Source organism: Oreochromis aureus, linkage group 3 (genome assembly GCF_013358895.1).
Source record: "Oreochromis aureus strain Israel breed Guangdong linkage group 3, ZZ_aureus, whole genome shotgun sequence".
NCBI classification, from domain to species: domain Eukaryota; kingdom Metazoa; phylum Chordata; class Actinopteri; order Cichliformes; family Cichlidae; genus Oreochromis; species Oreochromis aureus.
This window is the reverse complement of record NC_052944.1, coordinates 90,911,259-90,972,206: the sequence shown is the minus strand read 5'-3', so window position 1 is coordinate 90,972,206 and position 60,948 is coordinate 90,911,259. Positions and strand designations below refer to the sequence as shown.

At 42.5% G+C, this 60,948-nt stretch overlaps 4 protein-coding genes across 4 annotated transcripts; 3 read left to right on the top strand and 1 right to left on the bottom strand.

Annotated features, from left to right (window-relative positions):
* Positions 1-10,994: 10,994 nt before the first annotated feature.
* On the top strand, positions 10,995-12,304 carry LOC120434572. The gene is made up of 4 exons (XM_039602866.1): positions 10,995-11,234; positions 11,452-11,545; positions 11,726-11,813; positions 11,933-12,304. Exons 1-4 carry the CDS (start codon positions 11,186-11,188, stop codon positions 12,302-12,304), a joined length of 603 nt encoding a protein of 200 aa, XP_039458800.1. The 5' UTR covers positions 10,995-11,185.
* Positions 12,305-13,092: 788 nt separating this feature from the next.
* LOC120434569 (putative nuclease HARBI1) lies at positions 13,093-20,149 on the bottom strand. Its single transcript, XM_039602858.1, has 3 exons — positions 20,033-20,149; positions 13,657-14,490; positions 13,093-13,251 (listed from the first exon to the last, which is right to left on the bottom strand). Exons 1-3 carry the CDS (start codon positions 20,147-20,149, stop codon positions 13,093-13,095), a joined length of 1,110 nt encoding a protein of 369 aa, XP_039458792.1.
* A 4,568-nt stretch (positions 20,150-24,717) lies between these two features.
* LOC120434567 (C-type lectin BML-2-like) lies at positions 24,718-26,755 on the top strand. Its single transcript, XM_039602853.1, has 4 exons — positions 24,718-24,767; positions 25,929-26,312; positions 26,407-26,635; positions 26,752-26,755. Exons 2-4 carry the CDS (start codon positions 25,985-25,987, stop codon positions 26,753-26,755), a joined length of 561 nt encoding a protein of 186 aa, XP_039458787.1. The 5' UTR covers positions 24,718-24,767; positions 25,929-25,984.
* A 22,410-nt stretch (positions 26,756-49,165) lies between these two features.
* Positions 49,166-51,471, top strand: LOC120438412 (tripartite motif-containing protein 35-like). The gene is made up of 3 exons (XM_039608826.1): positions 49,166-49,224; positions 49,326-50,483; positions 51,358-51,471. Exons 2-3 carry the CDS (start codon positions 49,343-49,345, stop codon positions 51,384-51,386), a joined length of 1,170 nt encoding a protein of 389 aa, XP_039464760.1. The 5' UTR covers positions 49,166-49,224; positions 49,326-49,342; the 3' UTR covers positions 51,387-51,471.
* Positions 51,472-60,948: the final 9,477 nt, after the last annotated feature.

Here is a 60,948-nt window from a genome sequence, read left to right as displayed (position 1 = left end):
AGAGGACTCTCCATTTACTTGAACAAATTGGAGTCTATTAGATAGATATGATACAAACCACTGCAGTGCAGTACCTGTAATACCTACAGCATGTTCTAATCGCTCTAATAGGATATTATGATCAACAGTATCAAACGCAGCACTGAGGTCTAGCAGGACAAGCACAGAGATGAGTCCACTGTCAGAGGACTCATCATTTTATTTCCAATCCAGTTAAACTATTAAGGATTAAGCAACAGTGCTCATTTTTGCTCTTCTGAAATCTGTGTTAAACAACAACAAACATAAATTGGTAACAAAAATACAGCTGAGTAGAGGCTTTACACACCACCATCAGCCATAATGCTAAATTTTAATCTTCAAATGTTTCTGAGCTGTCTTCAACCTGCTTTTAACACAGAAAAGTCCCACAGTCAATGCAGCCTGACTCAATCCTAGATGTTCAGCACACACAGAGACACAGAGGTACTGTTTAAAGTTTAGTGTTAACCCGAGTCACTGATCATTTACAGTATTACAGAGTCTGCCAGTCTTTGCATGATGTCCACGTCACTGTAAGTTTCTAGCTGACTCTCAGGTGTGACAGGTGTGCCAGCAGGAAAGAGTAATAATAACCTGCATCCTGAGGTTTGTCATGCAGGATTAAAGGAGCCAGGCTTTGTTCACACAGCTAGGATTGTATTTTACACTGACCCTGGGTCAGTATAAGTATCATACAGTTTAAACGAAGCACTGAAACTTGCACATATTTATTACAGATGCACTGAAGCTAATCGTGATATTTACCGTCAGTCTGTGGCTGCGATTAATCACTTTACTTGAAACTTTATTAACTAGTAACTTCATCAGTCATGACAGAAGCTAATATTTCTGTCCCAACATCGTTTAAACAGTAACAGCTTTACTACAATATAAGCTAACGTTTACACCGTAACTTTAAGCTAGCACCATAAAGACGGTAAAACACAGGGAGAAATGACGTATACCTTGCCTTTGTTCTCATCCTGGTTGCAAATGGAATACAAGTGTCAACCAAGAAAGGCCAGTCCTGTTTCATTCTCCAACCATCCATGACCTGCCTGTAAGTACACCTCTCCACTTACAACAATATTACATGGGGCAAATACATCTGATGATCCTGTACAGGCAGCACAACCGATCATAACAACTAAGGCAACATGTGCATACTGCTGCTCACCTGAACACCACATTAGTAAGTGTCCTGAGTTCATTCAGAAGACAAAGGATGAGAAAATAAACTGGATAAAAGCAAACAAACGGTGTTGGCGTTGTGCTAGGACTCATCAGGCTGCAAAGTGTGACCTGAGGAAAGCATGTGCCACCTGCATGGGACGTCATCTACAGATCCTATGTGATGTAAATAAGAGATCTAAAACTGAAACTAATCCTGTAGTGAGGACACTGTACTTTGATAGACCTAGTGATTGTCCTAGTGTCCTTTTAAAGGTTGTGAAAGTGCTCCTGCGAAATGGCAAAAGAACTCTTGAAACATACGCAGTACTTGACGATGGCTCCCAGCGTACCATTCTTCTAACATCAGCTGCGCAGCATCTCAACCTAACTGGGGAAGCAGAGAGATTATCACTTAGAACTGTCCGTCAAGAAGTTGAAACTATTCAAGGTTCTTCCGTAAGTTTCAAAATCTCACCCATCGCACACCCAGAGAAAACCTACACAATTAATAATGCCTTCACTGCAAGTCACCTAGCACTTTCAGACCACACCTACCCTGTATCATCTCTCCAACGGAGATACAAGCATCTTCAAGGTATCCCATTACCCATTATTAATAAAGCAGCACCACTCCTGCTCATAGGCTCAGATCATACTCACCTCATCACGCCTATAGCATTGAGACAGGGACCATATGGGTCTCCTGCAGCAGTTAAAACCCAATTAGGATGGACACTTCAAGGTCCGATCACAGATTTTCAGCCCCAGAGCAGTATAGAGCATGTGCAGTGTTTGTTCACATCTCTCAGTTCATCTGCAGATGTACTGCGTTATCATGTTGAGAAGCTATGGCAACTAGACACTTTACCTGAATACAGTGAGAAATCTGTGATCCGTTCAAAGCAAGATCAACTGGCACTGGAACTCCTTGAACAGGCCACAAAAAGGGTTGAGATCAATGGTGTTAATCGCTACACCACTCCTCTTCTTCGGATGGCAAACTTTCCTCCTTTGAATGTCCCTCCAACTGTAGTCATGTCTAGACTCCGCAACACTGAGGCTCGGTTAGCTAAAGATCCTGACAAAGCCATGTCTTACAAGGATCAGATTTTGAAATTGGAGCAAGCAGGCTATGTAGTTAAACTTAGACCAGAGGAGATGCGCAATAGCAAAGAAGCCTGGTATATTCCTCATCATATGACAAGTCAAAACAATAAAGACTGCATAGTCTTCGACTGCTCTTTCACATTTCAAGGTCAGTGTCTCAATAAGTACCTATTGCCAGGACCAATCCTTGGGCCAACACTTCTCTGTGTTTTGTTGCGTTTTAGGCAACATTCAGTGGCAATAAGTGGCAACATCAAAGGCATGTTTCACCAAGTCCGTCTTCAGCCTACTGATAAATCACTCGTCCGATTCCTGTGGTGTGACATGAACAAAGCAGCTCCCCCTTCAGTGTATGAGTGGCAGGTACTCCCCTTTGGTACGACCTGCAGACCTTGTTGTGCAATCTATGCACTGCAGAAGCATGTGAAGGAATATCAATCTGACAAAGATGTGCAGTCTTCAGTAATGCAGTGTTTCTATGTTGATAACTGCTTGCAGTTTCCCATCAGCAGAGTCAGCTTGAACACTCCTAGACAAATTAAGAAATCATCTATCAGAAGGAGGCTTCGACCTTCGCCACTGGGCCAGCAATAATCCTGTTGTGATTAGCCATCTACCATCTGAGGTAAGAACGGCAAGTAATGAACTTTGCCTGACTGAAGACACGCCATCTGGCCCACATGAACGCACATTAGGATTATTGTGGAATTGTGAGACTGACTTGTTTGCCTATAAATACAACTCCAGCCTCACACCCCACCACAGTGCGTCTTATCTATGCAGCACTTGCTCGTCTGTATGACCCATTAGGCTACTTACTCCCATTCACAACACGTGCCAAAACCTTGGTTTCAAGAGCTATGGAGAGAGAGATTGCGACGACCCTTCCCTTCCACACAACCTCTTAGAGACATGGAAGTCCTGGGAAGAAGAACTTTGTTATCTTCCTCAAATTGCCATCCCACGTTGCTATACTTCTAAGGAAATGGATGTTTCTACCACAGTTCGAGACATTCATATCTTCTGTGACGCTTCGGAGCGAGCATGTGGTGCTGTCGCATATTTGAGATCAGATGATCTTGAAGGTCATGTGGAACTGAGTTTCTTGTTAGCTCGCTCACGTGTTGCTCCTAAACGGAATTTAACAATACCCAGACTGGAGCTATGCGCAGCCCTACTAGGCGCACGCCTCTGTGAGCTCATACAATCAGAACTCACCTTACCAGTCAGGACTACCACCCTTTGGACTGACTCGACAACTGTACTTCACTGGCTTCAGTCAGATTCCTGCCGTTTCAAGGTATTCGTAGGAGCCAGAGTCTCAGAAATTCAAAATCACACAAACAGTCAAGACTGGAGATACATCAATTCAGCCACAAATCCTGCTGATGATGTTACAAGAGGTAAATCCTTGAAAGTGTTCCTTAGCCCAAACAGGTGGGCCGAGGGTCCCTCAATTCTGCATGAACCTCCGAATAACTGGCCCACAGTTACAGATCTCCATCCTGATGATGATCAGACTGAGTTAAAGAAATCCTACTTTTTTGGTATTGTCAGTATCCCCTCCCATACATACACACCCAGCTTCAGAACCTATCAAGAGCTATTGGATTTCACGGCTCGTTCACTCTCCAACCAAAAGGGTAACATTCCTTCTGCAGCTGATTATCTAACAGCAGAACAAGAAATCCTTTGTCAGGCACAACTGGACAGTTTCGATGAAGAGTTAGCCCGTTTACAGTCAGACAAACCCCTCTCATCCGACAGCCATCTATTGTGTTTGTCACCTGTGTTGTGCAGGAATTCTGGACTTATCCATGTAGGAGGCCGACTACGGCAAAGCCCAGACTTGGAATTGAATGTCATTCACCCAATAGTACTTGATCCTGCTCATCCAGTGACCAAACTGAGAGGAAGGAAAGCAGTACGCAGGCATCAGTATAGCTGCGCTGCATGTCAGAAATGAAGAGCACAGCCCATCATTCCAAACAATGTCAGACTTGCCTGCTGCTCGTCTTAGGTTATTCAAACCACCTTTCTACTCCACAGGAATTGACTGCTTCTGACCATACATGGTCAAGACCGGCCGCAGATCGGAGAAAAGGTGGAGAATAATATTCAAATGTCTCACGACTCAGTGTATACATCTTGACCTCCTAAACAGCATGGATACCGACTCCTTCCCTCATGGCCCACCAACGATTCATTTCTCGACGAGGAACACCCCTGGAAATCATATATGATCAAGGAACTAACTTCAAAGGACGAGATAAGGAACTACGGGCTGCTTTTGACAACCTTGCTCCGACTCTACAGCCGGTCCTGATGACTAAAAGAATCCGTTTCAAATTCAATCCCCCGCATGCACCCCATTTCGGTGGAGCCTGGGAGAGGGAAATACGTTCTGTGAAGAATGCTCTGTAGAGAACCATTGGTGCACAAATGGTCACTGAACAGTCCTAATTGAGATTGAAGGCATTCTTAACTCAAAACCCCTAGGCTATGTATCCTCAGACATATATTTGATATTGATCTCATAACCCCAAACCTTCTCATTATGGGCCGACATGATTCTTCACTTCCCTTAGTATCCTATTCTGGTTCTGACCTCCTAGGTCGACGACGATGGCGACATGCACAAATATTGGCAGATCACTTCTGGCGGCACTTCATAACAGACTATCTACCATCCCTCCAAAGAAGATACAATTTGGCAGAAGGAGAACCCAGATCTCACGCTGGACTCTGTTGTAATGATCATGGATTCACGCCTTCCACGTGCCCTCTGGCCCATAGGAAGAGTGACACGCCTCCTGAAAAGCCCAGATGACCGCATCAGAACTGTGGAAGTCTTAGCACAGGATAAAACCTATATCCGCACTGTCTCCTGCCTGATTCCCCTGCCCCCGCTTCCTGAAGAAGACCGATTCTGATCATATCAACATATTTCTCACTAGAAATATGGGGGCGGCTGTTGTAAAGACCCACCTTTTAGCACATCCCAGCACACCCGCTCACTTCACCAGATGCACCTTGTTTCTCTCACCTTTAATTGGCTTGTCCTTAATTGCACTCACCTGTCACACATTATATAAGGACTGCATTCACTTTTGGCTCACTCTTTCTTCACTCCCACACAGGGTGGCAGCAGAGGTGAGGTTTTGTTTAGGTTTTTTTTATTTTATGTATTGTTTAAGGTAAGGAGTAACTTAAATCTCTGTTTTCTTTCAGCATTGGCAGTCCATGTGTGTCTTTCCTTCTTTCCTTCTTTGCTTTATTGATTTGTGAGAATAAAAGGGAGAACCCTGTGAATGAGTAGATGACTGCTTATTCTCATTCTGATCGGATGAGCCCATGATGCTGATTACTTAAACCCTGAGCCTTCCTTTCCTTCATAACAACTAACATAACCACATTAACATTATTGACACTCGCTGACTTTTAATAGTCATTCTATAAATGCTGTCCATTTAAATGGTCTTACCTGTACTGCTGTATCCACCGGATTCCAGCCAGAGTGGATTCTGGAGTCTTCCACGCTCCTGTTAGTGATCCTCCATCTGGATGGATGAGAACAAGCTTCTGAACAATCTAGCAGGTGGAGATGGCCCACATCTATGGGACTGATGTCTGCTAATAACCCCCATTGTATGGACTGATAACAGCCAAAGCGGGTGAATAAAGTCACCCAGTCGCTAGATGTGCCATTACCCAGCATACACCTCTCCCTCCATAAATGCAATAAACGATACAAAAGTAATGGCCTATAATTAATGTATCTGCTGCATCTGCTGTTTATCAGGTAGTTGCTTACATTATATAACAGGCGGCAATCTCTTGTCATCAATAAACAACATTTAGGGAGCAGCATGGTTTTCAATAGGAGGACCCTGCACGTCAGTTCTCGACGCAAGGGGGGTACCCTGCGCGTCGATAAGTGAAGCAGAGGGAGCCTGATCATGCGTCACACATTTGACGAGTTGGGAGTGAGAATGTGTTGCTTCCTCACTTGCTGCTAAAACCTATATTGTCTGTTCCTAGAACCATGCCTGAGCTTATTTGCTTCTTTTTTTGTTTCTGTTTTAACAGCTTGATTTTCCTAATGATTTGCATGTTGGTGAAATAGATTCACCTTTGTGTAACCTTGCTTCTGCTTCTTTAAGCATTGATGCACATCATTAACATAATTTTTGGTTTTAAAGAAGCATGGGTCACATGACCAAAAATACCACTATAGTGGTATTATTTAGTTTTTGGAGTGGCACCACTTCCAGAACTACATGTTGTTGTTTTTATCAATAAAAGTCTTTCAAACATGATCATCATAAAATGCTTTGTTGGTCAGTATATCACAGAAATATGTTAAATAAAAGTTTAACACTTTGGTGCCACTGCCAAACCTTTTGATGAGTGTATAGACTCACAGAACCTGTTGCCCTAAAGGTTTTAGAGGACAAATCTACACGTCCACTTTTTTAAAATTACAGATAGGCCCACTTGAAGATATCAAATATTTACATATACAATATTCAGCTTTAAATTGAAACATTTTCATGTTCAGCAAATCTTTGTAAGATCTCCAATTAGGGAAGGGAAGGTGTTAATCATTAAACTGGTCAGAGCTTACAACATAGAAGAATAGTTTAGATAATAGTGCAGTTTCTAGAGCGAGGTCACTCCCTTCTGGTTTCCTCATTTCACAGTAAAATATATGAAAAGAACAAACAAAGACAAAGACAAACAAAGTCAGCTTCAGTCAACAGGTGCAAAGATAAGCTGTGAGGTAAGTTATCCATCATTCATTCTAAACTTATATTCTTGTATATGTTTATATTCTAAACATTATTCTAAAACCTATAAATGATGATTCAAACCATTTTTTAAAGACACAATAGATTTTAAATATTCAAAAAGTATTGGATAAAATTATTTTCGATATGCATATAAACTATGTACTAAGCAACTTATTAGACTGCAGATAAGAAACCTTAAATGAGAAAAATCTTTGATAATAAATATGTCACAGTAATCATGGTGACTATATCTGTTATACAGAAGCAAAGAATGGAAGAAACCTGTTTACTGATCTTCCTGCTCATCCTCCTCTCAGGTCAGTAATATTAATATCTTAAACATTTCAAATATATCCTATAAACACACTGAGACAGATTGATGTCACTTGGGTAATCAGATTACATGTACAGGTTGTTTTTTTTTAAAATTTAGTTATCAACACACCAACTGCAAGAAAAGTTAGAAAGTCTTTATGTCCTCGTACCACAAGACCTGCGTCTTCCTATTTTAATGCTTCGATTGTGATTCATTGAATGACGTTTTGTTGTTATTTCTATGGTATCTATTGATTCAAATATGTCTGTGAAGGTTCTCAGTCATCCAGGACATCGTAGACTAAGGAGCTTGGAAAGAAAAGCGTCTGGACTTCTTGAGTTGCTTGAAGACGTTTCACCTCTCATCCGAGAAGCTTCTTCAGTTCAAAATGAACTGAAGAAGCAACTCAAGAAGTCCAGACGCTTTTCTTTCCAAGCTCCTTAGTCTATTGATTCAAATAGTTTTTCATGTTTTGGCTACTGATACATGGCAATTCCCCAGCTGTGGCAATAAATAAGATATTTTTTTCCTTCTACTTACTTTCCTTCTCATTCTTATTATTACTGTAATTAACAACAAGCCAGTGTATTCCTAGTGCCGGTCCTAAGCCCAGACAAAATGGGAAGACTTTCTTCGCAGGTTCTTGCACTACATTATCCACTACAATGTTTAACAAATAATTTTTGTTGTTCTTGTTTTTGTTTCTGTTTTGAAACATTACATAAACATTTTAAAAACTATTTATAATAAAAAAAAGCATGTATCAACTGCAAGTTTTAAAATAGTCAACTGAATTTTTTTTATTTAGCTTTAAATACATTTAATGCTTTAAATGTATTCCTTCTAATAAAAACCCAACTAGTTAGGTAGTTTTCAGTCACATTACTAATTTAAAAAAACACCAGGAGTAATTGTTAGATAAGTGACATGAGATGGTTAAAGCAAAGAAAAGAGGAATATGTTGCTGGTCTGCTAAGTTAAAACCAAAGATAATATAAATCCAGTATTATTATTATTAATTCTTATCATTATATAACAAAGGGGCAGTCTGCTTCTCCCTAGGAGTTGGCCGTCCGACTGGGGTCTGGAATGTGGGGCCTCCCTGCTGCTGCGGAGTCGGGGCGGTCTGCTTCTCCCCACCGCAGGGAAAAGGGTAACACCACCTGGGTCTGGGCGCAGTTTCCCCCCTCCAGGGGCAAGGGTACCTAGACCCGGGGCTTAGAGTACGCTTGGGGAGTGTGATTGTGTGTACAGCGTCTCTTCATGTCTGTCTCCACGTTGGGTGAGTGTTGAGTAATTGTATATGAGAGCATGAGGGTGGGAATAGATGTTTGTATCTGTGTGTGCCTGTTTGTCTGTGTCTATATGTCAGGTTGGGTATCAGATGCCACCTCTCTGGGGACATCTCAGGCCCTCCAAGGTTTGGAGGCCCATCTCCCCACCACTTCCCCTGCCGGTGGCAGACGCCTCAGACATCGGTGCGTTGGTGGTTCTTTGTGTCCGGGGTGGGCGCCCAGGTACCCACCGGCTCACTCCTTGGCGGCTGCTTATCGGGGCATGGAGCCTGGGGCTCGCTCGGGCCACTGGGATGGGGTGCCCTTGGCCTCTCGGCCCGGGCTCGGTCACTCAGGCACAGCTGGCTGCCGGCGGAGCTCACGGGCACGTCACTGCAGCCCCCCCCCGGCTTCTGCTCCGCGGCTGCTGAGTGACCCCTCATCTGGGACTCTCCTCAGCTCTTCTGGGATAGTGGCACGGCTGCCCCTCTGTTGGTCTTCCTTGGTCTCTTGTGTTCTGGGGGCCTCTGGATGTCTGGAGTTTCGATCTCCTCCATACCTGCTTCATGCCCTGGAGGTCGGGGCAGTGGCCCCCCACACCCTCTAGCAGATCATTACATGAAGGAACCTTTTAAAAACAAGCGCGTTCATGCTCACAGGTGCACACACAGGTGATCACACACAAACTACACCCTTTTTGGCTCCTACCTCAAAGCACACACTGCGCTGTCGATCTCACGTGCTGCACAATAATGTTTAATATTTAGTATTTACTGTCATATTCCCATATATCATTGTGATCTTGTTTATTACTCTCGTTTTCTTCTGCTTGCTTTCTTTTTCTTTCTCAACAGGTGATCCAGGTGATCGATATATGTATTTTTTGTCTGCTTATTCTGTTGGTTTTGTTTTTGCCCTTTTCCCCGTCCCTCTTCTCAGGTTTTTTTTTTTTTTTTCCCCCTTTCTTTCTCCCCTTCTTTCCACCAGTCAAGTCTGTCCCGTATTCAGCAAGTGAAAATAAAATAAACAATAAAGGTGAATCAAATGGACCATTACGGCAAGGGTGGGATGGTCCATTTGGTAAAGTAAATCCGTTGGGCATCTTTCTTCGCCTTTAGACAATAATTCTGATGGCAAAAGAACCAAACGGGACAGGTTAAAAAAAAAAAAAAAAAAAAAAAAAAAAAACACACAAACTACACCCTTTTTGGCTCCTACCTCAAAGCACACTGTGCGCTGTCGATCTTACGTGCTGCACAATAGTGTTTAATATTTAGTATTCACTGTTATATTCCCATAGATCAGTGGTTCCCAAACTTTTTTTGCTTGTCCCCCCTTTGTTTTACATGAAAAATGTTCGCGCCCCCCGCGCGCATGCGCACAAACACATCCTCCAACCACACACAACCCCTATTTTGCTCCATTGCGGTTTATTTCACACCTCAAACATTTAGTAAACAATTAAGCAAATACAAGTAATCTGCAATAAATTACAGGTAGTAATAAAATAAACTACTAACTCCCTACGTCCACACCTATACGGGTATTTTTGAAAACACAGGTGTTTCGTTCACACGTAAACAGCGTTTCGAATCACCAAAAACGGAGATTGTTTTAAAACTCCTTTTTTGCGTTTCTGTGTGGACGAGGAATACAGAGTTCGTCACGCAACGTCAAAGGTATGTGCCTTTTTTCACGTCATGCCGCGTTATTGTTTACATGAGATGAATTGCAGAATTGCAGATAGAGACAAAATACTGTTACTGTCATGGCCCTGGGTCGGTGACCCAGTGTTTTTGGTTCTGTACTTTTACTTTTGATGGTTTTGTATTATGACTGTTGTTTTGGGTTTCCTAGGGTTTAGTGGTGTTCCCTCTGTTTGGTGTCTTCCCTGCTTGTGCATCCCCTTAGTGTAGTTGGTCTCTGTGTTTGGTCCCCATCTCTGAGTCTGTGTCATCACGTGTATGTGTTTCCTGTTTTACTTTGAAGGTCTCTGTCTTATGTCAGCGTCTTCTGTTTACATTTCCCCTGCCCCGTCAGCTGTTATGTCTCCCAGGTGTGTTTCCCTCCTGTTTCCCATCCCCTGATTACTGGTGTGTATTTATAGTGGGTGTGTCCTAATTCAGGGGAAGGATGCTTAAAATGCCATATTTGGAGGCAATGAGGTCACAGAGACGCGACAAGGACTGTCCGAATTCAAAGAGCACTCAAATGTGGCGACAAACGTGTCCTACTCCTCCGCGAATTTGCGGGTTAGTCGTGTCCGAATTCAGGGGAAGGATGCGCCAATGCCACATCTGGAGGCAATGACGTCACGGCGACGCGACGAAGGGTGTCCGAATTAAAAGAGCACTCAAAATGTGGCAACAAATGTGTCCTACTTTGCCCTGAATTCTAAGGATGGTCCGATGTATCCTCTGTGTCCTACTATATCCCAGGATTCATTGCGGGCCACCTGCCGCATAAATTCCGAACCAGTAGAATGATTTTTGAGCGGAACAATGGCGGGCGAACCAGGCGTGACAGTGGGAGAGGAATCCACATTCAAATGTAAGTACTTGAAAACTGGTGTTACAAAAGTTAAACCCCTGTAGCGGTTTTGTTGGTAGTCCCTGGGCATATGCCTGTTCTTAGCTTATAATCCATAGAATCCCCATGATAGATTGCACGTGAACTAGTATGGTGGCCCCAGCAGTCTGTCATGCATTGCCACTCACATACAGCTACGTTATATCTTGCTAATTAATCGTTTTGTGATACGTTGCAGGGAACAAAGAGCAAACAACACTCCTCATCCGATTACGAGGGGAAAACGACCACCTCTTCACTGGGGTGAAGAATTCTGCCACTGTGGCATGGAGGTACAGGAACAAATCAATCCACACCCATATATGAGTTTAGTTTCATTAACCCTCATGCTGCACAGAACCTATGATGTCCAGACAGTATTCCTCTGGCGTTCTGCTGTGCAAACGTTCAGATGTGGGGATCAACATAGTTGCCAAAGTTTCTGTCTGCTCTCATTTTTCGGGTGTGATCAGGACTATACTGGAGAAGATGGGCTTGCAGGGGACAGTCACCCCCTCGCAGGCAAGGAAAAAGTGGGATATCCTCAAGACAAAATACAAAGTATGTTGTCCTCAAGCAGATAAGTCATGAGGACACAAGTCAGTAAATGGACACCTACTAAGAATTGTTGTGGTGTTATCATGTGTTAACTGTCGTGTTTTTATTCCCCCTGCCTTTAGGAGTGCAAGTATCCAGGGTCAGGAGAGGGTGTAAGTGGTAAGCCCACTGCTGCCACCTGGCCCTGGTTTGCCCTCATGGACGAGGTAATAGGACAGAGGCCGTCCATCAGGCCCCCTGTCCTACTGTCCACGCTCCGTGAGGACACTCCAGGGCCAAGTTCAGCAGTGGGTGACCGAAACGGAGCAGAGTCTGACACTGATGAGGGGAAAGTCAGCCGACCACATCAGCAAGGAAGAGGAAACGGGATCGGGATGACGAGCTGCTCCACCTCATCAGGGAGGGCATGCAGCAACAAAGGGAGGCGGAGGAGAGAAGGGCGCAGGAGAGCAGGGAGCGAATGGACAGACTCTTCTCAATCCTGGAACGTCTGATCCCAAAATGAGTGCTGTGCCCCTCTAATTTCCTTTGACAGTTTTGTGACATTTGTGTTGAGATGATTCCCCAGGCACCAGACGCCTTCTATTTCCTGCATTGCAGACACTTTCCTTTAAATTATTTTTTTACATTGTGCCCTTTGTGTTGGAAGTTACGAGTCTTATTTTTGCAATAAATGGAATCAAACAGTAATGGTAACTGAATCCATTTTATCAACAGTTATTGTGCAACAGGTACATGATGCCAAGTCATAATAAGTAATGGACATTCACAGAGTACAAATCAGGAACAACAACAAAAAAACAAAACAAATGTGCAATGCATAAGCAGCATTTGAAGACTACAAACTTTGCAGCTATGTACATGTGTTCACACAAGATTAAACTGAGTCACCTGTTCCCAGACCATTACATTCACAACCCCAATACATGCCAGGAAGTCCCTGGCAGTGTTGCTGGATCTGCTGAAGACAGAACTGACATGGATGGGGTGCTGCACCTGTGACCCTCGGTCTGTCTCGTCTAGTCAGCGAGTGGAGGATCACACAGGGTGGTCTGCAAAGGGGGCTTAGGGATGCGTCCTCCCAGTGTCCACTGCAACGTCCATCCACAAGTTTGCAGTGCTGGCTCTATCGACGGCTGCAGCATCACTAAGATGTCAGAGATATGCAGACAGGAGTGCCATGAAGTGCCATATGCCACCAGAGAAAAGGTTCCTAGACAAATTTGCACTTGCCTGTTAACAGTAGTCGTGGTCTGGTGGTACCTCCTCCAGGGCTGACACCTCAGATGACAGTTGGTCCCGCCAAAGAGCACCACTGACTGCCTCCAACCCAGCCTCCCCTCCCATCCTCTGCACCATCGTCCTCAGGCTCATCCACTGGGGCCACGATGTCACCGGCACTGAGGCAGATGTTGTGGAGGATGGCACAGGCTGTCACAACCTGTAGTGGTTACAACACACACGTGTGTGTGTGTAAATACATATACACACACACACACACATACATACATACATACATACATACATACATACATATATATATATATATATATATATATATGTGTGTGTGTGTGTGTGTATATATATATATATATATATACACATATGTATACATATATATATATATATATATATATATATACACATATACACATGTATATATATGTACACACACGTGTGTGTGTAAATATGTATGTATGTGTATATATATATATATATATATATATATATCTATACACACATGTTTACACACACACACACTTATATATGTGTGTAATACACACACACCATTTGCGCACAAACATTAGATGTTGCAATATTCACATGTCATTGGATGGTCACTTACGTGGGGTACAAAGGTGTGGTGCACCTCCAGCGCTTGCAGGAAGATGGCCCTGAACCTCGTTTTCATCATTCCTAACGCACGCTCTATGATGGAGCGTGCCCTGGAATGGTGGCTGTTGAAGCGCTGGGCTCCTACACCTCGGACTGGCCTCTTGTAGGGTGTGATGAGGGGGAGTGGACATTGGAGGCATGGGTAACCCCCATCTGCGAGGATGAAATGTCCTGGAGGAGGGTAGACTGACTGTCTGTACAGTGGGCTGTGGCTGAGCACCCTGGCATCGTGCACCGAACCAGGCCAGCCCACGTAGGTGTCGATGAAGCAGCCCCGATGGTCACAGACTGCCTGCAGGATGATAGAAGGAAACAGTTTCCTGTTTCTGTAGCACTGACCATCAGGGCCGCTTGGACACTTGATGCGGATGTGGCAGCCGTCGATTGCACCCACCGCTTTCAGGAAGGCTCTGTGACGTGCCAGCCCTGCAAACCCACGGGACACTGCCTCCAGGTCCTCTGGTGTCTTTGGGAGGTGGATGACCTGGTGGCGAATGGCCACCACTTCTTCAGTGACACGGTGGACAATGGTGTGGACAGTGGAACGAGGCATCCCAAACACTCTTGACACCACCCTGTAGGATGCTCCACTTGCCAACCAGAATGTGAATACCAGGATCTCAATTGTGGCACCCCAACCATGGCGCCGATCCTGGTCCAGGAGATTTAGCAACACTGCCAAGGACTCCCTGCTTAGCCGAAAATCGGGCCTCGTGTCCTCCTGGTTGTAGAAACGGTCCAGGACGGGAACACTCAGGTTGATCCTGCAGTATATGGTTCTACTCTGCTTGGATGAAAGGTGGAGAACGACATGAACAGTTATGGTGGCAGCGTATGGTTTCATTTATTTTGAGGGATCCAAGCATTATTCTGATTATTATGGTTATGTGACATGTACTACTGCACTGTGACAATACTTATGCTTTCATGCATATACAGTTCATCTGTGTAACTCAGCATGTTTCTGTATTCTAGGGTACCCTGTTTTCAGCTTTGTGGCATTTTTACTGCCCTTCCAGGTACACACATGAGTTACGGGATCCAATTCATGATTGTGAATGCATACTGCATGTTGTCATATCAGCTTCAAGGACATTTATTTTATCTATTTCTTCATGGTGACTGTGTACGCATGACTGGCTAGTATTCAGTTATTGACATTAGCAAATGGACTTAACAGTTGATTCTGTTCATTTGGACGTCGCGTTTTCAGTGGGGGACACGTTTTGGTCACTCATCCAAATGACTTCTTCAGTCTCAGCTGACTGCTGGTTTCCCTGGCTGGGATGGCTGAGTGCTTCCTAAAGGTGTGTAGTTTAGGGTAGCTTATTTTACCTGGATGTGACTGGCTCTGATGAGCCTGAGGTACCACACATGCCGGCGACGTTGGTGCTGGTTTTGTAGCTCCTCTTGGATTAGAACAGTGCACATGGCACGGAGCAACATTATCCGATCCATTTTTCCCGTTCTCGCACGTGCCGTTTGCGTTTGGCATAAACGTTGAGTTGTGGGCAGACTCGAACGACGGCAGGTTGTCCGCAGCCGTTTGGATGTTGTGACTCATTGTTTGTTCAATAAAGTTTCTATGGAGAAAAAAAGGGGGCTGTCCACAGCCGCTCATTTCCTGACTACCCGTCCGTCTAAGGACACTACCTTGTGACGTAGGTAGGTAGGTAGTGTCCTTATGAGCATCCTTCCCCTGAATTCGGACACAGCCAGTGTGTGTTCACCCGTCCTCGTTGCTGGTTTGTCTGTGTTGTTCCCCTCGGTCTCCCTGCGTCTCTCCGTCCGTCTCTCTGTGTATTTCCCCGGACCTCCCTGCATCTTCATTCTGGTTCGTTTTGTTAGTTTGCCCAGTTTAGGTTTTCCAGTTTCATGCTCACCCGTCACTTCTGTTTGTATCTACTTCTGTTCAATAAATATTCACCTGCACCAGAGCTGCCGCATTTTGGGTCCTATCTTCAATACCACACGTCTGCCACACCGGACGAGACAGTTACTGTTAATCTGACTATCTTCAGGTTTTACACGCTTACATATTCACACACAGTTACTGTCCTTCTATTTAGAAAGGCAGAGGTGTCACGGTGTAATTATTTTACGTGTTGTTGTTTTTTTCCTGTGTAATAATATTCAACATTGCTGTCAATACATTTTTCCAAAAATGCCTCTATGTGCAAAATGGGTTTAAAAACATAAACAGCTGTGGGATACTGTTTGTCCGTGATTTGAACTGGGGGACAAATCGTGGCAGGATCAGCCTGATATTATTTGTATCCCACTGTAACTCTACTGTATAAAGAGCTAACATCTCCAAAATGTCAGGAGTAGTTAGTTATTACAACAAGTGTTTGTGAACTAAAAATCAAGAATGTGGGATACTGTTTGCCCTTGATTTGAAGAGCCCAGTGCGTGCTCCCGATGCAGGGAAAACTAATTATGCAGGGGAGACCTACCTTGGCACTTGTGCAGGTGAAATCAAAGGGAAGATATGCTTCACCATATTTTCTAGTCTTTGGCTTAGAATGAAGTTGGTTTGGAAACATATTCAGCTATGCTTCATCTCCTGCTTTGCATATGTGTGGGCGCCCCATGCTAGCAGTGTCCAAGCGTTTTGGGTTTTCCCCCTTTCATACCACGCCCCCCCTGCAATGGCTCTGTGCCCCCCCCCCCCCCCTAGGGGGCAGGCCCCACACTTTGGGAAGGTCTGGCTTACGCTATAATTCAGCACAGCAAGGGAGGGGGCTAGTGAGTCCTGAGAGGTTCGCTTACGCTACGATTCAGCACAGCAAGGCAGGGGTGAGTAAGTCAAATGAGTTTTTGAGAACAGCTTCTTTTACCTGTCACTACGATGGTCTGTTTATGTTTTGATTGAGAGACTCTTTTTGGGCAGCTGAAGAGGAGAAGTCTATCTTATGGCCAACCTCTGGCTGTAGCTTGGTTATATTTCCCAGCAAAACCCAGTATGCAGGTTCATCTGTAACAGTCCTTGTGCCACAGATCCTCACTGTTGCTTCTACTTTAAACAGAAGAGCAGCGACATGGGTGCAGGTATGCACGACTCCGGCCATACAGGTGCAGTGGGCGGCTTCAACCTTACCTGTGGTGCTCACAATGGCTGCAATGCTGGTTCATTCAGTCTTTGAGAGTGCAGTACCTGAAATGCACACAGACAAAGTTAATTTAAAGACAGGAACTTTAATGAGCCAAGACTGACACAAATGTGTTTTATCTACTTTCAAATCCATTTATAATAAATGTAAGAAATAAAGTGTTTAGAATGTTAGCACATACATGTAATTTTTTATCTTTTTATGTATCCATCTATAGATCGTTGCATGTTATATTCTAAATCTGCCTGTTTTTTTGTTTTTTTTATAAACCTATCAGCAAAAAATGAACCTAAAGTATGTAATGCCAGGATGTAATCACTTTCAAGATGGAGAAAGCATAAAGTTCGACTTTAAGTGACAATTATGGACACCTAATATGATAAGGGGGTTCTGCAGGTCATTAATCAATGTATAAAACTAAAACAGAATGTATTTTTAGTGACACAGGACACAAACAAGGAAGCAAGATGTGTAATTAGGATTATTTATAATAAATATGAATTAATTAGTGCAATTTCTTTAACCATAAAGAATAACTAAATCCTTCAGGACAATGTCACATCAGTGCTCTGAACTCACTATGTTATCCCTCTAACAGAGCCTCCACATGTTCTCACTGTAATTCCCCCCCCCCATGAATTAATTTATGCTTGCACTAATCTGAATGTTCGGTATAAATCAAATGCATTTTATTCACAGTACTCAAGCTGACTTACCTTTGTTTGGATGATGGCGTACTCATAACGTGGAGGCTTAAAAATAGCCAAATCTTGTACCCAGTCCTTGGTGAATTGGATGTGCGCCTCCAGATTTTTATAATTGCGAAATTGGTGCGCCGTGTATGTGCTGACTCCACAGACAAGGTACGAGAATATATCATGGTAAGTAAATAGAGGCTGGTCTTCAGGGTTTCTACTCCACTGCCGTTATTTCATATGGGTCCACATTTCCAATGCACACTATTTTTTGCAAGTACCGTCTATTTGCATCTGGATACAATCTGTCTCTATACCATCCCTTTTCTTTTGAGCTGCTTTTCAGAATGGTCCATAGCAATCTTCCTTCCACCACAGTGTTTGTTTTGATTCATGGCCTGCCAATATGGTGCTGCGCTCCCACAATGCATTGCGGCATTACGTCAACTCCAGGACAGTATGTGCATGCGCATTGCCATGGTGATTTTAAAAATAAAGATAAAATGAAAAGTAATTAATAAAAAGTAAATATTTAAAAATTCCCACGAATGTGGAATAAACGTGCAAAAATTCTGTTTATTAGTTGTTGCTGAGTCTTTCCTTTTTTTTTCTTTTTTTTTTTTTGAAAAATGACCGACGTCTCTGAGGCGCGAATTCCAACCAATGACTGTAGAAAACAAGGACGACGCGTAGAAAAAATATCCCACTTGTGGAGGCTGCCATCTTGCATTTTTGGCGCCAGAGTCTGCGCAGTAGTGACTTGAGGTGGAGCGACTGCGTCAAGCTCCCGCCCACACACTGAACATGACTGCAAAAACGACCCCTACACTTTTTATGTAGCCCAGCTGCTCCATTTTTTTACTGATGGGTTTACGGCGACTGACGACTCGTTAAATTAAGTACAACCACGTCACTCTAATGAAAAAGACACACAGCTTATCATCTTATAGATCTACAACATCTAAAATCACTCTGTTGTTAATTCGTTTGCTAGATTAGCCACTAGCATATGCAATGTGTTGGGGGCTTGTTGCTAGCTAGTTAGCGATGTTACACACCTGTTACTCTAATAGTCTGTGTTATTGAATGATTCAGGACTCCTTAGGTTTTGTTATACATTTTTAGACAGCGATAAGATCAGCTGCAACCTCCACAGAGGCCCAGAGTTACTGTTAATATCAAAAATGTAATGCTGTCCTTTGAGATTTTAACATTTAAGGCTGTGAGTGTCATGGATCTAAAACGGTTTAAATCTTCAGAACCGTCTACAGTCAGGTAACATGGAGACTTTAGTGTAATTTGTTCTTTTCATTTAATAATAGTCCATATCATATCAACAGCTACATTCACCCTGGGGAGAAACTAGTGAGGCAGACCATGGGGACTAAGCTGGGTTTCTGGGTCCAGAGGTTTGGAGAAACTTCTTTCCTTTTTTCAATCACAGCTGTCCACTGCCAGAAGTTCCGTTGACCCACTGAGAGAGGCATCATTTAAGAAACACCAGGAAGACTGAAGCTCATGGCATTGATCAAGCAGGACTCATCATCTTCACCAGCGGCTATATGATAACCCGACGGGCGGGGCTGAGATAGATTTTGGTCACCCGACCGAAGATATCGCTAGCTCCGGGACGTCGGGCTAGCGATTTTGCGAACCCTGAGTTCAGGAGGTTAACTCAACCAAGTAGTCTACTTTCATGTACTGTTTAGAATACCAGAATAGGGAGGATGGTGTAGGTTTAAGTTTATTAGATTGATACATATATACCAACAAGACAGTGTACATCACTGTGACAACAGCGTTTGTTTTCATTCAAAGGCTTTATGGTTTTTCCTATAATACCTGGTGGGCTGGTCTCTAGTCAAAATGCCCGGGCTAGTGGTGTGCGATACTGCATATTTTGGTATCGATCCGATACCAATTAAATACGGGCCAGTATCGCCGATACCAATACCGATACTTTTCAATAAATAAGGTGGATGCGTAATTGAATTGCTAAATCGCAATTAATTTTCATGACCTTAAGTGTTTTTTGTGATGTTTCCCTTTTTATTATAAAATAGTTAAAACCCAGGACATAATTAAGAGAAATAATTTATTTATAATTAAATTAAAAATGCTTTATTATTGTGGCGGGTGGTGGTCTGCCATGCTGCTGCAGGTGAGATGGACTCACCTTCACGGCATCTACAATCATACCTGGCCGGCTCAAAACCTGTGCGCTGCTTGTTCTTTTGTTGTTTTTGGTGTTGATGTGTACAGCTGGCAGCGGGAGAGCTGCAGCCGTTGAAAGTACTGTCACAGCACCCGTGTGATTACTGTAAGGGTGGACAGCGCGCGGCTCGGGGTGAGCCGGAGGCTGGCACGCCAGTGGGACCTGCCAAGCTGGAGACGGAGGTCAAGGTGCGCGGGGGTCATGCCAAGCCTGAGGGCGCTGTGCTGTCCGCTTTGGCCACCTCCAACTGAGGCTGGCACGCTGCACGGCTGTCTGCCCAGCTGCCTGTGAACCACGGCTCACCTCCATGCCTGATGTTTCCACGCCGCTGCTTGTCACAGCAGCGGCTGCTCCGGGGCTTCCGCTGGAGGCGCGGGCGACCGCCAGAGTGGACACTTCCCCGTTGCTGGGCCGGGGCATGGGGCGCCGATGGTCTGGGCCGATTCCCTCCCCTGCTCGTGGAGTGAGGAGGATGAGTCCCCGGCCTGAAGCGGGCGATGGGGGTATGTGGCGGGGCGTGATCTGCGATGCCGCTGCAGGTTTGGTGGTGGTGATGTGTACGGCTGGCAGCAGGAGAGCTGCAGCCGTTGAATGTACTGTTACAGCAACCGTGTGATTATTATAAGAATAAATGATGCTGTGAAGCATGAAAATGCCATCAGGTCTGGCGATCTTTTTTTTTTTTTTTTTTTTTGAAAAATCCTAAATGCACGCAAACCAGTAAACAAATTAAAACAAATACTGTTGATAAACTAATTCAAAAATTACAATTAAACTTCTCAACAACAAAAACAACTGGTAAAAATATGATTAATATGTAAACAACTTAAAAAACCTCAAAGTGTCTAAGTCACTTCACGTGACAGCACAACACCGAAACAAGAGTGGGGGAGAGGGAGCAAAGTGTGCCTGCTTTTCGCTGACACAGGAGCGGTGAGTCCAGCAACCTGGCTGTTTCGTCTTTGCCGAAAGCACAGTGTTGTAAATGAGCAGAACTCAAAGTAAAGAATCAATCTCACCAGGCTAGAATCGATCCGATACCGACTTGGTATCGATACTATCGATATATGGATCGATCCGCCCACCACTAGCCCGGTCCAGCCCGGGCTGGATCGGTATTGGAACAGGTCACCCAGATTAAATTACTTGGTGTTACCATAAACCACCACCTTTCATGGTCTCAGCACATCAATTCTGTTATTAAGAAAACGGGACAGGGCATGGCTATAGCTAGGAAATGCTCCTTTTATATTACTTCTTCAGTTATGAAAGATGTCATTAATGCACTAGTATCATCTCATCTAGAGTACTGTTCTGTCATTTGGTCAGCAGCTAATAAGACAGATTTGAACAGACTTCAGTTAGTCCAGAATAAGGTGGCCAGATTAGTGTTAAGGTGTTCATACTATACAAATATGCATGATAAACTTTCTTGGTTTTCTGTACAAGCTAAATTATACTATGGCTTACTTATATTTTTAAAGAAAGCAATACTGTTAAACACACCATACTTTTTTCCCGCTCAGTTGCAGTATCCAGATGAAATACATAATCATACTACACGATTTTTAACAAATCGCAATTTAGTAACTCCACGAGTTAAAAGCAACTTTTTGAAAAAGTCTATTATATTAAAGCATCTTTTCAGTGGAATAAATTGCCTTATGCAATTAGAGAACTGTCTTCTCTTCATAATTTTAAAAATCACCTAAAAGCCTATTTAGGCAGCTTTTAATTATTGTAAATATTGTAAGAGGGCAATGTCATTTGTAATGGAAATTTGTGTATTTTGTCTTAGTGTTATTGATATTTATACGCTCATATTTTCACAATTGTAAAACCTTACTGTGCATGTAAGAGCCAAATTATGTGGATATTTTGCTTCAACTTTATTGTGTAATATTTTATTTGATTGTATTTGATGGTTTGAGCCCCAGGAAGACTAGCAACCTGTCACGGCTCGGGGCAGCGGCCGTGTGAGGTGAGGAAGGAGGACTCAAATGCAGCACTTAAGATGCGAGGGTGATTTATTCAGAATACTGAACATAAGGTGGGGATGGCAAAACAGAACCAAGGATGAACTAAACTGGGAGAAACTAAACCAAAGAGTAGCAAACCTGAAACACGGGAGGAGAACTGCAGGGAGAGCACAGAGGAGACAGTAATGCAGAGTACGCAGGGTAACACGGAGGATGAACACAGACGACGCGACGAGGAGCACAGGCAGACATGCAGTATAAATACACACACCAGGTAATTAGGAAATGGCAGACAGGAGGGGACACAGCTGGAACTGATGGACATAACGAGACAAACCTACAAAGTAAAACAGGAAACTCAGACTGTTTTACACAACCAACTGGGGACACGAACAGAACACAAAGGAGAGACACAGGTAGGAATGAAAGAAACACACAACTCACACCCTAAGAACAAATACAAAATCAGAATAAACTAGAAAAAAGATAATAATAAACTTAAAAGCGCTGGGTCACCGACCCAGGACCATGACAGTACCCCTCCCCCCCCTCAAGGGCTGGCACCCGCCAGCCCCAAAACACAAATGAACCACCAAGCCCGGGTGGGCGGTGGGAGGCCCAGGACGGAGGGTCCGGACCAGGACTGCTCCCCTGTGTGTTCACAAACACACAGGGGAGCAGAGTCCGAAACATAGTTCAGGTGGCCGGCCTGGGGTCTGATAGCACAGAAGGCCAGGACGGGACAGTTCAGAAGGTCGGCCATGAAGAAGGCCGTGTCGGCACGCAAACAGTTCAGGAGGCCGTCCCCAAAGAAGGCGGAGGCGGCCACAGAAGTCCGGAGGCCGGCCACGCGGAAGGCAGTGGCGGCGCGCAAATAGTTCAGGAGGGCGTCCACGACGGCGATGACGACCAGCCAGCGGCCTAGAAAACGGCCAGTGAAGATGAGCCGCCAGATGTGGACCGGATGGCGGCGTGCCAGCAGCGGAACCAGGCAAGGGTGAGGAGAAGGATGAGGCAGAAACTACTGCTGAAGCCAAACCAGACAGGGCTGGAGCTGAAGCAGAGGCCGGGCCAGGCGACGCTGAAGCTGATGCAGGGGCTGGGCGGCAGCGTGGCAACTGCGGAAGCCAATGATGCTGATGCTGCAGGCGTGGATGAGGCTGATGCAGACACGGAGGCTGGACCAAGCGAGAATGTTGCTGCAGGCGGCGGCGGCTTGAGAGCCGGAGACGGAGGCGCTGCAGGCGGTGGCGGCTTGAGAGCCGGAGACGGAGGCGCTGCAGGCAATGGTGATAGCTGGATGGGCTCCTCGGCCCCCCCAGCGAAAGCAGCAGGCTGAAGCGGTTCCCGAGACCCCTCAGCGGAAGCTGCTGATGGCGAAGGCTGGATGGGCTCCTCGGTCCCCCCAGCGAAAACAGGCTCAAAACCAGTAGGCATGGAAGCCCCTGGCAAAACCAGCAGGTTCGTGGGCCTCTGGCACACGTGAAACAAAACCAGTAGGCACGTGGGCCTCTGGCACACACGAGGAGGGCTGTAGCTGCACAGAGCCCTGACCCTGCTCAGGCAGTGACAGCCGGGTGCAGTCCACAGCTGGCAACTTGGCCTCCAGGGGTTCAGAGTTAACTGAGGGTTGTAACCCAGCCTCTGGGGAAGCCCTGGAGCAAGTAACAGTCTCTAATGTTGTCAGCTTTAGAGGAACAGGTCCATTTTGAAACAGTTTGTCTCCCTGCTCAGAAACAGCGGTGGAAAAACAGTCCTTTAAGGGGTGCATGGGCATAGCTTCCTGTAGAGGGGCGAGTGAAGATCGTGACTGAGCCATGGACTGACATGTGGGTTGTAGTGAAGAAGTCCGAGCCTGGACTTTATTGCCACTCTCCAGCTCAGTTTTGTGTTCAGCCGTTAGCTCCCCAGTCAGTGGCACAGAATGGGAAGCAAATGGCTGTGCTACTGACTGGGGAGCTAATGGCTGAACACAAAACTGAGCTGGAGAGTGGCAATAAAGTCCAGGCTCGGATGGAGCAGCAGAGACAGTCTTTAGGTTTAACAGAAGGTTTATAGACACCCACTTGGGAAGGGTCCGTTACCACAAAGGTAGGTAATCTACACAGACTGTCTCTCATCCCACTCTGAATAGCCCCAGAAAACAAAGTCCCAGAATCTGGGGAAGCCAAAGTATCCCGCTCACTCACCGCATCTGGCTGCTCGAAAGTGAATGCAGACGGGGGATGAAGTCCTAAATCCAAAAGAAGAAATTCCTGCTCCCACGGATATAGCGAGCCCAGAAGCCATGGGAGACCGGTCACCAGACGCTGCAGCTGTCTCTCTATAGCGCGTTGGGACTTGTCATCCGGGTTTTCCAGCCACAGGTCGAGGAGTTCTTGTGTGGCATCGATGAGATTCTCCCGTAGCTCCTTAGACGGGTTAAGTGCTGCTGGGTCCATCTTGTGGTCGCGTCGTACTGTCACGGCTCGGGGCAGCAGCCGTGTGAGGTGAGGAAGGAGGACTCAAATGCAGCACTTAAGATGTGAGGGTGATTTAATAAGAATACTGAACATAAAGTGGGGATGGCAAAACAGAACCAAAGATGAACTAAACTGGGAGAAACTAAACCAAAGAGTAGCAAACACGAGAGGAGAACTGCAGGGAGAGCACATAGAGGAGACACAGAGTACGCAGGGTAACACGGAGGATGAACACAGACGACGCGACGAGGAGCACAGGCAGACATGCAGTATAAATACACACACCAGGTAATTAGGAAATGGCACACAGGAGGGGACACAGCTGGAACTGATGGACATAACGAGACACAAACCTACAAAGTAAAACAGGAAACTCAGACTGTTTTACAACCTGTTTGGCAGGATTTGAGGGGTTTTTTTTTTGTTTTGTTTTTTTTTTGAGTGTTGTTCCAGACCATACTCCATACCAGTTGGTGGCGGTAATGCACCTTTCAGTTGTTTGCCAACCGCCAATACAAATGTAAGAAGAAGAAGAAGAAGAAGACTGTTTTACACAACCAACTGGGGACACGAACAGAACACAAAGGAGAGACACAGGTAGGAAAGAAAGAAACACACAACTCACACCCTAAGAACAAATACAAAATCAGAATAAACTAGAAAAAGGATAATAATAAACTTAAAGCGCTGGGTCACCGACCCAGGACCATGACACAACCACTGTTGTGGAAGCTAATGGGGTTCCTTATAAATAAACAAATAATCAGAGACCAGTAAATTCAGCTGTAAATTCATCCTGTATCACAGCAGGTGATTCAGCATCCAGCTGTGATACAGGGAAGTTTACAGACTACTTAGAAGTGACAGCTGCATTAATTCTGGAATCAGAATTGCATAAGAAAAATGCAATTTGCAGTTTATTGTCTAATAGGTCAAATCTCCTACTCAGATATTCAGCAGTACATATCATGTCTTTGGCATTTGAAATTCTTTTTTTAAACAATTGATTTTAATATTTTTTTAATATTAACAGTGCAGTGTTTTTGGTGTAGGCCGAGAAAATACGTTTTAACTTATGAAATGTACTTAGCATTACTTTTTGCAATCTTGGTAATCAGTTGTGTTAATATTTTTACATTTTATCTGACATGTTTGTTGAGTTTTAAATGTCCAGATCTTTGATTTTTTTTTTATAATTAAAAAAGATTACAAAAGTGAACATTAAATATTGAGTTTTGCTAAAGAGAAAAGTGACTCGGTTGTACTCATTCCTTTTAAGTTTTGTTCCCCAAACATTTGTAATACATGTATTATTAGTTTTACTATATTAGTTGTGAATGGTTGCACTACACATAGATTTTGCAGTTTGACTACAGAGAAAAAGAAATAAAATTAAAAAATATAGCTCATTCACCAGGAGTACTTTCTTTTTTGTGTTATCATTCCCTCCATTTAAACTCCAAGAACTTTGATGTCTGAAGTTGCACAGTGATGTGAAACACAAACATCCACCAAATGTGATAAACAAAATGTTATAAAAAATAAAAGGACAAATCTATGTAAAAATGTAAGGAGTAAAAGTAAAATATTTGAAAAATCTACTTGAGTACTAAATAAAGCATTTAAAATGTGTTACTTCCTGCCTCTGGCAAACCTCCATTTAGTATAACTATTTAAATGGTTTTAATTTTTCAGTAATTTTCAGTGATTCGTCTAACAGCCCAGTTTCCACACTCAAAAACTTTTTATTTTTCTCAGGAGGACTTTCCACTCTTCCTCCCCACTCCAGAGAATACCACTTTGTGAACCAGAAAATGACCTGGACTGAAGCTCAGAGTTACTGCAGAGAACACTTCACTGACTTGGTCACCATCTACAACAGCAACATCAACCAAGTGCTTGTGACAATGGCGCAAAATATTAATGATTGGGCTTGGATAGGGCTCTATGATGATCGTTACAGCTGGAAGTGGTCCATGCAGGAAAATAATTTTTATGTTGGCAGTACACATGAATTTTTGATCTGGGCTAACGGGCAACCAGACTGTCTAAATGCAAAGGAATACTGTGTGGCTCTTCAGGGACAAACACAGATGAATGATAGACCCTGTGGAGATTCTTACCCTTTCCTGTGTTACAATGGTAGGAAAAAGATTTGTTGCCCTAGTTATCCTACAATTTTTGAGATTCATAGTCTGTGTGTTTCAAAATTAATCCTTTTCTGAATCTTTCACAGCCAGCAGTACAAGTTACATCTTAGTGATGGAGAGTCGCTCCTGGTCAGCGGCTCAGTCGTACTGCAGGACATACCACACAGACCTGACCAGTATAAGAAGCAAAGAGGAGAAATCCAACATCACGCTCACTTTGAATGGATCAGTGGTTCAGTATGTGTGGATTGGCCTCTACAGGGATCCCTGGGCCTTCTGGTCTGACAACACAACCTCCACATTCACTAACTGGATGTCTGGTCAGCCTGCGAATTCATATTCATCTGAGTACTGTGGAGATTTGAATTTAATGTCGGGGAAATGGAATGACTGCAACTGTGCCGTCAGAATCTATTTTTTCTGTTTCACAGGTGAGGTCCAGAATGCAAACACTGTAAGATCCTGTCATCATGTAAAACACTAATGTTTGTGTTTTTATATGTGGTTCATTTTTAGCAGTGACAAAGCAAACAGTGGTGAAAATGAAGCTTCAGTCAGAGGCAGACATGCACAGCACAGAGATCCAGCAGCAGGTTTCACAGCAGGTCAGCAGTTCAGTCACCAACACAAACTTGACACAAGTTCAAACTATGCTTCATGTTTTTCATCATCTGCACATTTTGTCCAGCTGTCAGGCCTCATGCTGTCAGAAGGACTGACAGACTTCACGATTCGTTGGAGGAAAGTCCAGAGTTACCGTGACGACCAGTCAAAGAAGCAGGATGTGGATGGTGACTGCAAAACTGAAGTCTGACTGGACTGAACCACTTCATGTGTGAAGTTAATAACATGCTGTGCTGAGCTGTCTCATCCTTTAAATCTTTCAATATTTCAGAGTGTAAAGTTCCACCAACAGCTCATTTGTTCAGCTGCAGTTGTAGTTTGGTAGAAATTCTTTAATCAGAGGTCCACTCACTACTTTTCCTGGTAGTCTCTAGTCTCTTGTTTTTTTTTCCAGCATCACTTTCAACACTTTAGACTCTGTCCTTCTGTGGACGTCACTGCACAGGCTTTGTCTGTTTGCAGTTTGTTAGGATTCATAGTTCTATTTCATTGTGACAGCAACATCTGCTGACTTACACAAATGGTAAAGAAGAAAGTGAGGAGACTCAGAGCTCTGCTTGAGAAGGTCAGGGTGGACAACAAAACATTGTACTGTTTATGTCCTGTTTCTACTTTTACTGTTTGTTAACTGTAACAGCCATAAATGAGACCATAACAGTCCCAAACCTTACCTGATATACATTTGGATCATCGCTTTCAAGGAAACCCAGTTGCAATGCATGCTGGATGTCCTCGTATCTGTCACTTTAACGTCACTGTTACTTTGGAGAAGTGGATAAAGTCACAAGGAGCTTACTGTAGGAAGTAGAGCAAGTGATGGGTAAAGTTTGCGCTGGTGTTGCCATAGTATTTTCTCCTGTGTTGACATATTTGTCTACTTTTGTTATTGTTGCTTTCAGCTTTCTTGATGTTATATTTTAAAGGGTTTTTATGTGGTGTGTGGTTCATTCAGGTTATTGTGTGTTAGAAATAATAAACAGCTATTTGTTTGAAAACGATGCATCCATATAGGAAGTACAAAAAGTAATGCAGAACGAGAGAGATATATTAAAGTAGTAAAATTGAGTAGTATAGATTAATTTCTTATTTAATAATATAATTGACTTTAACAAATTTACATTTTGCCAATAGTGACATCTTTGTTTGTTTCATTAGCTTAGCTGGAATGAACTCATGAAAATAATTTCATATTATTCTTTTGAACTTAATGTGTGGTGTAGGTGATTTGAGCTTATTTTTCAATAACAAATGAATGAGTCCTTTGTGGGGTTTTTCACTGAGTGATAAATCAGGTCACATTGATACTGATCCATGAAGCGCTGAAGCGTATCCTTCCTGCCATGGTGCAAGATGGTTGCCAGTCTATTACAGGTTTAATACATAGAGACAAACAACCATTCACACCTATGGGCAATTTAGAATGACCAATTAACCTAACGCCAGGGTTCAGGTTTAGAAAGGAACCAGTTCTGTTCTCTATGAAGGAACATAACAACATCCCTGCCAAACACACTGGAGCCAGTGGCATTTTTTTAATGTAAAAATGCCAAACTTTTTAAACCAGCTGTTAAAAAGTAAAGAGGAAGTTTAACCTCTGGTTGATGACAGATTCATGTTTATATGTCCGAGGGTTTTTTATTTTTTTATCCAAAGCCGATCTGTGTGTCACGATCTGCAGGGCACATGAAGAAAAACAAATGATGTACTTTTGTGAGATCCTGACAATGACTGCTTCCCTGCTATTAGCACACATCCATCAGTGCAGCTTGCCAGAATACAGCAGCTGATTGTTGTTGCCTTAAACTGACACAGAAGTGCTTGGAAATTAATTTTAAAACGCTTGCAGAATCTCACAAAAGCACGCCTTCATTTGTTTTGCTCTAATGTCCCTTGTGGGGCTCCGTAAGATATGAATCAAGGGTTGTAGTGCATTATGTTACCACGGAAAGCAAACCACAGCAGAGCAGGGAGGATGGGAGAAGAGTGGCGCGTGCGCAGACATGGTTGCCGTCTGATGAAGCAGGCTGAGCTCAGAGACATGAAGTAAAGTATCAATCCTGGTCCTGTCGATCAAACACCAATAACACAGCGTCGCTGTCGCTTCTATCAATTCACCGCAGCTGAAGCAGCCATGTGTTCACTTGAGTCTCTGAGAGAGTTCATAGAGGAGAGGCTGACTGCTGTTTCTCAACAAATCTTCTGCGAGGTTCAGAAAACCGTCGTCTACCATGAGGAGGAGATCCAGCATCAGTGCGGACTGCTGGATATTAGTGATGGCCAAATTAAGCTTTCTGAAGCATTGAAGCTTGTATTAAAAAATGATTCATTACTCGAAGCTTTGCAGCACAGTCCTCTCTGGGGACATCTGGTGGCCAAAAATATGAAGAGCAGCTTGAATCTACAAAATAAAACGAACTGCATCCTTAAGATTGCCCATTCTACAGAGTGGAATTTTGTTTGATATTGGGCCACCGTTGTGAACATGTTTTTTTTGTGGTGAAAAAATTGTTGTTTATTTGTTTAATAAATAATTTTGATCAATAAACTTCCCTTGTTTAAACATGCACCATGGTGTGGTTGTTACGCCCCAGTCTAGGGGTACAGGAACGCAACATAAGTTTGAAAAGATTGCCCCGCCCTGGTCCCCAAAACCAGACACAGAGGGAAAACCAATTTCTTAGTGAACGGTGGTTTATTTTTCTACACTGCAAAATGAAGCTCCGGCGTGAACAAAGGCCAAAATAACAAACAAAACAAGCTAAGTCAGGAGGAGGTGCTATCTAAAACCCTATGTGAAATCAAAAACCAAACAAAAGACAAGCGCTACACCTAACTCCCTAACTGAGATAGACAGGAGAAAACAGTGCAAGGGAAAACAATAAGGCAGCTCGCCCCTTCTGTTCCAGTGCTATTTACAATGAAAACTAATGTACACACTATATACAGAATTCGAAAGTCGCAAAAGTCACAGGCACAAATGCCACAGGTTTTGGAGGCCAGGGTCAGGTCTGCTGCTGCTGTCAGTGGCTGCCCCGGGACAACTGCTGGTGAGGGATTTTGAAAGCGACCACGTGATCAGGGGACCAATCAGCAGCCGTCAGCTCATCCCATCAGGGACCTGCAAAGACTTAAAGACACAGACAAAGAAAACAGCCACCAAAACAGATCATGGCCAGGGCCACAACACCCCCCTTCCCAAGACCAAACATCTCCCCTATAGATGTTTGGCACTTAGGAGTTCAGAAAACCACGCGACAGCTCATCTGCCATTACATTCTCGGTCCCTTTTTTGTGATGGATCTCCAGATTGAAATCCTGCACTAAGAGGGACCATCTAATGAGCCTTTGGTTAGAATTTTGCATCCTAGTCAAAAACATGAGGGGGTTGTGATCGGTGTAAACAATGACGGGTGATGAACTAGACCTCGAAATGCTGTAGAGCAAGCAACAGAGAAAGAGCTTTTTCAATGGTACTGCATTTCTGTTGGTGGGAGTTGAATATTTTTTGAAAAGTAACCAATTGGGTGATCAACACCCTGCCTTTCCTCCTCCTCCAAAATTCTTACAGAAGCCACGATAATAGCCGGCCATTCCAAGCCATTCTTATATATATTTTTGAACTGGGGGTAGAATTGACTGTGAACTGAAAAGGGATAATGCATATGTACTTGCAAATTAAAAACATGATGCATTTAAGGTAACCCTTTTGTTAAAGAAGAAAATGTGTTCCTCTGTGTAAAGGCCGAGTCTTTTTCTCTTCATGGAGATAATTTCTCCTGCCTTAAAGAAAACCCTCTCACATGGAACAGAAGAGACTGGACTGCACAGGAACTGTAGAGATGCAGGTATATGGTCTTGCTGCGGCCAACAAACTATCAGCTAAAAACAATAGTTGAAAAAGAATTTTCACGGATAAAATAAACACGCACAATACAAAAAAAACAACAAGAACATAAAGCTGGCAAACCCAACCAAAGGTGACCAAAATCAACTCAAAATACTCCCACATGACAGAACCTCCCCTCTTCCTCACTGGTTCCATATCTCTCAATAGAATGATCAGTGGTTCGCTTTCTCTCACCATCAAAACACTCCACAAATCCCGCGAATGATTCACTTCCTTATAAACCACTGAATCAGTTACGTTCTAAATGAAGCTTCTGAAGCAGTGTGTTGATTTTTTTGACACACCGGAGCGTCAGCTTCAAGCGGGCCATCACTACAGGATATCAGCCGGAGACCCGACACGCTCACACAGCACAGGTACGGACATGTGTGCAACTCTGTTGTTGGAGCTCAAGTTCCTCACTGTTGATGAAAACATGAAAGCTTGTCAGCGTCTCCGGGATTTCTCTGATGTTAATTGGGAGCAGAAAGCTGTTACCTTGGTGATAAATTTTATTTCAGAGTCTAATTTGTATAAAATGTCGGACACTGGGCATCTATGGAACGACTGACAAAATGAACTAATTAAATACACCATTAAATAGTTAATTAATAATTAATTAAAATGGGAAATAATGAATTTAAATATATATTTATGATACATTTAATTAATTAATTATTGACATATTAAATTAATTAATAACACATTTAAAAAATTGTTTCCCTACAGAGCATTTTTAGGTGAGCACACTTTATCAGCGGCTGATGTCCAATCACCGGCTGAGGTGAAACAACTGCAACCACATAAGCTAGCTCAATAGTATTTTGCCCATTGATCATAAGTCAATTAGCAGATGATACTACACTATTTTTAAAGAACATGTCACAGGTTCTCTCGCCCTAAATGAAATTTCACTATTTTCAAAGGCCTCTGGTTTGTACCTGAATACTAGAAAATGTGAATTATTATCTATTCATAGCTATTAAAACTGAAATTAAATATTTGGGTATTATAATCTCAAAGAATACTAATAATAGAGAAAATCTAAATTTGGAGCAAATTACCCAGAAATCTAAAAAGATTTTAATCAGCTGGTTACAAAGAGACCTCTCCATCTTTGGACGCGTCTTGCTTACTAAAACAGAAGGTATGTCTCGACTGATTTATCCATCACAATGTTTATATGTTTCCAATAGACTAATCAATAATATAAATCAAATTAACTTTAATTACATTTGGAGAAACAAGCAACACCATATTAGGAAGAATGATGTAGTGAAGTCATTTGAAAAAGGAGGTTTGAATGCGATTGATATTGAAGCAATGGATGGTTACATCAATCTCAAATGGTTGCAGTAATTTTCGAGAAGCTTGATGGCATTGAATTTCTCTTAAAGTGTGACTTTGAAATTTCCAAATTACCAATTAAATTATCCAATTTTCATAAACAGGTTCTCCAGTACTGGAAAATGATTTACAAGCATAATTTTTCTCCACATACAAATTTGATTTGGAACAACAGATGTATATTGATAAAAAGAAAATCCTTCTTTTATAAGGATTGGATGGATCATGGAATTTGGACCGTTTTACACCTTTTAGACAATGACGGCAATGTATTATCATATGATAAATTCATAGATAATTGTGGCTTATCATGTACTCAAAGTAAATTCACTAAAGTTGTGAAAGCCATTCCCCCTGCAATGATTCAGATGGCTAAAGCCAGTTTAACCTATTCTTCCTCTATAATTCATGAACCGTCCTTAATTATTGATGACCGTCAATTTAAAGGAAAGACATGCAATAATAAATTTTTAAGGACAATTCTAACCAAACAACTTTTTCCTTCTCAATTAAATAGAAAATATTTGTTTAAAGATTATAATTTGAGGTTTTTGACTAAGTATCTTTCTTTTCCAATTCCACCAAAAGCAAAAGAAAATCACTTTAAAATCTTAAATGCCATATACCCGTCCAAGGACTATCTTCACAAGAAATTCAATATATATACAAACGCACTTTTTGCAACACTGATATTGAGACTACAGAGCACCTTTTTTATTCATGTGAATGTTCCAGAACTTTTTGGGATGATTTTCAGTACTGGTTAACCTTTAAAAATATTGACTGCCCTTCTCTAACCTTTCAAGTAATTAGATTTCGCCTACAAACAGAAAATAAGAAAATGGAATTTGGGATTAACAACTTATTTATAGTTGCAAAATGTTTCATTCATAAATGTCGCTTCTTGAAAATTACTCCCATTTTTGCTGGCTTTAAAAATTAAGTCCTTCTATTGAAGGCTTCATTAGACAACTGTAACTTAAATAAAGCTCAAACCTTACTTGAATTGTTGATGCTGCTTTTCAACTGATGTAGCTAGACTGTGTGTGAGTACTTTTGTTTTTGTTTTGTTTTCTTTGTTTTTTAATTTTTTTTTCTCTTACTTTATATGGAAGGTCATGAAATGTACTTGTATGCTGCTTTATGTTATTTCTGACCTATACTGTTATTTTCTTTTGTTCTTTGTTCGATGGCTGCTTTGTTCTTAACCACCTATACTTGTACATATCTTTTTGATTTGAAAGATATGCGCTGTATTTGTTAATTTGTACAATTAAAAAAAATGAATAAATAAATTTTAAAAAAGTATTTTGCATATGAAATTGGAGGAGTTGCACTTGCATCTTATGCCATCAGCTTGTCCTAAGTCACGGTTTCCACATATAGCTTTGCAAAATTGTATAAAAAGCACTTGCAGCAACAACAACGTAATATTTCAGAAACACGCTTTGCCGATCCGATCAGCTGTTCATAACACTTCCTACGTTGGAATAGACGTCAGCGCCAACTATCGCATGTCCGCCATTACCTGCCCGAAACCGGAAGTGACGGAACCGGATTTTCTGATGGACTTGGTTCTATGGCAGGTCTTAAAGGGTTAAGAACTATTGCTCAGGACCACTTTATAAAGTTACAAAAGAAAATTAAAATTATTCAGGAAATATGCTCTTTAAAATGTAAACACAGTAATGTTTACATGTAATGATTTTCAAGTTTTAGAAGTCAGAGAAGTCCTTTTATTCAGAATGGAACCTAGAAAACATTTTTTAATATTTACATTAAATAAATTTCAAGCTTTTAAGGAAACAAAAGTCTATTTTAATTTTGATGGCAGCAACATGTCAAAAAAAAGTGAGACCAGGACAACAAACAGCTGCAAAACAAGTGCTTAAAAGAAACGGCTAGAGGAAACATTTGGAAAAGGTGCTTGGAAAGAAAAGCGTCTGGACTTCTTTAGGTTGCTTGAAGACGTTTCACCTCTCATCCGAGAAGCTTCTTCAGTTCTAAGGTCAAATGGTGGAGAGTCCCAGAATAAAAGAGCCAAGAGCCTTATGCTCTTTTAAAGGGAGAGTACCCAGCCACTGTTACAAATATGTAGAAGACACTTGGGTCAAAATCAAAACACACGAAGTGGAATCCTTCTCTGCGCACATTAACGCCGTGGATAAGAACATCCAGTTCACCAGGGAAGACACAAAGGATAACTGTTTGCCTTTCCTGGACTGCGCTGTGCACATTGAAGAGAATGGCAACCTCAACATCGAAGTTTACCGGAAGCCCACACACACAGACCAGTACCTCCTCTTTGACTCCCATCACCCTCTGGAACACAAACTTGGAGTAATTAGGACCCTACACCACCGGGCAGAACATGTTCCCTCTAAGCCTGAAGGGAAAAAGAAGGAACACACACATGTAAAGGAAGCACTTAAAACATGCGGTTATCCTAACTGGGCGTTCATAAAGTCAGCAAAGATGCACAGAAAAGAAGATCAGACACCAGTGAGGGAGGATAAGAAAGACAGACGCAACAACGTTGTCATCCCCTATGTAGCCGGTGTATCAGAGAAACTCAGGAGAGTTTTCTCCAAGCACGACATCCCAGTGTACTTCAGACCCAGCAACACACTCAGACACAAACTGGTTCACCCGAAAGACAAAACTCCAAAACACAAACTTAACAATGTGGTGTATGCTGTACAGTGCAGCGAGGAATGCCCAGACCTCTACATTGGAGACCAAACAGCCACTTCACAAGCACATGGCACAACATAGAGGAGCTACCTCAACACGACAAGACTCAGCAGTCCATCTGCACCTAAAGGTCAAAGGTCACTCTTTCAAGGATGCCAATGTTCACATTTTGGACAGAGAGGACAGATGGTTTGAAAGAGGAGTGAAAGAAGCCATTCATGTCCACTATAAGTGACCATCTTTGAACAGAGGCGGGGGTTTACGACACCAACTGTCTGCCATCTATAATCCAGTTTTGTGATCCCTTCCCAGACGCCTTAACGCCCACTCACGTCCTGGGCCATCTGACCTCAGGAAATCACATGATAGGGTGGGGCCAGGTTTCACAATGAGCTCACCGGAAACCCGTTTTCACACCTTGACTCATGTGATTAGGTAGAGGATCACCAGGGGGTCCTTTTTAGGGGGATACTCACACTGGGTTTAAATCTGGGACTCTCGGCCATTTGACCTTAGAACTGAAGAAGCTTCTCGGATGAGAAGTGAAACGTCTTCAAGCAACCTAAAGAAGTCCAGACGCTTTTCTTTGCAAGGTCCTTTGACTAGATGACCTGGATGACTGAGAACCTTCACAGACATATTTAATTATTGTGGAAAAAAATTTGGATTTCTGTGCACTTGTTTTACACTTGCATTAAATTAAAGTCAATTACGTCGTTTAAGCATCATGAGGTGGAGGGTGGTTCCCCCCTTTTTTTTTTCTTCTTTTTTTTCCCTTTTGGCTGGGAGTTGGCAACCCTATTACTTAGGTTGTTTGGTATTTTAAAGAGTACTTAGCGGAAATATTAGAATTGGAAGGATGGTGTAGGTTTAAAAGGGAACACCGGCTATTAAGACATGTTTATCTAAAATATGTACTCTACTTTCAAATTTGCAAATGGCTTCTGTTCAACGTTTCCAGTTTGAACCAGAGCAACCAAGAGAGAGGATGAAAATAGTCAACCAGCACTTAGTTTAGATCAGAGCTTCCCAAAGTGTGGAGCCTGCCCCCGAGGGGTGGGGGTGGGGGGTATGAAAAGGGGGGGGTAAAGAACGCTTGGACACTGCTAGCATAATGGACACAAATGCAAAGCAGGAGATGAAGCATCACTGGATATGTTTCCAAACCAACTGATAGGTTTGTAGCTTAAACCTATTCGCTGGAACGTTCAAGACAATTCAGTTACACAGCAAAAAGCATTAAACACCAAGCAGAGCTCTTTATGATTCTCGTATATGAGGGAGACCAACTGGACAAACGCCGTTCCTTCGCTTGACCCCAGTCGTCTGCTTCCTCGCAACACTGCGCTTTTATTGAGGTTAAATGAATATACATAGGTTCATTAACATATGACGTATACAGACACACAAAGAGTACCTTGTGTGTCTGTGTGTGTGTGTGTGTGTGTGTGTGTGTGTGTGTGTGTGTGTGTGTGTGTGTGTGTGTCAAGATGTGAGCCTGTGAAGACTCCCCAAAGCTGGTGCCAGGAGTCTAGTGGTCAATCTAAACAAAAGGCTCTTATACTTAACCAGGTACACAGTAGGTGTCCTCTTATACCATAAATCAGTAAGATCAGATATAACGTCTCTCCTGACCTTAAGTTGTGTGTGCATGCCAGAGTGCTCTGGGAGGCACACAGAGTCTCCACAGACTACTAAGGACAGCGCTGCAAACCCTTGGCTTTCTCTCAATGAGCTTCATGATGTAGTCACCTGAAATGGTTTTCCCTTTCACAGGTGTACCTTGTCAGGTTTCATTTGTGGAGTTTCTTGCCTTCTTAATGGGGCTGGGACTGTCTGTTGTGTTGTGCAGAAGTCAGGTTGCTACAAAGCTGACACAGCAGTTGTCCGAAAGTGCAGTTACAAAAACCATCAAGCTCTACAGTGGGATGCAAAAATTTGGGCAACCTTGTTAATAGTCATTATTTTCCTGTATAAATCGTTGGTTGTTACAATAAAAAATGTCAGTTAAATATATCATATAGGAGACACACACAGTGATATTTGAGAAGGGAAATGAGGTTTATTGGATTTACAGAAAGTGTGCAATAATTGTTTAAACAAAACCAGGCAGGTGCATAAATTTGGGCACTGTTGTCATTTTATTGATTCCAAAACCTTTAGAACTAATTATTTGAACTCAAATTGGCTTGGTAAGCTCAGTGACACCTGACCTACATACACAGGTGAATCCAATAATGAGAAAGAGTATTTAAGGGGGTCAATTGTAAGTTTCCCTCCTCTTTTAATTTTCTCTGAAAGGTAGCAACATGGGGGTCTCAAAACAACTCTCAAATGACCTGAAGACAAAGATTGTTCACCATCATGGTTTAGGGGAAGGATACAGAAAGCTGTCTCAGAGATTTAAGCTGTTTCCACAGTTAGGAACATATTGAGAAAATGGAAGACCACAGGCTCAGTTCAAGTTAAGGCTCAAAGTGGCAGACCAAGAAAAATCCCGCATCGACAGAAGTGACGAATGGTGAGAACAGTCAGAATCAACCCACAGACCAGCACCAAAGACCTACAACATCATTTTGCAGCAGATGGAGTCACTGTGCATCGTGCAACCATTCGGCATACTTTACACAAGGAGATGCTGTGTGTGAGAGTGATGCAGAGGAAGCCTTTTCTCCGCCCACAGCACAAACGGAGCCGCTTGCAGGGACTGGGAATCTTGTCAAAGTTGAGGGACACATGGATTCCACTCAGTATCAGCAGATTCTGGAGACCAATGTCCAGGAATCAGTGACAAAGCTGAAGCTGCACCGGGGCTGGATCTTTCAACAAGATAACGACCCGAAACACTGCTCAAAATCCACTAAGGCATTCATGCAGAGGAACAAGTACAACCTTCTGGAACGGCCACCTCAGTCCCCAGACCTGAGTATTATTGAAAATCTGTGGTGTGAGTTAAAGAGAGCTCGGAAGCCATCAAACCTGAATGAACTAGAGATGTTTTGTAAAGAGGAATGGTCCAAAATACCTTCAACCACAATCCAGACTCTCTTTGGAACCTACAGGAAGCGTTTAGAGCAGGGGTCCCCAATCCCAGTCCACGACGGCCGGTGTCCCTGCAGGTTTTAGATCTCACCCTGGGTCAACACACTTGGATCACATGATTAGTTCATTACCAGGCCTCTGGAGAACTTCAAGACATGTTGGCTGTGTCCGAATTCAGGGGAAGGATGCTTAAAATGCCATATTTGGAGGCAATGACGTCACAGCAACGCGATGAAGGCTGTCCGAATTCAAAGATACTCAAAATGTGGCGACAAATTTTAAGGATGGGTCCGATGTATCCTTCGTGTCCTACTATATCCCAGGATTCATTGCGGGTCATAGAGGAGATTTGTTTCAGGTGGTCGAAGCGGGAGAGGAAAACACTTTGAAATGTAAGTATATGAAAATCTGGTTGTACAAAAGTTAAATTGTTATAGCGGTTGTGGTGTTAAGCTTTGGGCATCTGCATAGAAATGTTTTTTTTAATTTAAATAACCATAAACCAGCTTGTATGGTGGGTCCCGCGGTTTTTCATGTATTGCCGCTTACATACAGCTAATTTTGATTTTTTTTCGAGTTGGTGATATGTTGTGGGGAACAAAGACCAAACGGCTTAATTTATTAAAACCAGGAGAAAACAAACACAAAACAAGAATTGGGCCGCTACAGCATGGAGGTACAAGAATAAATCAATTTAAACATCATATTCATATGTGTACTTTTCTATTAACCCTCATGCTGTACAGCAGCGGTCCCCAACCTTTTTTGCGCCACACACCGGTTTATGTCAACACGAACCGGCCTTTAAGGTATCGCGGAAAAATACAACCACATAAAATGATCCGACCAAGACAAAAACTGTGGTATTTTGTAAATATATAATAATAAACGTGAATGTACTGTGTAATTGTGTAACTTTAGCAGCATCCTCCTGAAAATGCGCCAGCAACATTGAGAGTAACATCCTCCTCTCTGCCGCTTAATGCTCTCTGGTCGCTATGGTAACGTGTAAATATTTCTTTCAAAATAAGACACACAACTACAACAAGGGAAAGACCCAGGGAAACAGAGTTAATGATAAAAACCCTGAAAACCATAAATGTCACACCGGAGCTTCAACTCTCGTGGCCCGGTACCAAACGACTCACGGACCGCTGCTGTACAGAACCTGTGATGTCCAGACGGTGTTCCTCTGGTGATCTGCTGTGAAAACCTTTGGATTTAGGGATTAACATTGTTGCCATGGTTTCCTTTCTTCTCTTATTTGTTGTGTGTGATCAGGACAAAGATGGGCCTGCAGGGGAAAGTCACCCCCTTGCAGGCCAGAAGACATGAGATAACTTAAAAACAGACAAAGTACGTGTGTGTGTGTGTTATCAAGAAGATAATTCTTAAGAACCTAAGTTAATACATGTGCAGTTACTAAGAGTTGTGTTGTTTTTATTTGCCTGCTGTCATTTTTGAAATATCCAGGGTCAGGAGAGGGAGTCAGTGGGAAGCCCACTGCTGCTACTTGGCCCTGGTTTGCTGTCGTGGATGAGGTGATAGGACAGAGGGCTTCCATTTGGCCTCTTGTCCAAATTTCCTCTCTCCCTGAGGACACTCCAGGGCCAAGTGCAGCAGTGGGTGACCAAAACGACAGCGATGACGAAGCAGCTCAGCCACCTACGACAGGGAGAAAGAGGAAAAGAAAAAGGGACGATGAGCTGCTAGACCAGAGAGGACCATCAGAGAGGACATGAGGCAGCAAAGAGAGGCTGAGGAGAGGAGAGCAGGGAGAGGATGGAGAGACTGTTTTCATTTCTTGAAAGATTAGTCCAAAATGAATTATGTATTGAGAAATTTATTTATTTGAATTTATTTGTTACATTGTTATGTGTTGCATTGGTTAAAAGGTTTTATGTTTTTAATAAATTGATTCAAACAAACAGTAATTGTCACTGAACTCAATTTGATTTAGTTTTGGCAGGCGACACTTTTTTGGCACAACGTGGAATTAGCTAAGTAATTCCTAAATGCGTGTAGATTAAAGGAAATTATTTTACCTTGATATGATTGTCTCTGATGAGCCTAAGGTACAAAACATGGGGGCGATGATGATAATGTTTTTCTAGCTCCTCGAGAATTAAAATTGTCCAAACAACGGAGCAACATTTCTGAGTCCATCTTAAAGTTTTCGCGCTGTGGTGCTAGCGACCGGAAAAACACTCAAGTAAGGGTGGAGTTGAAGGCTAGGAGACTGTCCACAGCCCATCTGTTATGTTGGATACTCATTGTTTGTTTAATAAAGTTTCTATGGAGAAAGAAAGGGAGCTGTCCACAGCCGCTCACTTGGTCTGCGCTTGAGTCCATCTACAAAACCGTGTCAACAAGTGTCACTCGGTGGTGCAGCTGTTTGTCAGCTTCTATTTTAGACTTTGTTCTGGTTCTTGTTCAGGTTCCCAGCAGTGGGAGTGTAATGCAGTCACACAAACACAGGTGGTGTTAAGGTGGATTCACTTTGTTACAGACAGTGGTGTTATTTCTTGTAACTAAGGGTGTGTTTCACTCCAAAGTTCAGACATTAACCTGCCAGAAGTTGTAAAAGTTACTAATAAAGAGCTTTTATCTCATTTCACATGCAGGTCAGAGCATGAAAGCTGTAATGCAGCAGTTTGAGAAAAATTGCTGCTGATATAAAATATTTTTTGTGGTTTTACAAAATATATAAAAGAGCAGAAAGAAAAGAAATGAGTGTAAAGAGTGCAGCAAAATGCATGTTTTAGTGTGAGTTGGTTCATCTGATCTGGTTGTGTAAAAGTCACTGCATGACACTGAGTTTGACTTTTGTGTTACTGACACTCATCTCTGACTCAGAGAAACGATTTCTCCCTGTGATGTTCACACAGTGGTGAGTTACATGTGTGTGGAATTTTTACTCTTTTATAGAATTAAAGTTTTGCTTTTCTCTTACTTTCTTTTTTCTGTTATTTACTAAAAAATCTCTCAAAGAAATAATGAATTCTCCACACGTGTTTGAAGGTTACATGCAAATATCATGTGATCTAAAAGTCAAATATCTGCTGATGGAGCAAAACAAGGCCAGATGTTCAGCAGCTGTATTGCTGCATGACATCAGCCCACAGCAGCAGAGACCGTGGAGCCAACATGTGAGAAACAAAGCAACACGCTGAACATGTGAACCACAGCAGGACGTGCGACTCTTTGTAGACCTGTGGACAAGAAACACACAGCAGGTCCTGATCAGTAACAGGGTCCAAATACAAACATGTGTTTAACAGCATCTGTACAGTATATATGAGCACACAGAGAGCTCAGCTGGACACACACTTCAGTCCTCCATCAAACACAACACACCTACACACTGTTTCCACCAGCTGCAGCACAGTCCAGTCTTTGCAGACAGGGAGGGCTTTTAATTTGAAAGCCGCCATGGAAGTTTCAGAGGAACAGAAGAAGAATCAAAGGATGGTCTGTGATGTTAAGGTTAGGGTGATCAGGATCAGCTGGAAATATGAAACATATCAAACATGTGAGGAAGAACCAGCAGCAGCTCACACGTTTACCACAACCACACACAGTCCTCTGAGAGCAGCGTGGCCTCCATCTTTGAAACACACAAAGTAAAACTCAAACGCACAAACTCACTGTTTGATTATTGATTCATTATTTTTCAGAGATAAGTTATCTGTGTGTTACAACAAGGATTTTAAAACAAATCCTAAAGTCTACTGGGAGTGAGATCTCGCAAAGTTTCTTGCGAGATCTCACAAGGCGCCATCACTTCCAAAGATGGCGCCTTTGCTCGGCTTGACTTCTACCTGCCTACGTTGTATTGTATTTTATCCTTTTATATCAACCCTGACATTTAATATATGGAGCCATGCTGCTGTGATTTACGACCGTTCTTCCTTGCTCCACATCAAAGAGTCTATGGAACGTCTTTATGATGACTGGGACAGTTATAGAAAAACTTTCCCCCCACTATTTGTGCACTCTTCCACCTCACTGGACTACTTCTTGCTACCTACAAAACGTGCCCTAAGTAATTCCAAGAAGAAATCGAGGAAAAGAGGCTGTAGGGCCGGCATCCAGGTACACATCAGACGAGCCTACAGATCGGAGATTTCCCGACTCGTCTGGAGGCGTCCCCGGTTTCTGCTGCCAGTTACCCTTCCGGATTTGGTTGGAAACACATACTCGCTGCCACTACAGCATGGATCCTGCCCACCTGATGCTCTGGATTTTGCCAATTATTTCCCCACCGCTGCACCCTCACAGCCTGCATTGCACAACCGGTGGTTGGTCCCACCGGTTCCGTGGCACTGCTAGAGACCTCACGTGCGGACACGGTGTTTGCTGTCAGTTCCACTCTGACAAGCTGATGGGAAACCTGCGCTGCCAGCTTTTAATTGTATTGCGCTCTTGAACGCCCACTCCATCGCAAACAAATCCTTCTCCCTGAGTGAGCTCTTCACAGGGAAAAACCTGGACTTTCTGTTTCTCACTGAAACATGACAGAGGGATGGCAAGTTTATTCACCTGAACGAACTGCGTCCTGCACACTGCTCTCACTTGGGCGCCCCCTGTTTAGGTCACCGTGGTGGAGGACTTGCTGTTGTCTTTAAGGACAGTTTCACCTGCATTAAAACAAGCTCGGCTTTACAAAAGAAGATAGACTCATTTATCCAAGGGCATATCTCAAACTTAAGGAGAATATGCCGCAAAACGGAACGACTATGGAAGAAAACCAAACATGACGTACACAGGCTCCATCTTCAAGATCTCATGCTCTCTTTAAATGACACGGTGAAAACTTTTAGATCTGAATATTTTTCAACTCGCATCAAAAAACAAGAGAAATCCCAAGTTTCTTTTTGACAAAATTAGTGCTATTGTCTCCCCAGACGTGGTACCTTTAGATGTACACTCTAAAGTACAGTAGATAGTAATAAACTCCTCCGATTTTTTGTTGATAAGATTAAAGACATCAATGCTAAAATCTCCCCGAAGCTTTCTTGTTCTCCGAGTCAGGCACTCCATTTGTACTCCTGGTCGACTTTTACAACTGTAACATATGATGAAATAGCAGCCCTGGTGGACAAAATGAAGCCATCCTCAAGCCCCTCAGACATTATCCCCACTAAGCTTTTTATTAATGCCTTTGACACCATTCGTCATTGGGTTGTAAACCTTTTTAATGTTTCTCTTCAGACTGGGGTGTTCCCCAGCTTTTTTAAACATGCCATTGTGGAACCAAGGCTCAAAAATCCCAACCTGGACCCAACACTACTTCAAAATTTAAGACCTATCTCCAAACTCCCACTTATGTCAAAACTCCTTGAGAAGGCAGTAGCTGTCCACCTTATGGCATACTTGGAGAAATATAACATCCATGACCGTTTTCAATCTGGGTTGCGTAAATTGCATTCCACTGAGACAGCACTACTGAAAGTCACTAATGATATTATGATGTCAGCAGACTCCAGAGAATACACAGTCCTAGTCTTGTTAGACCTTACCTCAGCCTTTGACACAGTCAACCATACCATCCTGATAAACAGACTGAGAGACCTGGTCGGGATGTCTGGCTCTGTCCTAGACATCTTATTTATCTGAAAGGAGTTTTAGTGCGTCTGCAAACCGGATCATGTGGGAATCTACAGAGTTGTTGTGTGGAGTTCCTCAGAGCTCTGTGCTGGGACCTATTCTGTTTTTAATATACATTCTTCCTTTAAGTTAGATAATACAGCAGTTTCCTGAAGTATCTTATCATCTTTTTGCTGACGATATTCAGCTATATTATTCTTTTAAGCCTGCTGAAGCTCATAAGCTCTCCAATCTGACTGTTTAACCAACATTAAACAATGGTTGAACAATATTTGCTTACAGCTAAACCCAGCCAAAACAGAAACTTTGATTATTGCACCAGGCAGTGTAATACCCGATATTAAACGGCGACTGGGTGACTTAGGTTCCTCACAGAAACATAACCTTAGAAACCTGGGTGTTATTTTTGATGAAGCTTTTTCTTTGGAGGGATATTAAAATCAGAAAGTAAGAACCTGCTTTTTTCACTTGAGGAACATTTCTAAACTTAGATCCATCGTGTCAACAAGTGAACTCGAGATGATAATACATGCTTTTATCGCCACAAGACTCGACTACTGTAACAGCCTGTTTACTTGTCTAAACATGAAAGGGCTAGCCCGCCTACAGGTTGTTCAAAACTCTGCAGCGAGGCTACTGACCCGCTTGAACAAGGGAGCTCATATGACCCCTGTTTTAAAGTCGCTGGACTGGCTACCAATCAGATTCAGGTTCCATTTTAAAATTCTACTTTTAACTTTTAGAGCATTAGAGAAACAGCCCCCCCAACACACACACACACATTATTGCCGATTTGATTCGTACACATGCCTCCACTCGTAACCTGAGGTCATCAAACCAAAACCTTTTAGTGGTCTCCCGCACTCGTTTTAAAACCTGAGTGGATCTGTCTTTCCAAGCTGTTGCACCCAGACTGTGGAATGCACTCCCTCTAAAGAAGGGCATCAAAAAAGCCAAACACCATTACAAAAAGAAAGTAGAAGAACACTTCTCCAACTCCAACCCTCGACGCATGTGGCAAGGACTCCAGACCATTACAGACTACAGGACCACCAAACCCTCCCCCACATCCTCTGATGCCTCCTTCCTCAACGAGCTCAACAACTTTTATGCTCGTTTTGAGCGAGGGAACCCCACAACCACAACCAAAACAGACAGGACGCCAGACCACCAACCTCTGACTCTCTCCCCCACCGATGTAGGAGCGGTGCTGAGCAGGATCAATGTCCACAAGGCTGCAGGTCCCGATGGCATCCCCGGGCGTGTTCTCAGAGCGTGTTCTGGGGAGCTTGCAGGAGTGCTCACAGACATATTCAATCATTCCTTGGCCCACGCTGTGGTACCGGCCTGCTTCAAATCCACCTCCATCGTTTCAATACCCCAAAATTCCAACCCATCTAGCCTCAATGACTACCGCCCAGTAGCACTCACCCCCATCATCACTAAGTGCTTAGAGCAGCTGGTCTTAGCACACTTCAAATCCTGTTTCCCCCACCCTGGACCCCCACCAACCAAGATACCGCCAGAACAGGAGCACAGAGGATGCAGTCTCCATTGCACTGCACTCTGTCCTCTCACACCTGGACAACAACAACACCTACGCCAGAATGCTGTTTATAGACTTCAGTTCAGCATTCAACACAATCCACCCCTCACAACTCATCAGGAAACTGACAGACCTGGGCATCAGTTCCCTCATCTGCAAATGGTTACTGGACTTCCTGACCAACCGCCCTCAACATGTCCGACTGGATAACCGCTGCTCATCAACAATCACAATGAACACCGGGGTACCACAAGGCTGTGTGATGAGCCCTTTCCTCTACTCCCTCTTCACCCACGACTGCAGACCTGCTGATGGTTCTAACACCATCATTAAGTTTGCAGATGACACCACGGTGATTGGCCTCATCAGTGACAACGATGAGGCCGCCTACAGGGAGGAGGTGGATCGTCTGGCTGAGTGGTGCGACACAAACAACCTGCTGCATAACACCGAGAAGACTAAGGAGCTCATCGTGGACTACAGGAGGAATGCTGACCCACATCCACCCATCCACATTAAGGGGACGGCTGTGGAGCGTGTGAACAGCTTCAAGTTCCTGGGAGTCCACATCTCCGAGGATCTCATCTGGACAACCAACTGCTCCAAACTGGTCAAGAAGGCTCACCAGCGCCTCTTCTTCTTGAGGACTCTGAGGAAGAACCACCTGTCCTCAGACATCCTGGTGAACTTCTATCGCTGCACCATCGAGAGCATCCTGACCAACTGTATAACAGTCTGGTACGGAACTGCTCTGCCTCGGACCGGAAGGCGTTGCAGAGGGTCGTGAAAACTGCCCAGCGCATCGCCGGAGCACCACTTCCTGCCATAAAGGACATCTACAGGAAGCGGTGTCTGAAAAGGGCTGGGAAAATCATCAGAGACCCCAGTCACCCATCACATGGACTCTTCACCCTCCTGCCCTCTGGGAGGCGCTACAGGAGCCTCCGGACTAAGACCACCAGGTACCGGAACAGCTTCTTTCCTACAGCTGTCAGACTCATGAACTCTGCCTCCTGACATCTGACCCACGTTAAACTCATGGACTGAACATATACACACCCACACACAATGGACAACTGTACCCTCAAACACACAATAATAACATGGACTGAACCACCACTCACAACCACTAGCAGTTTATACAGCCTCTGTAGAAATTATCCACACCCTCACTTATCTTAACTGCACTACTGTATAGTTCTGTGTGAATATCATTCTGTACATACAATAATTTTTAATCCTACAACTGTTTATAACTTGCATAGTTCACATTTCTGTATAGCTGTATATCTCAGATTTCTGTATAGTTTTTATTTCATATTTATATCCTGTTCATAGCCTGTACATAGCTTGTACTCACTACAGCCTGTACATACTTATAGTTATAGAATATTCATAACATACTTCATACCGTGTACATTATAACATACCATAATAGACCCATTTCTGTAATATACTTACACATCTATATTATTGCTAATATATATTGTAATATATCTATATCACGGCTAAAGCACTTCTGGATGGATGCAAACTGCATTTCGTTGCCCTGTACCTGTGACATGTGCAATGACAATAAAGTTGAATTCTATTCTATTCTATTCTATTCTATTCTCTATTTCTACGGGGTTTGGACTTGGTGGAGACCTTAAAAAAGCAGCTAAAGACATTTTTATTTCAAAAAGCTTTTAATTAGACCAGGGTTTTTATGATGTATTTTATGACTGTATTATGTTTTTACCTTGTAAAGCACTTTGTGACATATGTCTGTGAAAGGTGCTATATAAATAAACTTTACTTACTTAATCACAAAAGTTTAAAGTCCACATAGCAACTTAGAAACAACCACAGCGATGGAGGACACACCCATGTGAGAGATTCATTGATTTTTATTTTGAGCTTGAACTAAACTATAAAGACATTTAAACAGTGCTTGGCAGTAGACACTGTTTTAATATAAGTTTAAATATTGAGGGAATGTAGAGACTTGCAGGAAGAAAGAGACACGAGAGGGAGAAGAGGTGAAGAGGAGCAGGAAGTTAATGAAATGAGAATAGTGTAAATTCTATAATTTAGAATTAAGCAATTGGCCGCCTTAACGAAGAACTCCACAATCAAGACTAGAGTAACATCTATGTTCAAGATGTTGACGTGGCATATGAAAATGTATCTATAATATTAAGTCTTTATAATAAACATTGTCCCCTGGTGAATAAAGAAAACTCAAAACTCAAAAAACATGGCAAACAAAGTGGATACTGAATGCATGTAAGAAAAAGAATATAAGACATTTTCAAAGACAATAAAAGCTGAACAAACTTAAAAGAAGTATAAGAATAAACTGATAATAATTATGAGAAGCAGCAAAAGAAATTACTACAGTAAACCTTTAGATGAAAATAAAAACAATATGAAAAACATGTGGACAGTACTAAATAATATTGTAAATAAAGGAACTAAGGGATTTGAATATCCAAATAACTTTCAAATAAAAAACACAATGATCAGTGACATGAAACAAATGGTTTTAATGACTTTTTTCTTTATGTTGGTCTCGGCTTGGCTACAGAAATTGTAACAAATGGACACCCTCCTAAAACGAAAACTCTAAATGTAGCAAAGTCAATGTTTATGAGGGGAGTAGATGAGCCACGGTAAGGACTAATGTAAAATATCACAGTGTTACAGTAACAGGAGTTAGTGTGTGGAACACTAACTCCTGTGTGTGTGGGAAAGTACATCAATACAAAAATACACACGATTGTTTAAAAATAAATTGCATGAATATAGGAAATCATCCTCTCAGTGACTGAGTTGTCTCATTGTGATCTATTTAAGCTTTGACCTAATTTTTATAGACCAAGGGAAAAGTAACCCAAGCTTAAAGTGTTCATTCAGGTATTTGTCACATTGATACAAAATAAGATCAGATTATGCAGGTGTAAACCACAGGATGCTTATTTTATGTAAAAATGTAGTTTGTTGTTGGTTTGGTTTATTAGCTGAAATTGTTTTATGTGAATATGTTTATGTGTTGTATGTGAGTGTAGACTTGTATATAGTTACACCTGTATGGATCATATTCAGTGGGATGCAAAAGTTTGGGCAACCTTGTGAAGTGAAATGAAGTTTATTGGATTTAAAGAAAGCGTGCAATAATTGTTTAAACAAAATCAGGCAGGTGCATAAATGTGGGCACCAGAAAAAAGTAATGAATCAATATTTAGTAGATCCGCCTTTTGCAGAAATTACAGCCTCTAAACCAGGGGTCTCCAATCGCAGTCCACGAGGCCCGGTGTCTCTGCGGGTTTTAGATGTGTCCTTGATCCATCACAGCTGATTTAAATGGATAAATGGCCTCCTCAACCACTGTGTCCGAATTCAGGGGAAGGATGCTCATAAGGACACTACCCACCTACCTACGTCACAAGGTAGTGTTCTTAGACGGACGGGTAGTCAGGAATATACGAAGTATTCGGGAGAGGGGTCCGGGGCTCCATGGTCCAAGCAGAAGGGGAAGGGTCAGAAAACACACTCCACTCTCTCAGCAACGATCCCACTCCTTTTCCTCTAACGCTCCTCTCGCTCACTCAAGGATACAGGGAGGTGTCCAGGGAAGATCTACACACACACAGAAAAATCCAATTAGTACAAGGTCGCAAGAAAACTAACAGACTCAGAATTGCTGATCACAGAATAACTGACGCTGGTGGCTCAACGTTCCACCAATGAGTAGCGTAGGTCTTCCATCTTAAGAAGTCCTTCTTATTGTAGCAATCGGCGACAGGTGTGATGATGAGCACAGGTGCGTGGGCCAGGGGTGGGAGCCCACAAGGAGCACCGCCATGGCAGGGGGAAGAGAGAGAGGGAGAAAGTGAGTGAAAACAAAAACATGTTGCATAACACGGAGTCAGTCGGTGAGGTGAAAAACACCTTAGTTAAAAGGATAACAGAGACATTGCTCTCCTCCCCTCGCGTCACTCAAATATGACAAACCAGGAAACAGGCTGCTCTTTGTCCTCAGTAAAGAGAAACGCACAGACGATCAGACTGAGTACAGATCAAACTAGCAGCTTCCTCTGAGTGATTCCAGGAGACAAAAGTGGAAAACTCCAACACTGCTGCTTCAAGCTGCTGACGCTCCACACACTGAATGTGAGTTTGAGCAAAAACACGACTCAAAGGAAGTTTCAGTGAAGGTCGTAGAGGAGGGAGGGGAGCCAGGACTGACTGTACTTCCTGTCTGCTGTTTTCAGCTTCACTCACAGACTCAATGGCTTCCAGATCAGAGGAGGATCTCTGCTGTCCGGTCTGTCAGGAGGTCTTCAGAGATCCTGTTCTTCTGTCATGTAGCCACAGCTTCTGTAAAGACTGTCTGAAGAGATGGTGGAGAGAGAGACCAACACACGAGTGTCCAGTTTGTAAGAGAAGATCTTCAAAGTCTGAACCACCTTTAAACCGAGCTTTAAAGAACCTGTGTGAGTCGTTCTTACAGGAGAGAGATCAGAGAGCTTCAGAGGCTCTCTGCAGTCTGCACTCTGAGAAACTCAAACTCTTCTGTCTGGACCATCAGCAGCCAGTGTGTGTCGTCTGCTGTGCCTCAGAAAAACACACCAATCACAGATTCAGATCCATCGATGAAGCTGCACAACAACACAAGAAGAAACTTCAGGAAACTCTGGAGCCCTTAAAGAAGAAGTTAAAGGTTTGTGAAGAAGTTCAAGTGAAGTTTGATCAAACAGCAGAACACATTAAGGTCCAGGCCCGACACACAGAGAGGCAGATTAAGGAGCAGTTTAAGAAGCTTCAGCAGTTTCTAGCAGAGGAAGAGGAGGCCAGGCTGGCTGCACTGAGGGAGGAAGAGGAGCAGAAGAGTGGGATGATGAAGGAGAAGATGGAGGCTCTGAGCAGAGAGATAGCAGCTCTTTCAGACACAGTCAGAGCCACAGAGGAGGAGCTGAGAGCTGAAGACGTCTCATTCCTGCACAACTACAAGGCTGCAGTGGAAAGAGTCCAGCGCTGCCCCCTGCTGGATGATCCACAGCTGCCCTCAGGAGCTCTGATAGACCAGGCCAAACACCTGGGCAACCTGACCTTCAACATCTGGAAGAACATGAAGGACATGGTCTCCTACACTCCTCTCATTCTGGACCCAAACACTGCTCATCCAGAACTCATCCTGTCTGAAGATCTGACCAGTTTGAGAGGAGGAGAGAGGCAGCAGCTTCCTGATAATCCAGAGAGATTTGATTTGTTCTGCTCTGTCCTGGGCTCTGAGGGCTTTAACTCAGGGACTCACAGCTGGGATGTTGATGTTGGAGACAGTACAGTTTGGGTACTGGGTGTGTTAGCAGAGTCTGTGCAGAGGAAGGGAGTCATAGACTCTGGATTATGGACAATAATGTTCTATAAAGGTAAATACTCAGCACGCTCACCATCAGCTCCATCAACTGCTCTCTCAGTAGAGAAGAAGCTCCAGAGGATCAGAGTGAATCTGGACTGGAACAGAGGAAAGCTGTCGTTCTCTGATCCTGATACTAACACACACATACACACCTTCACACACACTTTCACTCACAGGATGTTTCCATACATTTTAAGCGCTGGTAAAATGAAGTTGTTGCCGTTGAAGGTGTCAGTGTCAGTGGAGCAGATGAGTTGAGGATGATGATGTTTCTAATGTTGTTTCCTGTCAGTGAATTGAAGCTGTTAAACTGCAGCTGTCCTCCTGCTGCCTCGTTGTTCCAAAGCTCTTTGTTTCTCTTTTAGTTCTCACTGTTTCTTTCTGTTTCTGCTGTCCACCTTTTCACATGGAAAATCATTTCACTGTTTCTCACTGAATGACTCCCCAAACTAGATTTGAAATTCTATCAAGTTTCTAATCATTACAAGTGATTCATGTTTCTATTTGATGTGTGTAAATGGAGATGATTTAGTTTGCTGGGATATGGACTGACATGTGTTGAATGGGAGGAGCAGTTTGTTGTTGTCTTCTTGTCTGTTTATGACAACAATAAATATATTGTTGAAACAATGATTCATGTTTAACTCCATATATGAAATGTTTCTGATCTTTGAATTCGGTTTGATTAAAGACTTTCTTCATGACACAAATGAGATTTCAGTGTATTAATAGAACTAAATAAGCTCAGAGTTGAAAGGCTGCAGTATTATGTACGTGCTTCACTGTCAGTATCTTCAGGGGGATTCAAAGGGAAACATCAAACTGCTGTAATGAGATAAACTAGTTGGGCTGAACACACTTATCTGTAGTTTGTCTCCATCCAGGATCATCAGAATATAATGAACATGTGTGAAGAGCCAAAAAATGCTGCTCCCCTCTCAGCATGATGAGCTCCAGCCTTTGTTAACAGGAAAACAGGAAACATGAGACAACTTTCAGAGACAGTAACCAACTGTGGCCACAAGATGGCAGCAGCTGATCTGAGATCCTTTATTGGACAGAACGACTCTGCTCTGTGACGTCATCAGAGAGACGGCCTTCACTTTGATAGATCTGACGTCATGTCTGCACTGCGATGATGAAAGCTGATACACACATTGTTATTTATCCATTAAATCACCTCTGTCCTCTCCAGGGGTGATTCTAGGATCAGAGCTTTGGGGGTGCTGAGCACCCAGAGAGCTGCCCAGCCAGGCAAAATAAACTTTACTCGTCACGATGAGACTTCTTCCCTGTCTGTTTCAGTCCCTGCATCCTTACATGTCTCCAGTTGTCCCGAGTTCTCTCTGTCTCCTTGGTGCATTTAAACCCCTGTTCCTCCCTGTCCTCGTCATCTGTTGTCTTCATCTCCATTATCAGTCATCATAATTTTATCATCTCTGTGCAAGTCTGCAAATTTCTTTATTAAATCATAAGATTCTTAAATTCATCAAGTCTCTCTGTGCCTGGGTCCTCGTCTCAAAACATGACATCACTGGTTTGTACATTTTAACACAATTTAATCCCAACATTCATGAAAGAAAAGCAAAACACTGTTTTTAAAGTCTGTAACCAAACCATCAAATCTGATAAAGGTTATTTAAATGCTGCAAATGAAGAAGAGGGGAATGAAGGGGGGTGGCAATTTTGATATCCTCGGCTTTGAACTATTAACATATTTCGGAACATAAAGATAAGGAAGGCAGATATATATTGATAACGGGTAAAATTCAGGGTATAATGATTACTGTCTTAAATGTGTATATTCCCCCAGGCAGTAATTGGTCCTTATATGGGCAGATTTTGAATTTGGCAACAACAAGGAATCAGGGAATTTTCATTTGCGGTGGTGACTTTAACGTCACATTAAATGCCAAACTAGACTCTTCAAATGGAAAAGGCGATCAGAGGAGTATTGGAAGAAGAATGGTGCACTTTATGGACGATTTTGGACTACTAGATGTGTGGAGAGATTTTCACCCAAATGATAGAAAGTATACCCACTTCTCAATTCCACACATATTCTAGGCTAGATTATATTGTCATGTTTAAGAATGATCTGTTTAGAATTAAAAGCTGTGAAATAGGCGCTTGTACCATCTCAGGTCATAACCCGGTTTATCTTGAGATCTGCCTGAATAGCAAAAAAAGAACAACCTTATGGAGGCTGAATACAAACATTTTAAACTATCCAAATATTAAAGAGAGTTTAAAAGAGGAAATAGAAACCTATTTAGAGTATAATGAAAATGAGGAGGTATCTCCAGGAATATTATGGGATGCATTGAAGGCAGTAATTAGAGGAAAAATAATTAGTATATCCTCTTACCTGAAAAAATCAAGGTGGGAAAACCGTTGTCAATTAGAAGACAAATTGTTAGAGCTACAACATCTACATTCTGTGACGCTGGATGATGATATTACATGTGACATAATAAAACTTAAGAAAGAAATAGATGATCTAAATACGATGGATATACAAAAGAAAATCGTCTTTATTAAACAACAGCAATGCGAGGTAGGGAGGAAATCACTAAGACTTCTCCTCTTAATGGACAAATAGAAACTGAACTGGGGAAAATTAAACTATGCTTCCAGAATTACTACAGAAAACTTTACTCCCAACCCTTTGTAGACAACAACCCTAGTGTCAATACTTTCCTGTCTGGTCTAAAGTTGCAAGGTGTGACAGAGGAACAAAACAAAATGCTGTTGTCCGCAATAACTAAAGAAGAAATTTACTTAGCAATTAAAAGACTAAAGGGAGGGAAAATGGCAGGGCCAGATGTGTTCGACCCAGAATGGTATAAAATAATGCAGGATCATTTGATTCCCACCATGATGAAGACATTTAATTGGGTAATGGAAAAGAAAACTATCCCTCCTTCATGGAGGGAAGCAATAATTTCTATTATACCAAAAGAAGGAAAAGATAAATTAGAATGTAGTAACTATCGCCCTAGTGATGGTAAATTCGATTCCTTTTAGTGAATCGAGTTTGAATGAGTCACTCACCAAAATGAATCGTGTGTTTTGAGTCATTTGAGTCACTGAGTCAGTTGCTAGGAGAGTGCAAAAAATGTACATTTTCATGCAAACTTAATTTGTTTCTCTTTTCATGTAAACCCTATTGCTAAGATGAGTGATTGAAAAAGAAAAACAACTCTTTTATAGAGCAAAAAAATAAAGATTTGTAAAGGGAACATTTATTTTTATTTCAATAGAATATCAATGAAATGTCTGACAGATAGAAAATGAAATGTGAATCAACAAAATCAAAATAAAAAAAATAAATAAAAAAAATAAAATTCACAGATTAATGCGTTCAAAAGTACTAGTCCACTTCAAAATGAATTGTCCCTTACAGATTGGCATTGAGGAAAATAAGCTCCCGAACTTTTCCAGGGCTGAGACGGTTCCTCCTGTCTGTAATTATTTGTCCTGCCTTTGAAAAGATCCGCTCTGATGGAACGGAAGTTGCCACTATGCAGAGTCTCGTCTTCATAACATCGCAGGTTTTTTTGAAGACAGTGGCACGGGACTTCAACCACTCCAGGGGGTCAGATGTTCGGTGTAGGAGTGGCTCTGACAGGAATCCTTTAATCTCCAGCATTGCCTCTGTGAAGGGGTTTTGGACTCCTGGCCTCAGTGATGCAACCCGCTCCTCAAAATCGGCCCAAATCACAGGCACTGTCTCAGTAGAAGGACTGGCCTGTGGGACACCCTCTCCTTCCTCTGTGCTGGATGTTGCCAGTGGCAGTGGTCTTAACGACCTCGATGCAGCTCCCACAACTCTTGTAACAGCATCTTCTGCATGTCTATCATGCAAAAATGCATGCTTCTTGAACCTGGGATCCAAAAGTGTAGCATCTGCAAGCAGGCTCACTTGTTCGATCCCCCCCAGCCGTTTGACAGTTTCTGCCATGAGGATGTCTACCATGTTGCGGATTGGCTGATAGATGGAAGGACTTCTCTGTCTGTGTGCAGTAACCCTCTGCAGCCCTCTAGCCATTAAAATGGCTTTTGATCCAGTAACAAACCTGTTGAGGAGAAATAAAGGAAAGACTATAGTTCCATGATTTTTAATGCAGTTACAGCCCCTGCAGTGCAGTGCATTAAGCATACATTGTCACATAAAACCATTTTACAGTTTACATTTAATTGTAAGCTGTTGTAAGAAACATCTTAAATACTATTATCTGGGAAAGAATTGAAAAATGTGTTTAGGCAAATGTAATGACACAACATGAAATATATACATGTATTATGACACTATTTTAACATACCTTTCGGCACTCAGTTCCACAGTCACTTCCTCAAAAGGCTGCAGGACCTCACAGGTTTCCTTGACCATCTCCCACTCTTCAAGTGACAGGGTTTGCAGCTGTGGATTTACCAAGGCCAGGGTGGAAATGAGGGGATCCTTCACTTCTGCAATCCGCTTCAGCATGTAATAAGTGGAATTCCACCTGGTTGGCACATCTTGCTTCAGTCGTAGTTGGGGCTGTCCCATCTGCTGATGTGTCTCTCTCAGTTTAGCAGAAGCCACTTTGCTGCGGCGTGTGTATGTTCAGTTATTGCTTTTACCTTTCTGATAATTTCTTGAATTTGAGACTGCTGGATTCCCTTTCTGACAATTAAATTCAAAATGTGTGCAAAACAATTTAGATGGTTCCAGTGCAGAATGTCACCCACAGCCTTCTTGACATTGGCTGCACTATCACTTACACATGCTACTATCTTTTCCATAATGGCCCATTCAGTTGCAATCCTTTCCAGCTCTCTAGCCAGGTTTTCAGATGTATGGTTGTCTGTTAATTCAAAACAGTCCAACAAGTTTGACTGCAGCTTAAACTCAGTCACATAGTGGCATGTAACAGACATGTAACTTGTTGATGTGCTGGAAGTCCAGCAGTCAGTTGTTAAGCACACAGCAGGTGCTGTCTTGATTTTTTCCTGAACATCAGCTCTTATCTTCTGAAACAAATCGGGCATCAGCTGTCTGGATACTGTACTTCTACTGGGAAGAACATATGAAGGATCAAGTGCCTTGGTGAATTACCTAAATCCTCTGTCATCAACGATTGAAAAGGGCTGAAAATCTTGGGCAGTCATTTTAACCAGAGCCTGGTCAACCTTGCTCTGCTGAAGTGGCATCATGGGCCTTGACACAAATGCTCCCATGTAAGACTGCCTCTGTCTTCTTTTTGCTGATTGCTGTCCTTGCCCTGCTGTGTGTGTGCTTGTATTTTCTTGCTGAGTACTTGTTGATGTGCTGCTGGAATAAACAGGTGATGTGACTGCTGTTGATAATGCTGCTGTTGAAGATTGTTGCTCCTGCTGCTGGCTGCTAGGTTGTCCAATGGTAGTAGCTGGGTTTTGACTGTGCTGTTGTTGTAGCATGACTGTGGGGTGCTTGCTACTGAGATGTCTTCTTATATTTGATGTGCTTCCCCCTCGAAAAGACAAAACTGCCTTGCAAATGTTGCATTGTGCATGTGTTGCACTTTTCATTTCAAAATGCATCCAAATATCACTTCTTCGACGACTATCCATTTTTCCTCGTATCATTAAGTCGCACTGCCTGCAAACAACACCGTAGTACCGCCCCCTTGCCCCATACACGTGGAAAAAAAACACAAACACCTTTAGAATTTTCTGTTTTTTTTATTATTAGTATTTTCCTCAAATGTGTCACATATATATTTTCTTATCTAAATAATTCAGTGAAATAGTGAATTTCTAATTTTTAACTTACATTATTGCAGCAGCAGAATGCGAGTCTGAGTATTTTTATTTTTTAATAGTGGTGGAACTGAGTTCATATATTTTTCCTTTAGTCTGCTTATAATCTTTGCAAAAACCAAAGTGTAGAATGAATGTTATACTGCGTCAGTCAGACTATCGGACTTCATCTTAGGTGAAGGAGCGACTCTTCCACGGTAACACGCTCTGAGTTTCAAGAGCTGAGAACCGAGAGGGAGGGGTGAGTGTGTCGTATGAAGCATGAGGATCCACTGAGCTGTGTGCCAGGGGGCGCTAATGCACCTTAACGTTGGTTGCTAACCAAGAAGAAGAAGAAGAAGCTGTGAATCGGGAGGGAGTGGGTGAGTGAGTCAGTGGCCGTTTCTCAATTCTCAAGTACGCGAGTACGTACTCGCGTTCTCGGTGAGTACGTACCCACCGAGAACGCGAGCACGGACTCGCGATTTGTACAATTGGAACACCTGCGTACGTGATGATGTCACAGGTCCGGAGTTTTTACTGCCGTCCCCTCTTAATTTAACTATGAGTAACATGTTATGAAGCTTAACTTTAATCACAGCCAAACCGGTTTACTCAGGAACAAATAAAACACTGAAATAAACCAAACATTAACATTTAGAAGTGATCTAAGTGACTTATATATTTTTAACCTCAGTAGTGAAACCTCTATTAATAAAAAAATAGTGTACATGTACATACGTGTACATACCTTAATAAAACAAGCAGGTGAGATGTTAGAACGCTTTTATTTCTATTCTAGTGGACACTCAATACTATAGACAGCTGCTGGGGTTTCTTTAACCTGAGTAGTGAGAAGACCGCGAGCGGGGGTGGGGGGGTTGAAAACGATGTGCCGGGAGTCCGCTGTTGAGTTTTGGACGAAATGCATTCTGGGACCACATTTGGGGGCTCGTTCCGGTGAGAGAGGGGAATGGTGTAGACGGAGAGATCCGGGGTCCGTGGTAATTGGACGGGCAGACGGTAATCAGTGGTGAAAGTGAGCAGGCATTCCCCGGGGCATTTAAAGGTAAGACACTGCCTGTTGAAATATATTTCCAAAAGGTGTCACATTGGGCATGTCAAATTAAAAGCCTGGTCACTGTAATTACTGGTGAATGTCTGTTTTGAGTTTGATGGGAATTTCATGAGCATGCTGGTTGAAGTAATGATAAGTGATAAGTAAAAGTACTGGGTTCAAGTCCCAAAGAAAAGGAAAAGAGTTAAAGTGAGTTCAAGTCTCACGTAGAAAGTAGGGAAATTGGTCATTTCTGTGGGTTCAAGTCCCGCTGGACATTGGATTTATCTTGTGATGGTCATTTTGTGGGTTCAAGTCCCCTATGTCCACAAAGGTAGATCTGCCTCAATCTTAATCCTGTTTTGGGCTTAGATTGTTGTTTCAAATTATTCTAAATTTTTCTAGGACGACAGCGGCGTCTGTTAAGAAGCGCATAGCCCGGACGTTGCGATCCCTCCTCGATGTGGACGCATATCGTTGACCTATCTGTGAATAGGCTTAGCTCGGTTTGGCTTGACCGTGGGGTACAGGGCATCCTGAGAAAAGCCAGTGGTTGGACCACTTGACCGTTTGAAACGGTACTTGCGCTTTTTTGGCTACCTGTAAATTAAGTTAGGTTTAGAAAATCTGGACAGAGCAGTTCGAGTCTGGTCTGATGAATTGGTCGCAAAAAACCTGGGGTTTGCCCGTTCGAGTCGGTTATGGTAAATTTATCGAAATTATATAGGTTGAAAAGGCCTAAAAAATCTGTGCAGTTGTAAATATAAAGACGTCTGTAATATAAAATATGAGATCTATGAGTAAGATCAGTCTCTGTGTCAGCAATGCACAGCCGGATGTGCACGGATGGTGTGTGTAAATGCAAATGAGGAGCGGTGACGCGCATGCAGAGGGTTGCTTTCAATTCCGAGAGTATTGAGCTTTATCTGATATTGCTAAATGCCTCTAAGTAAGATGCTGGTTTTGCTCATTAGAATTGTATAAATACAGTTCGAATATACTAGTGTGGATGTATAGTAAGTGACTGAATTTTGATAGATGTATATATCTTGAGTAATAAATGGTGGTGTGTTTTATTTTTAGCTATGTGTGTGTGGGGAGAAGCTGTGAGGACGATGAGAGGTTTCAGTTTTCTTTTTCTTTTTTCTTTTGACTTGCTCTTTCTGATCATGGAAGGCATGTCCAAAATACTCGTATGAAAGCGTATTTCGAGTGATTTTAACCGTGTGAATGCTGTCAGTATTTGATTTAAGTGACTCTGCATGATTTGTCTGAGTGAGTGTAAAATGGAAGTTTGAGAGAGAAAAGGCAGTGCGTGTGAGACGATTTATGGCGTCTGAAAGAGGTTAGAGCATTTAAAAGGGGTGTATGAAATAAAGGAGTGTGAAATATATTTCTTTTGTGATGTAAAATAGGAGGTTTAAAGTTTGCAAGTGCTTTTAATTCAAGAAACGCATGAGTGAGGTGATGAGAAATTGAGTTTATTTTTTCTGATGGAAAACACATAAGTGTATACGCTACAAACTGATCTAAAGAAGGGTGAAGGGTGATGTGTGTGGAGAAGTGTTAGTTGTTCTGATGTGTGAAAGAGCTCTATTTAAATGTGTGTGAGTGACATGAAGGTGTATTGTTTTTTAGATCAAGATTTAGTAGAATTAAAGAGGGTTTTTAGACTATAAATACAAAGAGAGACAGACTCTGTAGAGAACAGGAAATAGTGAACAGGAACTTTGCATGCCCATAAAAGGAACTGAGTGTGTACAGAAAGAACACAGAGAGACAGACGAGTCAAACTCAAGGGAGATGAAGCAAAATGGAGGTCTTAAGATGAAAAATGAATATGATACTAATTGTATGCTTTAGTGTGTCAATACAGGTGGACGTCTCTCAACTTTGGAACCTTGAGTGCAGCACCAGAACAATAGATTAATAGAATTGGGAGAAAATAAGCCAGGCTTTGGCTCGAAATTGTGCAGCTTGATCTCTCACTTTGTCTTTGACCCTGAGAAGAAGCTTAAAGGCCAGTCAATCGCCTGATGAAGACCGACAGAACATCGTGGACTTGAATACAGCAGGCAAACGGCAGTGCCACTGATCCAGTAACACTGATGACGACTGAGGACCAGCAGCAGCATGTAAGATTAATGCAACATGTACTGTGAAAATACAGGCTGGGCAGTTGAACAGTGGGATAAAGAATTGTGGAAGAGCACTGGACATTGAGTGATATTTTGCCATGCTGGGACTTAACTTAAAAGAAAAGACTGTAAAGAAACAGAGAAGAAGACAACAGCTGAGTTGAGACTGTGTTTGCTGGAGCTTTGAAGCACGAACAGGACACTGTGAATGAAAAAGAGACCGGTGAGAGATGAAGCTGGACGAGTTTAATTGCGAGAATACAGGATATGTTTGGATTGAAAATTGAAGCCTGAACTCATGAATTGTTTAGGGATGTCCACCACAGCATAACAAAGAGGTAAACATTAGAAAAGGTGAGAATAATGAAAGAAATAATTGACATTACCTTAATGAATAGGAAACACATACAAATTGTTACATGTGAGATTATTTTTGAAATGAATCAGAAGTGAGATAGTTTGAATCTAAACCTCAGTAAAAAATGCATGAAGTAAAACTGATTATAATTTAAGATGCAATGAAGAAACAGCTTACACGTAGAGTACATTGACATGAATACATAGAAATGCAACGAAGAACTCAATGAATTAATTCAATGAAGAAGCAGCTTACACTCAATTAACATAAAATGCAAGGAAGAACACGCTTACATGCATGGCATAATTGGTATTTCTGACCAGAGACAGAGAAATGGGTCATTTAAGCACTTGTGATAATAATGAAAATGTCTTAGTTTGTTGTTTTCAGGAGTAAAGCAGACTTGGACCAACTCTCCAGATCCAGCAGTCGGAAGAAAGTTAGAGGTTAACATCAATGGATAAGTTAAGGCAAGTTTCTGGTTGAATTGTTCACAGCATGATGTGTCCAGGAACCTGAAAAGCAAGCCCCAGCTCCTGGCTGAAGACCAGGAGTGCTTTTATTCAAGGTGGGAAATTAAAGTTTGGGTTAGTAATTCGGGGAAAAGAAAACTGACTGCTTAACTGGAGAATTGGGAAGGGTCTGGGAGACTGTGAAGCCATATATGCAAAAATAACACGTACACATACACACAAACAGAAGATGCATTAACCTTACCAAGACAAGCTCCTGAAGCTTAATGCATAGAGACATTGATTAAAAACCTGGCTAAGAACACAAGCATATGCAATGAAGATCAGCTTGCTACTTGTATGAGTGATAGAATGGTGTGAATGTTTAATAAAATAGACTTAAAGCTTGAAGTTGAAGTTGACTCAAAGGAGCTATGGGAATTAACAGAAGAAAAGGGACTAAAGCAGTTTTTAAAAAAAGTGACTTAGGAGTGCTCTCGTACTGAGTGATTAAAGCAAGTGATTATTATAGAAAGGAAATGAAAATAATTCAATAATGTGATAAGGTGTAAGATTATTTGGCGAAATATATAATGGTAAAGTATCAGGATATTTGATTACGGTGGTCAGGTCTGTTCAGAGGGGCAGATTTGGACAGGAAATTTATAATTTAAGGATGATACGTTGTTGAAATTGGTTTTTATCTT

Coding starts and splice junctions, on each gene's coding strand:
- LOC120434572 (XM_039602866.1), top strand. CDS start 11,186: ATGGCGGGCGAACCAGGCGTGACAGTGGGAGAGGAATCCACATTCAAA. Junction 11,235..11,451: donor AGAGGAATCCACATTCAAAT/GTAAGTACTTGA, acceptor GATACGTTGCAG/GGAACAAAGAGCAAACAACA. Junction 11,814..11,932: donor TCCTCAAGACAAAATACAAA/GTATGTTGTCCT, acceptor CCCTGCCTTTAG/GAGTGCAAGTATCCAGGGTC.
- LOC120434569 (XM_039602858.1), bottom strand. CDS start 20,149: ATGCCCCGGCCCAGCAACGGGGAAGTGTCCACTCTGGCGGTCGCCCGC. Junction 14,491..20,032: donor TGGAAACATCAGGCATGGAG/GTGAGCCGTGGT, acceptor TCATCCAAGCAG/AGTAGAACCATATACTGCAG. Junction 13,252..13,656: donor ACCACACCTTTGTACCCCAC/GTAAGTGACCAT, acceptor TAACCACTACAG/GTTGTGACAGCCTGTGCCAT.
- LOC120434567 (XM_039602853.1), top strand. CDS start 25,985: ATGACCTGGACTGAAGCTCAGAGTTACTGCAGAGAACACTTCACTGAC. Junction 26,313..26,406: donor CCCTTTCCTGTGTTACAATG/GTAGGAAAAAGA, acceptor AATCTTTCACAG/CCAGCAGTACAAGTTACATC.
- LOC120438412 (XM_039608826.1), top strand. CDS start 49,343: ATGGCTTCCAGATCAGAGGAGGATCTCTGCTGTCCGGTCTGTCAGGAG. Junction 50,484..51,357: donor GACAATAATGTTCTATAAAG/GTAAATACTCAG, acceptor GTCTCCATCCAG/GATCATCAGAATATAATGAA.